Source organism: Phaethon aethereus, assembly GCF_964289735.1.
Source record: "Phaethon aethereus genome assembly, chromosome: 3".
Classification (NCBI taxonomy): domain Eukaryota; kingdom Metazoa; phylum Chordata; class Aves; order Phaethontiformes; family Phaethontidae; genus Phaethon; species Phaethon aethereus.
In genome coordinates, this window is record NC_138576.1 from 103097848 (window position 1) to 103169936 (window position 72089).

Genomic DNA, 72089 nt, shown 5'->3' on the forward strand with positions numbered 1-72089 from the left:
GGGAAGAAGGTTCCTTTCTTCCCAAGGTTTTAATGGCAAAATCTCAAACAACAGAGTAAAACATTGTGTGTCAGAGCCCAAACTGGAGGGAAAAAAAAAACAAAACCAAAAACAAAAACCAGCTTTTCCACCCACCCATCTTTGCTGTCAGCCCAAACTCTCTCTGACTTATGGCAAGCACCCTGGAAAATATAAGATTTTTCCAAATTAAAAGACCATATGTCCCAACCACAGCTCCTTTCCAGAGAAAAATCATAGAAAATCCTCCTGCGTTCATAGTCTACTCCAGTGGGAACAAGAAATTCTTGCTTACCCTTTCTCCTAGGATCCTATGAGAAGAACAAACAGGGAGTGGTTTCAGGGAGGACTATGCAGTACTGAGCCCCAGACATCACCGGCACCACTAATTTATGAGCAGATACCTTGGGATCAGTTATATCCTGCTGGTACCTCTTTTGTCTGCAAAGAGAAAACAAACCCCAAGTTTTTCTTGGTTTCAGAGGCTCCCCTCTCAGCTCAGGGCACACGCCACTGCATTTTTGGTGGCCTGCCCATCAGACTGCTCCTGTCCCAGCTGCTGGCCCCTCTGTTACAGTCATCCTGGGACCCCAAGAACCAGAGGGCCACGGGCTCCCATCTCCTCCACACGCCACTGTGGGCATGGGACCAGTTGAACATCAGCTGAGCCGTCACATCAACATTCCCCCATTCCCTTTTATATCCGTCAGCTCCTGCTGACGGTACTCGTCCCACACAAAAAGAAAAACACCACTGCAGTCACAAAGCAGCCTCCGCTGCCTTTCTTAGTCATACCCAATAGCTGCTGCATTGTGTCTGTGAAGTGATAAAACAGACCCCAGGTTCCTGAATGATAATGATTTCTTTGCAGAGATTTGAGGATGTCTCAGCAAAGCATTTTTTCAGGGAGACTGAGGAACATATCAATCTGCGGACTCCTATTCCCTTCAGACTAAAGAACACTTTCAAGAGTTTTTTCAAATTACTTTCAACTTCTTTGGCTAGATCTTGCAGGAGAGAATCCACGGAAGATCTTATCTGAGCCCTGGCATGCAATGACCTTGTTGCCCCATTTCATCACTGGTTCTAGGGTCACGTTATTAGGGATAATACTGGGAATTACAGGATTATCTTAGGCTTCCAGATACATTTTACATTGACTAATTTATTCTGTGTTCCCTTTCATGAATGCCTGATGTAATATATGAGACAGACGGTTTATAAGACTCTAAAGGTATTAAGCTTTCACCTAATCACTATTGTTTGAGGTCTTACGGAAACTCAGCCTGATCTGCAGCTGGGTATTACCAGTATCTGATCCCAGACATGCGATGGTACGTTAAAAGTGCTAGTAAAGTATCTGGTTATCAGATTCATGAAGGGAAAGCTAATGAACTAGTACTATATGTACACCGCTGTGCATGTAAGTTATATCTGGCTGCCATGTGTGCCCAGAAGCCGTTCCTTCTCAGAGTATGCTGAAAATCTCTGTCACCACAAGTCAGGCGCACCCTTGATACTTTTCATAAGGCTCCAGAGGAAATTAATGTTGGTTCTTCCAGGTTATAGCTTTTATATGATAAAAAACCCTACACCAGCTGTATCATATGGAAAACAGAAACAGATCGGAACAGAGACAGGTAACATAATCCACATGCAACTGATAATTCAAGTACAGGTCTGATGTTCAGCATTTGACAGAATGATAGATGAGGCCAGGGTTTACCTCCTTAAAGCATCCAATATCAGTGGGAGAAATGAAAGCAACAGAAAAATGTGCATCCTAATCATGACAGAAGGTGAGCTGTAAAGAGGGAATAATTGTTATTGAAGGTGACCTTTCAGTTTGTAGTAAAGTCCCTAGTTATTTCCGTGTGGTTTATGCTAGGACATATGTGACCAATCTGCAGGTATCAAGAGATTTTCTTTATACCACCAAGCTCTGAATTATTTGGTCCCAAAGATGTAGTGGGCGTACAACAGCAGCTCACGCTCTGCCCTTGTCAGAGTTGCCAGCATTATGCACAGGACTGAAAGGCACTCAGTTAATAAGATGACTGGATGCTTAATGAATGCTTTCATAAATAAAAAGTTTGGAGGTCACTGCCATGGTGTTACATCAATATAAAACGGGAATAATGCGGCGGTGAGTCAAACCGAGGACACACCAATCAACTAACACGAGGGCTCATTTCTTGACACGCTGCACATGAGACTGGTGAGAGCATCAAAGTGAACCCTTCAGACAGCATTTTGGGTGAATCATCCCTTCTACCTTTTTTCCCACTCATTTGCTGACCGTTTTTTTTGCGGAATAAGGCAAGACAAACTATACATACAGAGACAGGCTGTGTTTTATGGGAACAGAGGAAGTGTGCTTATAGTGAAGTCCATCTTGTGCCCAAAATTCAGCACCAAATTCTTCAGTAATTATCTGTACCAGTAGCTTGTAAATGCACCCCTTAGATCTTAACCCAAATGTTAAAAATATTCAAGTATAGCTGTGCAGAATTTGTCATTGTCCACACAAAAATGCCTCTTCTGGATCCATCATTTCCCCTGTATCCCAATTTGCTATTTTCACTATCTCTGGGTTTGTGTCACCAGGAGAATTCTTCTTTTAACCTGGTTTGATATCAAAGCAAGTTCTATCTTCATTAACACACAATTTATCACAGAGAATGAAGATTTATGACGTCTCGTCTGCCCAAAACAGGAAATATTCTACCAACACAGCTCAGCGTGTCTGCAACTGCAAAGTCACTGAAGCTCGTTGTCCTGTGACATGAAAAAGATCTCAGTTACAGAGAAAGTCCCACAGTTTGCCAAACTTATAAATCTCAGGAGTCTAATTTTTGCACAGCTGAATGACTTTGCCAATACAAAAGAAAGGCTTTGAACCAGGGGCTCTGCTATTTCAAACAAGAAATGAATTGTAGTTCTCAGATACTACAGCAACAAGCGTGGTGGACACACCTGGCTTGGTATGTAGATGTCAGATAACAGCATTTAAATCCCCATTTTTTTGATTTTTTGGCTCTTTGCTGTCACCCAGTGCATTACAGCTGGAACCTTCTCCCACACGCATGGCGCAAGTAACCCAGCCTGGCGATGAGGAGACCCAGGCAAACAGCATTTGCCCTTCACAAGCTGCTGAACTGCCGTGCAGGCAGGTCCTTGGTGCCAGAGCAGAAAGCGGCTCCTTTTTCTTTCCCATTCCCTTCTCTGCTGAGCAAAGGGAAGGGTAGAAACACTCACAAGGAAGATTAACACGTCATCGCTTCCATCTTCCCTTTCTTCCCCTGACTGGCCTTGCGCTTCTCTCACAGCCCGTCGGGTGGGCGAGAGACCGTGTCTGCGGCAGGAGCTCCAGCATCGTACGGTGGGAAGTCCCAGGAACCTGCTTGCCACCGGTTTCACCAGAGCCGGCAGCGTCTGTGGAAACGAGGCCACTGAGCTAAAAGGTGAAATAAAGTAATTTGAAGCGATCAATGCCTGCTATATCCATTTTTTTTTTAAATGGGGTATTTAGACTTTTCATTCCTGATTTTTTATTTTCTTTTGAAAAAGATCTTGTACAAAGTGAAAAGATAAAAAGGTTCTCCCCCCCCCGCCCAAATCCTAAAGGAGGACCTTTTGAACCTGCTGACAGCCTCAGAAGCAGACTCTTGATTCAGAGTAGTGACAAAGCAATTCAAACTCCAGAACTCAAACTAAAAACAATTCATCAGGTTTATGCCTGGCCTGATGCACTCCTCGTAAATGCATTACATGTGGCATCTAGGAATACAGCACTCAGCCTCAAAAAGGGAGAGGAAATCACAGAATCACTAGGTTGGAAAGGACCTTTAAGATCATCAAGTCCAACCATTAATCCAGAACCACCATGTCCCCTAAACCATGTCCTGAAGCGCCACATCCACACGTTTTTTGAACACTTCCAGGGAAATACACACTTCCAGGGAAATACACACGAACGAAACCTTGTGTGGGAAGAGTCGGTGCCGCTCTTCCCTGCTTAGCAGTCCGAAAACGCTGCTGCGGCTTTGGCTAGGTTTTCTCAACTTTGGCTGCACTATGACCTCAGATGACCCAGACTGCTATGAATCTGGCCACTGGACATTTGATCCAGAATACTAAACAACCAGTGTCGTTTTCAGTCAGCGCTAAATCCAATCTGACCTAGATAGAAAAGCCCTTACATCCCATCGCTAATCCCTTCGGTTCCATCCAAGCAGTGAAGCCTGTAAGCAAACACCGCGCGCCAACTTTTAAGCAAAGCAGGCAAACAAATCGAGTTTCACAGAAATCTAAAAACTCACACTTCAGGAGATCGGCCCAAGTAATACCAGTCTCCATATTCTCTAGATGCCCATTCCTCTGTATTGCCCAAAAGCTTTCAGATCATTCTGTGACAGCAAATAGATTTTATCTTTCTTCAGTATCTCTCTTTCTCTAGGACCAGGCTGGAGCAACAATATATTCATTATCTCTTTCTGGTCCTCTAAAAAGGTACATCTTGCATGAATCTTGCAAGAAGTTTAAAAAAAAAAAAAAAAGGTACAATTTTAGAATATTTTGCTTCAACATGCTAGACATTCCATTTCACATTTTTTCCCTTAAAATCATGATTCTCAGCCACAGCCACTTCATCAGTATAGAAATAGCTGATTTTCCCACAGTCTCTCCAACAGGCAGACAACAAACCTGCACCAAGATGGTCCAATTTCATCGGAGTCAGCACCTACTGAGCAATGTGGTTTAGGTTTCTTTTAAGCATTCAGGAACGTTTTTCATAATAATGCCAGATGGCCTTGCAATCAAAACCTTCACATTCAGACCTTTTACCTCCAAATTCGCTGCTGATAGTGTATGGATTTGAATTTGAATATACAATACAGAAGCTGTTTCAGATTTTGTAGAAAAAAATAAAACAAATTACCTCTGTAGAGACAAATTTTCCAACTGTATTAACTATTATCTGGCTTCCACGTGCCTTTCCAGATATTATGTGAAGAAAAGAGAAAGAGAAAAGAAAGAAAAATTTCTTGACTACCATCACAAAAGAAATTGTTCCTTAATTACAAACAGGACACCCTTAAGCCAAGAACTGAAGGGAAGGGCAATCTGTACGACCTTGCCCCATCATTTTGCTTTGAAATATGGGGTAGGCAGAACCAATTGATGTGAACAGACTTAGTAAGATAAACACCGGCGGCAACTTTTTCTAGTTAACAACACTAGGCCTTCTCCGGGACAAAGAATAGGAATGAGAATACTTGTTATGTACTCTTGCAAAATGTACTGTGTATTTAAAAAGAAAATATTTGCTTATCAGTTATGGCTGTATAATGCCAAACATACGGTAGCTACATGATATTTTAACCTTACCCCCAAGCTACAAGGAAATTGAGTAGATAGTTGGTTTTCTAGCGTCTTTAAAGTAACTAAACATGAAAGGTCAGACTTAGGGAGAACAGCAGATAAGCTGCCCAACAAGGCTGGCAGAGCTGAGGGAACACGCTCATGTGCAATGGATATCCCAGTGTTTGCTTAGAAATGTGTCATGAATGTAACATTTAGCGATGGTTTAAAGTACCCCATGTCAATAAGGAGGGGAATTTAGACAGGGAAGGAAAGGATATGAGCGCCTGATTCAGCGAGTAGAGAGATGGCTGCATTACCACTCTTAGACCAATTTTAATTAACTTTATGATATACTACCATAGTCACGGGTCTTGTGACCATGCATCACAGATTATGTAATCATATTTCCTATAGATGGTGTGCACAGAGACACTCAGCCTCAGAACAATATCTTGTACGTATTTTAACCACAGTGTATTAGCCCTTTGTGTTGACAAAGTGATGAAATGGGGAAAATGTGCCTGGGCTGGACCCAGCGTCCTCTCGAATCAACTGAAGTAAGTTTTCCACAGACTTTGACATAAAACTCAAGAAGCAGCATAAGCACAATTTGAGGTGCTTGCTATTAGAATTCATTAAAACTTGTGGTAACGTTAGAGGGGAATTGTAAGTGTCTCAAGTTTATTTCATGTCAATACAGAATAGCCCAATGTTTTGGAGAAAGAGCCATAGGGCCCGTTCCTACACACAGGCTTTACAACTCCACTATTCAGTGATGGTGCCCAACAGGCCTGGAAGGCGGGATATCTCAGAGAGAGTCATGAGTCCTACCACAGTCACCCAGCACCACAGTACAGGTAGGATGTTGCAGTGAAAGGGCACCGTTCTTCAAGCAGGTGGGTATCTCACAACAGCAGAAATCTCAACAAAGATGGTGTCGTCTAGTCCTGAACTCTAGAAAATTTTTGTCTGTTCCAGTGGAGGTTGGGTAGGGTAGAATTCAAAGAGGATGTCTTCCTCTTATTAGATTGTTTTTAGAGCGCTGGATCCCACGCTGGGGGATCTGAAATATTTCCATTGAAAAAGGTAATTTTTTTTTTTTTTTTCTTTGCAAATATATAGATATGTGGGTATAGGCCTGTCACAAAGTTTCCTTGCGACTAATTGCGTAACTTTTTTTTTAATCCTGTAATCTCACTGATAGCTACGCATTTGACTGCTTGGTTCCGAGACTAGTTGAAGAGGTAGTCACTAACTGTTGCAGAGTTTAGAAATCTGCAGTGGACAAGACAACTAATATTGCAATCCAAAAATTACAGCTTTCATTCAAACAAATCACTCACAGATATCACTATTTTTTTTTCCTGTGGTCCCTGGAATCAAAAACAACCCACACCCCTCACCCAGCTACAGAAAACACTCCCAAGATAACACTGTTGGTCACATAAGCTCAGTAGGATCGCATCCAGAACTTCCAGGTCCCTCTGCAGGGGCTCTTTAGCAGCAACACACGAAGCCCCACGGGAGTTTGGCAGGACCGCGGCGCGAGCGCTCGCCGGTGAAGCGGTCCCTGTCCCCAGCCATGCTCCGAAGCTCTCCTGAGACCTTTCCCAGGTGTCATCCCAGGGGAGCAATATTCACGGGGGACACAGGAATGGGATTCATGGGACAGAACCGCTACCTACCTCCTTCCACCATGGTCCTGAGCCGAAGCCTGCGCTCTACATCCAACAAACAACGGCGAACGGATGCTGGAAGTTCACTAAGTTAATGGAGGTGCAAGTGCCAATTTGGATAAACTCCATTTAATCTGATATTCCCCCGTTGTAGGCTTGTGGTACTGTACTTTGCCTTAATTTGTATGAAATTTTATTTAACTGAAGTTTTGAGTGTTCCCCCTGACTTCCATAAGTTTGGGGTTTATTGTACACCAGTCAGTTCTCTCACATCCAGCATACAGTGCCCGTAAATTTCAGGTTAATTAACTCACATCTGGTTTTCCACAAGCAGAAATACTAAGTTCTGCAGCCAAGTACTATTACTAGCTAACGTGCTTTGTGCTCTCCCTTGTCTGGGGATGAGACTAGTGCATCTTTGATTTTTAAATCTATACTCTTAAAGTCTGATGCCTTGTTAGAAGGCCAAGGGTTATTAATTTCAAAAACAGAAGGTAGAGTTTAATGAATAATGAATAGCAGCTGTTGGAAACAAATCTTTGTAGCCCTGGGACCATCTTTCCCTATGTTACAATTACACTTTGATTGACCTCAACAATAACTAACAAGCATGCCCAGCTGGATCATAAACCAAGTATATACTATGTCCAGATACGGTGTAAAATTTCACATCAATGAAACACTCACTGTCAGTCTGACTTTGTCCCATCATATGTCAATCAGACTTACAAATAAACTTGTAAAAGCTGGGACGTGCGTTTTCCTAGGGAAAAAAAACATTCTTTACTGGCAATGAACACACAGGTTAGAAAAACGATGAGTACATAGGGATGGCTCTACCTCTGAAGAAAAGCCTTTTGTCATGACAGGCGCATGGGGCTCGTTCACTGCGCGAAGATGTAAGGACCTTAAGAAGGAGAGGCAGTTTTCCAGGTTGCCTAAAACAGCTATATCCCCCCAGCTGGGAGGCTGAAAGCAGAAAAAGATCAAGCTTGGGCCGATCAAGCATCTGACATATTTTCTCTGTGAAGGAATGTGCTGCACTGGGACCTGGTGCTTTCGGGGGTCTGCGGGTGGGAGGCCCGTGGAGTTCACTGGAGGTTCAGTGCCTCGCTTCTGTGGACGACCCCATAGTGTAACACCTAGATTTGGGATCTGACTAAGCAAAGAGGAACGAAAATGCAGGGACAAACTGTTTGTACATGCAAAATCAAAAAAAATCTGGCTTTTGCTGTTTGGTGGATGGATTACTCGCAGCTTTACATCCTGTCTTATCAGAGAGGAACCTTGGCCTATAGCCAAACAATACTAGGGATGAGCCACTGGTGAATAAAATAATCCAGCCTTGGGATTTTTATATATTCTCAGCTTTCTAGCGCCTTATTCTCCCTCTCCTGACAGTTCCAGGTGAAACAAACCGAGAAGCAACAAATCTTTCTCTCATCAAGTCATTGCCCTTCTCCTAGGCTTCCCCTTTAAAACAGCTATGTATTATTATTTGTATTATTATTTGTATCGCTAAACATGACAAATTCATTGGTCACCATTTCTTCCTGTTCATGGACTACACTAGTACAAACCCCAAAATATTTTTACAGCCACTTTCTTAAAGGGCACAGTACAGCCATGCAAAATTACTTAGATGCCCAAATATCCCAGGTTTAGTTTTCCAGCTCTGATTTCCTTGAGGCGCCCTGTGAGACCACATCATGGTACCTCACGCAATCTGCACGGAAGTCAGTTTGCAAGCTGTGTGTTCTGCACTGCAGAACTGAATCGCACGTCCCACCTCTCACCATCAGAAATTAAGGCCAGGCACATCCCCTCTTCTGCACCTCACTTCACGAGCTGAGAATAAAACAGATTGCATGACAAACATCAGCACGGATTTTGGCTCCCCTTATACTATCGCTTGCCTTTGCTTTGTTTTCTCCAACTGACATTTCTGCTCTGTAATGGTGCATCACTGACCTCAGTCTTAAAGACAAGGTCTATTATCGGGGCTCCCTGACCTCACCCGTCTTTACGTAGAACTTCTTTACAGATTCTTATCTGGTCTCAAAGGTTTTGCTCAGGGGAATAAAACCTAGTACCAGGGAAGGAGTTGTATACGCCCACTGATTTCAACGGAATCAGAAATGTAATTAATTAAAATGCAGTTGGCAATGCCTCAGTTCCGGCCACATGATGGCAGGTATAAACTGTAGCTATGGTATCATTTAAAAACCAATATACTCTTCTTTCTAGGATGAAGCAAAAAACAAAAAAAAAAACACCAAAAAAACAAACCCAAAACAAAACAAACCAGTCACCAGTAGGTAAAATTATACACCAGCACCAGCATAAAGCAAGCCCCCAGTACCTCACACTATCCCCTGCCAGGTCATCGGGCAGACGAGCTGAGCTTAGAGCACACACTAATTTTTGACAGACCCCAGCCCAGGTGGGTGGGTTTGGGAAGTGAATTCCAAAGCCGAGGTCAAGTGTCTCTGGCTGATCCCAGTTACAAGTAAGTGCTGTGCTGCAGGAAGGCAAGCAGCCTCCTGGGTAACCATTTGGGGCTTTATAGGTTCAAACTAACACCTTGAATTCTGCCCAGGAACTTATTAACGACCAGCAGAGGTGATCTAAAGTGTTCTTGGCATGAGGCTGCACGTTGTGCACCAGCTCCAGTTTCCAAGGGCCTCAGCACACGGCCCCATACGGAGCGCACGGCGAGGACGTAACACAGCATCGAGGTGCCACAGGCATGGGTAACTCTGACGAGGTTTCTCCGCCGGACAGAAAAGGTCCATTTTTCTTAATAGCAACATAGGTGGGGAAAGAGACGCGGATATTTTGTCAAGGCTTTTCTCAAAGTGTTCTTATGCCCTGGACACCACTAATCTTGGAACGCTTATAAAAGTTCAGCTATGGACCTGCTCTGTGCTTTGAGAATGTCCTGACCTCACCCTCATGAAATTAATAAAGTTACCTAGGTGTGAAAGCAGTGTGGGGGGTCACATCAGCCCCCAAACTCCTCAGGTGTGAAGATTAGCTAGGACACGCTGGAGAAATTTTAGTGGATAAAATGTCTGTCTCTCCTCTCCACGGAGCTTATTTCTGCCACGTCCCACGGAAGGTTTAGCGAGGTCAGTTAATTTCTCCCTATCCTCAGTTCAGGACTGAGCTGTACCGAGTAGTATTTTTTTGGAAAACCTATTTAAAATCATATCTCGTTGAGCTGATTTTCTCCATGTTTCTTCTTTTGGTACTTACTTTCTGACTGCAATTACATCATTCAAATTACTTTAGGGCTGGAGAAGAATCTAAAGTAATACTTCACTTTGCTGTTACAGACCTGCTGGACCAAAAGCGGAAATAAACAAATACCGTAGAGCAGATTCCTACATACGTAAGGGCAATTTGAGTCTCAGATGGTCCAGGTACAAATGTCCAGCACAAAGCTGGGGACACGAGCTCTGGCACACACAGACTCTCTGTGTTACCGATTTATGAGCAATAATATGTGGTAGGGATGCAAATTATTCTAGACTGAACTAGTCAATGAACTTAAGTTACTAGATATGCAAAGCAAAGTATTATTTTAGTTTCTTGTCCCATCTGGAAAACTGTAAGAATTTCCCCTATGATTGAACTGATCTACGTAAATAGGAGGCTACGTGTTGAATTACCAAGAATGCATCAGGGTGTTTGCACTTAAGTACCTTCTTCATAAGTGATGAGTCAACAACGTAAGGCTCCTGGCCAAAGCAACGAAGCTGGATAAAAAACTAGACATCAAAAGACCACTTCAGTTAAAAAGCTTTCTAAGAGAAAGGGGTCACAGAAGCTATCTAGGGAAACAGATTGACAGAAGGAGTGAGCGAAAGGTTACGGAGTGGGAAAGCTTCCTCCTCCATGATACTATGAACAGCATAGTAGGAAAATTGAAGCAGTCTGATACCTTGGCGGGGGGGGAAAAGACTTGTTTCTGAAGCAAAAGAATTTTAAAGTAAACATATCTTCAGAAAATGTACCTTTACTTTAAAATCCATTTACTCTATACCACTTAGCTAGAAGAGAGCTTCAGGTCACTATCCTCCTCTTGGAAGGAAGAAAATTGAAGGATGAGAGTTTAGAACAGTCCCCACAGAAATGGTTGCACTTCAAGCCAGATACACAAGAAGGAGATGATCTGAAAGTCAGAAAATTGTGTGATTAGGGGGTCCTCCCACATTTCTTTTCCCTTACCTGTGAAGGTATATGAGTTGGAGGCCATCTTCAAGCCCTCATTTTCTCTGACTTTTCAGTTCAAAGAGAAATACTAGACTACAGAGAACTGTGAAACAAGCACGTGCAATGCAAATCCTGAAGGATACCAGTTATTGCTATGCAATGGCTCAAGAGAAAGCCCATGTGTTCATTCAGAATTGGTGATTTCAAACAGTATCCATCACATTCACAAACTCCTGGAGTCTCAACTCAGAGTCTTTGGTGGAACGAGAATGGGAACAGAGACCCTCCCAAAAACCAGCATGATTCCAAGATATTTTAGCAATGGTATCATGCTTCATATGGCATAAACATTGCTCCAGGCAGCTAACCTGCAGACAGAAGTTCCTTAAAAAGACGAATGCTCAGGTTTTACTAAAGTGAGCTCCAACCACTGTGAAGATTATGGCTAAACCATTGAAGAGCTTAACAGAGCCCACCACCATCCACTCTCAAAATCTCTGCACAGAGGTGACTATTTCTTTACGGCTTCACTCTAGTACAGACAAATAATAATTTTAGATATTATCTGAAGGCCCTGCGAATATACAAAGGCAAAGTCTTTCTCATGTTGATGTTCATCACCTGAGCAGAACAGCCACAGATATAAGGAAAGAAGAGGTGCCTACATACACCACAACCAAATTTTACAAAACGCCCATGGAATTCACATGAAATACATCTACGAATCTGAACATCCCTACCTTAAGATTTATCCCACTTCTATCGTGACAGGCAAGTACTTGTTCCTAAGTCTATTATTGTTTTTGTTAAATAAGTAAGATCCCCCACCTTCGTCAACAAATGATGATACAATCCAAGCATAAAACTTCTATCCTATACAGCCTAATGTGTCTTGTATGCTGTACGAATTCTACCGGTGCATACTCTACCTCCATTGTAGGAAGAAAACATACAACTATTTGGACTGGATTTGGCAGGACTGAAAATAAACTGTAAAAATATTATGGGGATTAACCAGTCACATAGCACTGGAATCCAGAAACACTGATCCAGACAAACAGAAAAACTTCCATTTGGCGAAGATGAATTCCCTATATCAAAACTGGTTGAGATACACCTCATAGATATAGCCACAGTAAAAATGTACATGATATTCATTTTGTAACCACAGCTCCACTTCAGAAGAACCCCGATTTTAATGGTGACTGACAGAAGCCCAAAACAGTGAGGTGTAAGAAATACTTGCCATAAAGCTGATATCTTTCCTCCATCAACAGCAGTAAACATTTTTAGATTAGGACACCAGTTCAGACTTAGCTGACTGTTTGGGCACCAAACCAAAATAGGTTCTTCTTTTGTTGAGACATCAAATAACCTAACTTGAAAGTATCAAAAGACAACACGCAGAATTTGAGGAGGGGTTTTTCAGTATTCACGGACTTATCTAAATAAGGTCCATTTACTCCGGTCACTAGAAAAAATAAATAAATGCAGGAAATGCTACATCATACTACAGAAATATCTTGAAAGTGTTCTTTAAAGAAAAAAAATACAAAACTCCTACCAACAACCTCCACGTTAAAAGAAAACAGAGGTCAGATGTGAATCTAAAGAATAGCAAGTTAATAAAGTATCCTCCTCCGAGCTTCCAAGAGAAGAAAAACAGAAGGGAGTGTTAAATCTTTCAATAAATCTCCAATAAAGACAGCCAGAAATGATGCTGCCTCTAGCCACATGAAAGAGAATAGAAGGATTTCTCTTTTTAAATTAGTCTTTATTGTCTGCTTCGTAAATCGTGATCGCATGTGGTATTTATTACAATGAAATTTTATTGTCGCTATAGCCCTCTTGCTTGCATTTGGTGCTTTCTGCTTATTTTAAAACGAAAAATGTCCAGAATTCCTTCAGTTCTGTGACAGACATTTTATGGCTGTGCACATGGCAGAGGGTCACGGTGACAACCAAGGAGCCGGCGTAAAACATAATATACACATTTTTAACTTCAGATGCAATGCAGTAGAAAAGACTCTAGATTGTGTTATCCCACGTCTCCATTTCATCCTCGCAACAGATAGCTTTTTATAGGTAGGCTGGGAGTTGAAGTCTATGGAGATTTTTCCGTGCCTGTGTAACTTCAGGACTTGCACTCCTTATTCTAAAGCCCACCAGAACCGTCCCATTAGGCACAATTATTTAAGCCCTTCTACAACTGACCAAACCCTTTACAAACTTGCCAGACAGGCAAAGCCAATTCGCAGATTGACACAAATTCACCTCCCCACCGAGGCCGTGAATCACCACATATATAAAACTAAAGAGAGACACTGATATGACCGCGGATAAACACATTCCTCGCATATTTTTTTTCCAGTTGGCAGTTGACCCACGTTTGGTTTGAATTAAAGATTCATCACACTGCAACAAATAACTGAATGGAAAGATATGAGTCCCTTTGAAGAGCGTGCAAATCAAATTTGGGTGATAATTAGCAGCAGACAATTGAAACCTACTGTTTATTTGCACAGAACCTGATGTTACTGAAAGGCGGCTTGAATTCGGGCACGCTGAGAACCGAGTGACTGAGTTTTCAGGAATTAATTTAACAGTTTAATATCTGAGGTAGAAACAACCACGCTTTTAACAAAATGAGACAGATGTACATGTGCTCAGACCCTTCATTCCAGCTACCGGCCCCCACTGTACAGTTACTGCGCTTTCAAGACTTCCTATGCCACATTTTTTTTTCCCCCCAGAATACTCCTCTCTTGGGAAAGTGATGCATAGGGATGCCATAACTGGAATGAAGAATAAGCTGCTCATAGTCGAGTTATAATGAAGTATTACCTCCTATAACGTCTGCCCAACTTAGTCCCTGTTTGTTTAACTCGGTTTGCCAGGGAGCATAAATACATGTGTCGTCAGCTGCATGTTTGGCAAAGCAAGTAGTTCTTTCTCAGGATGTGTTTGGCCTCAGCATAAGAGGCAGCACAATTCTGCAGCACAAGTGAGGATGAGAAAAATGGCTCTTCAGCACAGAGCAGGCTCGAGTAGCAACTCCCATAAGATAGATTTGGCCAGAGCACTGAAGTGAAGTTTTGGTGTATTTTTCACTTCACCATGTTTTATAGATTTTTTTTTTTTTCCAGTCAAGCTGAGCCACCAGCAAAAAAAAGAAGGCCTGATAAAGATTTAAAAAAGATTAGAAACGATAGCATCTTCGTGATGAAGGGAACTAGCAATCAGGATAATGAATTACACAGGAAAAAAATGCTGTTGCAAGCTTTAAGACACAGATCTTCCTGTATCAGGAGACTGGTCCCAGTCTGAGCTACTCAAGCCATCACTCGAAAAGTAGGAGACATCGTCCATTTCACACTCACTTTTACCTGCCGGGGTTCCGAAAATTTTATTCCTATAGCGTGCTATTGACTCATTTTATATCCATCGTCCATGAGGTCAGGGATGGAGGGACGGTCACCGGTGTGGCAGAGAAGGTAACAGCTCTCCCATCCCAGAGGCTCTTGGGCAGTTTTAAGAAGCACCGAGGGCACCTACTGAGAGGCACTGCTGGTGTTCCCAGCAAGGAGCCATCCCTCGCCGAGGAAAGCAAGGACCAGACCAACAGGCTGGTCCTCGCTCCATCCTGGCCCTGTAGGGAAGCCATCAGAGCTTTCTCTGCAGCTCCCCATCGATTTTTTGCTCTGAACCTGCTGTTGCTGGAGAATTCGAGGCGGTGCCTCCCCTTCTCACCCATACAGACAACAGAGCAAAGCTCTAAGGCAACTGCTGTCCCATCTTGCTAAACGTGACCTCCTTCCCATGTAGGTATTGCCTAATAAAACAGCAAAGCCAACATATTCTTTCCGGTCTCTGGAGAGAAGTTTTGCCTCTTCTGGGACAGGTAACTCACATAATCTAGCACAGCTCCAGAGATCAGGTATCTCTGGCCAAGGTTATGCTCTTCAGGGTAAACGCATTTTTCTTCAAGTAGTTTGGAGGGTGTTCCCATTTATTTACTCCTCCATCCAGAGAAAGCATATTACTATTAAATTTCTGTATTACTGAAGCAGAGTGGTTTCTGTTAAATCTAAGATTCTAGTAATCACAACTACAGCCACCTGAGTTTTAAGCTTCTAGAGAGGAATGGGAGCTTGGTCACCTGACTGATTTACCACACTAACAGACTGCCACTAATCAGCTGAGCCTCCACTAACAAAACACATACTTTTAGCTGTCACAGAAGCTAGCAAAGCTTGACTCCTGTAATCCTCCTTCAGCAAAGTTTATCTTAACATCTTTTAGTTTGTCGCAAGCTAACATACGTAAAGGAGCAGAGACCAAACCTCACCTGAAGTACAGATCACATAGCCAAGCTGCTAGAAATTTCGAAGTCCTGGCTTTGAGCTAGATGAGTTGCTATCATAGGTGTAACAATCAGAAGCGTGGAGAAACTATGGCCTTAACGGGCAAAGCTATGCTGGAAGAAGCCCTCATGTATTTTGGCAAAAATAAATATTGTTTATTTCCTTTTAGGAACTGGCACAAACAATACCAGTAAAACAAACAAACAAAAAAAAGCATCAACTAAACCAACCAACCAACCGTCTGAAAATAAATGTACAAAGGAGTGTATACGAAAGCTTTTAAGAACAGATTCACAGACATTTTCCCCGATAGCAACACTGTTCATTAAGTCTGCACTTTCCTCACCTCCTACTTCTTTCTAACCTCACGATGTAGCTCACGGATGCTTCATTTACAGCAACACGATGCTTGTGGGAACACAGAAACAAGCAGCTCACAGAAAATTTCTGGGCTAAAGGGAAGCAAAGCGACCTTTTGTGTAAGCTCATAACTGCAACCTTAGACAAACTTCGGCCAAGAACGGTATAGGCAGAGAGGATCACATATCAAGGATGAAATGGCTCCTCAACACCCCTTTCCGGGCTTTTTTCCAAGCAATTTACTATTTCAGTCTTCAGTTCAACTCCTGTGTTCATTTACTGTAAGTCACCTTCACAGCATCCCATTCCAACTGCTTTGATTGTATCGAGACAAAAGTTAGCCCTGTACAACTCGGAAACAGCCTCAGCACCACTGCAAACGCACTTTAACGCCTTGAGAAATAACTCACACCATCTGCCGTACGATGACCAGCTAAAACAGAAGCAGTGATGTGTCGTGCGTACACGAGTATTCATGGAGATCTTTTTTTCAACAGAAATTAACTGAACTGACTTTTAAAAGTAACCAATGTTTTCTATTTTGGGCTGACCTGTTTCATCACAAGCAAAAATAAGAATCAATCAGATGATAGGGTTTAACACAAGGAAAGGAAATTGCAAGTTACAGGGGGTTTTATTTTTAGGAGCTGCAAAGACTGAAAACACAGGACTCCGAGACACGCGAGCTCGGGACTAACAGTGCAAGGTACGTCCTTCCAAATCCCACCCGTCAACAGAAAACCTGAAACGCTACTCACAAAATCAGAGCCCTTAGCAGAAACCTAGTAAAAGGTACAATATTTTAGTTACAGACACTAGCTGTTACTGTACTCCTACTTGTACTGTATCCACAAAGAACACCAATTTTACAGCGAAATCCACCTCTAGGAGTGAATGCCCCGCAGCACACCGAATCTCAGAGCACCAGGTCTACCTGCCGGCCTGGCCACTACCTCGGTGTGGGACCGCAGGACACGCGTGGCGCAGCGGCGGGACTACGCTCCTCCGGTGGAAAAGCAGACGCGATCGCGTCGGCGTCCTTCAGGAAGCCCTTAACGACCTCCTGATGAATCGTAACACCGACGTCCCCCTGACCGCTTTTAAAAGCGGCAAACCAGCAAGAAACCTTCAGAGCCTGTTCTTGCGGCCTGGACGGCGTGTTGTGTGGTGGTGCGGGGGCTGGCGGGTGGGGGCCACGGGGAGCAGCAGCCCCACGCAGCCGCCCCACAGCCGCTTCCCCACGCCGGAACCCGCCCCCCGGCACACGCCGAAGCACAAGCTGCTTCCTCCACCTCGTGGAGAATCGTGAAACTGATGTGCGAACTGCCGCCATCAAGAATTGATAAAATACAGACATTTTAAATCCGGAGAAATATCCCTTCCCCCGACCAGAAAGCTCCAGCATTTTTGGAAATAGTTTCCTGTGCCACTATCCTAAGTGGTTAAAAACCCTGGCTTTGTTTTATTAGTATAGAACATCATCAAGTTTACAGGGGATTCAGAGAAGCAGCCCGGAGACCACTGCTGAGAAGCGGTCAGATCTTAAACTACCTTTAAAGTTTTAACTCTTGGGAATTGTTTTCTCACTAAAAGTCTCCTCAGTCAGGGTGTTTGTTTTCATCTCACTGAAGTTTTAGCCTTCAAAACTTTGTACCACTAAATTCCATTGCTATTACACAAGGCAGTAATTACTATTCTGATAGTATTCTGGAAGAGTTATATTCTTATAATAGAAGTTTTCTGATCTCACTTGATCACTTACCTTCGTTTCATTAGCTGTCCTGTTCTCCTGTATTTCAAGTTTACATGGAGGTATCCCATTTACCATCTCTGCATCAGCCACTATTTTGTCAGGATCCCTTTTACTTGATTTCTTATTTTTTGTTTTAGTTTCCTGTCTCTCAACTCCCTCACTTCTTGCCATAGTTTTTTTGGGCATAACAAAAATTTAAAATTTATTCAAACTAATTTTAATAGAATTACACTATCACCAGCTTTTCCCAGCTTATTCCTGCTTCCACGGCCTCAGATTTTGTTTGCTCTTTGACTACTCACTTATTTTAAACAGATATTTTCATTGAAGTGTCCAAATTGACACCTACCCCAACAGAAAGTACGGTACCACACAGCTGAACTAACCATATCTATTAACTGGGTGTTAATTGCATAGGAAGCAGGAGTGAAATTAGGTTTTAAAATCAACACTCCATTAAAACAGCTGGGAGAAATTCACACTTTGCAGTACTATTGTGTGTGCCTGCTTACAGAACCTACACGTGCTATTTCTTTCTGAAAAACAGGCAAAATGCAGGGAAAAAAAAAAAAGGGTTTGTAGAGCAAATTTTAGGTCTTACCCAGATTCTAGTGCTTACTTGGCCCAAATTCCTTCTTCCTTCTCGTGGGAAAGTAAAAATTAATAAAAAACACTCCCAAATACTCGTTATCCAGAGGTACGAGCGATTTAAGCCTAAACCCACTACCTGGCTGAGGGTAAAGGCGGCCAGACCACTGCATCAGGCTCAGTGCAGCCGGGCATCCCAGCAACTAAGGCAGGCTCCAACATCTGCACCGAACCGGCACCACGCGCCCCTGGTTCCCGAGGACCCTGACCCTGGGAGGCCTATACGTTCCTACCCGCGCAAGAGGAAAGGGGAGCGTGCAGTCTTGAACACAATTTTTTGCAAGAATCTCTACCAAAACTACAGGCAACTGCGGAGAGCTGCTGCCGGTGACCGAGGCTCGCTAACCATTTCGTACCACCTTCCCGGGCAGCGGCTCACTGACGGGATCCACCCTTTTCCCGGTGCGGCTGATACGTCCCCAGCCAGCTGGGTGGCAGATGGCTTCTTTGGCAGGACCCGCTACAGCGCAAAGGCACAAAATGCATTTTTATCACAAAGACTGATTTCAAGGTGCGGGAAAAGCAGGGGCTCAAACGTCTGAACAGGGACCTTCCAAGTTCGCCATCTGCGCTCAGCTGCCGGCGCCGCTTTCACCACGAGCTGAAGAAGAGACGAAGACCGCTCTCAAGGGGGAAGCTGGCAGCTACCGCAGTAGCAGATCATCGGCTGGATTAACTGACATGTGGATGAGGACAGATGTTGAGTATTTTTAATGGTGAAAACGGGCAAGGCCTGTCAAAATGAAGAGCATTCGCTCCATCCAGCGAACGCTTTACGTCTGCCTGGAGTCAGGAGCTACAGCACAGAGCGGACTCCCCAGCGGAGGATCAGTGGCTGCCCTCGAGAGCCAGCTCTGCTGAAGAGGACACCTGCTTTACTGCCGGTTGCTATTGTGGCCTCACACAGACCGAGCACAGGGAGTGCCCAGGGATCTGGGAGATGGGTCCTCTCGTCCCAGCGGAGCCCACCGGAAGAGGAAGTTGGACTCTCAGAGGAGGCGAGGAAGTGGGCATCGATGCTAAACCATTTGCTAGGGGACAGAGCGAGGAAATGGAGAGACTGTTCAGATGGGGCTTTGGCCTCGGTAGGCTTGGTGTAACTTGTACGTGGCACACAGACAAGCCTTTAGATAGGCCTGACTGCACTACGAGGTACCCGTGCTCTCCTGCGCACCGAGATGGGCACCCTTGGAAGAAGAGCAGGCAGCCATGTAATTAAAAAGCTGTCCAGCAGCCAAGCACCATGGCAGGTCCAAAAGGTTGGAATGTGGCGACTGTGAGTAAACACGTGAATTCACTGTATGACAACACGTAATCACTGCTCTGTGCACATCAGCACTTGACCTACGAGAGCATAAAAATAAATTACAGGGACCTGTAATTCTGTTTTTTCTAAAATACTAAGCATTTGACTAGTAACAATCTTTCAACACGTTTCTGACGACATATGCTCTTTCTAGGTCATGAAGAGCTGAAAGCAATGTATTTTTCAATACACCCCATCGCCTGTGTGACCCCAGAAAGTTCAATTCAAAACTGCAGACAGTGAAACTAAAGTTACATTTAGTACTGCACACTTAAATATCCTTTCTTCACAATTTTTGTTAAATATTGTTGGCACAGAATCACAGAATGGTTGAGCTTGGAAGGGACCATTGTAGGTCATCTTGTCCAATGTCCCTGCTCAAGCAGGGTCACCTAAGAACTGACTGCCCAGGACAACGTCCAGATGACACAGCACTGCAAGATTTTTAAGGTAGCTCAACATCTACTTAGTCAATCACTGCATCAGATGTCTCTTAAATTGCGTTATTTTCTTATTACAATCCTATATTTTGTAATTGATGCTTTTGATGGAAGAAACACATGCAACCGTTATCTCAATGCCCTCAGAGACTTTAGGCTGCATCACTACAGAGAGAGGAACAAATAAGCTGCCTGTTAAGACTAAAAAGAAAATTACTGGAGTAGAAAAAGCATGCACGCAAAGGACCAACTGACGTGATGTTGCGCAAGGGAAAATAGTATCTAGGGAACAAATGTACTCAGAATGAGATGTTGTTACATCTGTATAACTTTAAAATTTCCCCTCATTATTCAAAGCCCACCAGAACCATTCCATTAGGCACAATTATTTAAGCCCTTCTACAACTGACCAAACCCTTTACAAACTTGCCAAACAGGCAAAACCAATTCACGAATTGACACAAATTCACCTCCCCACCGAGGCCGTGAATCACCACATATATAAAATTAAAGAGAAATACTGATATGACCGCGGATAAACACATTCCTGGTGGCTTGGTTTTTTCCAGTTGGCAGTTGACCCACGTTTGGTTTGAATTAAAGATTCATCACACTGCAACAAATAACTGAATGGAAAGATATGAGTCCCTTTGAAGAGCGTGCAAATCAAATTTGGGTGATAATTAGCAGCAGACAATTGAAACCTACTGTTTATTTGCACAGAACCTGATGTTACTGAACTACCCCTGGAACGGGGACACACACGCACACAGCTGAGTATTCTGCTTTCCACCCTCCCTCTTCTTTTTTTTTTTTAAACCTTTTACAGAAGACTAAGTCAACTCAATGCCAAAGTTCCTGCAGCCTTGTTAAGTCAGGGAGGGGATGCAAGAAGCAAGCAAAAAAACCTTGTTTTTTGGCTGTTCTAAAAAACAATGGTCCTTTAACAATTTATGTCTGCTCTTCCTCTCCATACACACAACAAAACTGGATTTCAAGTCAATTATTGCCTTTGGATTGCAGTACAAAGAGAACTATGTCCACCTTCATCATTTTGAGGCTCCTTTAACCTGGTCTCACCATCCATGGCATGGTTAACTCCAACCTTCACTCTCACATTCTTTCCATGCCTGGACCCTGGTATCCCAGTTGCAGCCATAAAACTGCTATTAGCATCTTCAGGTCTGAAAGAGCATGGCAGATTGGGGAGGGGGATAAAAAATTAAATTTCCATCTTTCACTGTCACCAATAACCTTGCCCAGGTAAGAAAGAAAATACCTTCACCCTGCTTGGGGCAGATGCTAAACACACCTGCATGCAAATAGCAAAGAGGGTCTCTTTAGATAGAGAGTTTACAAATTAGAGACCTAAAACTAAATTCCCCCAAAAGTTCTTATAAAGTTCTTATATCTCACCTAAGGAAAATGGGAGTACAGATCAACAGTTACGATTTTTTATAGGATCCTGCTTGATCACAATGGCTCTGAAATAAACCGGGCAGTCTCTGACAAACACACTGTTGCAGGAACAGGTCAAACTGACTTAAGGCTAGAAGTATCTGAGAATGCTTATTTACTTAGGGGGCTTCAAAATTGATTGGCAAAGGATAAAAGAACACCAAAAAATCAGAGCAGGGTGGCACCTCTCTTTTGGCTTTGACAAATCAATTGTTGTGTAATTCAACTTTAAAAAAGGCACGTCTTGAACTCCTTGGGAAATAAAGTTTTCAGCCTCAGACTGGTTGTCACAGAATTAAAATTCTAGGCAAATTCACAGAATTCTAGGCAAGAGTAACATAATGCATTCTCATAAATTAAATACTATTACAGGTGTCAAAGTTGTATTCATTTTCACTAAAACCTAAAAAAAATCTCCTCTTTTCTATCAATGTGGAAAACTCCATCTCAGAAAAAAACAGCATAGTAGCAAATAGATTCTACACCTTCCTTACCTCTTGGTAAGGAATATGTTGCCAATGGTGCCCATTCAGTATCATGTTTTCACTTCCCCAATTCCACAATATTTTGGAGTTTACTCACAATTTTTAGTAATGTTTTTGCCCAATTTAAAACCAGACCTTGCATATCAGCTATGTTCTTTCACAACCAGCTTTCAAACTGTGTGTTGAGCCCAGGCTTGCAACAGTAAGATATGCAAATCTACACCTAAGTAGAATATTCACTAAGTTGTTAAATTCATTCTTTGCTCAGTATCATCCAGATATTTTCAGAGGTGCAAGGTGAAAAAAAAAAAGTATCTGTAATTAACATTTTAAAAAATTATGTGATCTAATACAGACACGGATACAATCCCGTACAACTTCCTGTGCATGCAATACATCCCATGTTTTTTAAAATCAAGTTTAGTCATTCAAATCTCAAATGTCCCCACAAAATCCATCCCCACCACACACCAACCTACCTTCCTGCTCATCTGTTCCAAACCCTGGAGCCTCGTCTCCTTCAGCTTCACCTGGATTTCCTTCTCTGTACACAAAAGTTTCCGAGTCCCTGCTCCCCAGCACTCGGCATCCAACCCTTCTCAGGCACAGCAGACGGGTCCGTTACCAGCCCCTGTTAACAGGGGCCTTCCAAATCCCCTATTCCCCGACTAATTTTACCTTGAAAGCAAGGTGAAATTGAATTGTTCAACCCCAGTAATATTAACCGGGTGTGTTTTTATTCTGTTTGCCATTAATCAGCCTCGGGCAACACCGAGCAGCATCAGGCTGTGAAACGAACTACAGCAGGTTTCCAACAGTGTCACTCTGCTGCTTGCTCACTTAAAGGATATGCACCACACACACATCAACCACAGTATGGCTTAAAGAGAGACTAAAACATCTCTCAGACCAGTGAAATACAGTTTCAGCATGTTATTGCATGTTGGAATGAGCCTTTGGAAGGAGGAGGTCTAATCTGAAATGAAATCAGCTTCAACTGAATTTTTTAAAAATTCAAATTATTCAAATTCAGTAATAGTGCAGAAATGTTCTTGTTTACATCACTTGAAGTACTCTAGAGAGAATAAAACAGACATTTACACGCTTGAATTTTGTCAGTGCTGGTCCAGCGGCTCAATGTTGCAGTGCAAGAAATGCATCTAAATACCCGTATTTATAGTATTAGCCCTTGACTTCCAACAATTACCACTGAAACCACATTGTACCAAATTTTCTTTAACCGAGTTTTTCTGTATGCAAGCAAACGTGCAGCTCTCGAAGCCTATGAGCTGCCTGACTTGTCAGCAAATGGAATTCACTCACAAAAATGGTAGCATAATTTGTGATTACAGCTTTAGAAGTTACACGAAAAGCTTACGAAACAAGCACCTTTTTCCAGTGTCTTTTAGGTGCCACCTGGTAACTTCAAAAAGCTGTCAGTTTTCAGTATCTCCAACGTAATTCCCAGAGCTTGAAGTCAACGAGAACTCAACTGCTGAGACACAGCTCAGGAATGACATGCATTATTTTGACTTCAACCTCGTACTTCTCCAATTAAACTTCAAAATTTGTAATTTCTGAATTTAATTTCAGCTGCTGAACTGTAGTTTTGATCACAATAATCCAGACAGGATTTTAGCCTCATATAAATGTCTACTATTTCAGCTCACTTTAATAATTGCAGCCACTGTACCACTTACCTGACATAAACTACCTGCAGTAACTTCTCACCATGGCTTGTGCATGGTTTCACATCTCAGTATGAACATTTGCAGTCAAAGTTCACAGGAGAGAGTAAAGCTTTGTATTTTCAGAACTGTGCAGTAATTATTTAAAGGGTATGATATTTAGAGGGAAAAAAACAGCTTCCTGCTTGTATGAAACCATTTTATTCCATCACCACCCCAAAACACACCATTAATTATATAATGCTACCTACCTAAGTGCCGAGACGGTCACCGCTGTAGAATCTGAAAGTCCTTGCATCACCTTCCACCCAAGGATATTCTATCGATTAAATTTCATGGGTTTTTAATTTTTATTTTAAGGAGAAGTATTACCACCATAATCCTTAATTGAAAACCATCTTTCCACCGATTCAACAGACTGTGGATCAGGCCCTGCGAGGCCAGGTGTCTAGAAAGGAACGTCAAGAGTTAGGTCTATGCTATTTCCACCTCAGTGGTGTGCAGAGACAGTGGAGCTCTACCAGGACAAGTCTGTTTTGGTAAACTAATTAGAACGAAACATCACTATCTTCACAAGTTGTAATAAACATGTGACCGTAACAAACTTGTATAGCCAAGAGTTCAGGATAATTCTGAAAATTTGGCCTGTGGTATGATTCCACTATGTAATCAAAAGCAATGTAGACATAAAATTTAACTGAATCATTAAAAGCTGTCTAGATGTAGAAGCATGGACTAACTTTGCTTCCCCTTCCAAGCACTGAATTTTAAAATTGCTATCATTTCATTAATATAGTTGCAACAACTTACCTCGAATGACACCACCTCATTTGACTTGGTAGTGTTAACAGTTGCATTTGATGATCTTGAGGGTCTTTTCCAATCAAAAGGATTCTATGGTTTCCATTTCAGGGGGAAAAAGAAAGGGGGGGGGGGGGGGCCGCAAAATTTCTTCTAAACATCCTGCAGTGCAAAAGCAGCAGTGAAGGCTGAGCACTACATTCCAGAAGGCTAATCATCTGCAGAAAGAATGCCACCCACCCAAACAAAAGCTAGCGTATCGGGCCAAGCAGAGTGTACTACAGAAGCACCTTAAATTCTGATTTAGCTTGTTCCTCCATTTGTAATAGGATATCAAGTCTAGAAAAAAAATAAAGCAAGGTTTTATGCTCAGCACAAAACAGTGCAACTTCAGAGGTTTTTGCTTTTTACACCAAAAATACTGGTTCAACTGGACACTATCTGTCCTTTTATATTTTTCTCCCCTAGCACAACAAGCTTGCTCAAGCTTGCTCAGTGCTTACCTACTGCAACTCGTTATTATGGACACATTTTTTTTTCAATTTCTAGTACGATGACTAGTTGCAAGACTAGTAGCACAGAAAGACAAATGCCGATCCATAAATTATAAACAAGTAATTCGGTATACCCACCACTATTGCAATCTGAAATCTGTGTACAGTGTATTGTATCTGTGCACCAGACCTGCTGCTGTTCAGATCTTCACCAGAACTTGCTTATTTTCTGTAAGGAATTTCTTTAACAGGCGACAGGTGACCCCCAAGTCATGAACACAATTTCTTGCATTTTTTGAAGCTGACAAACACATTGTGTGTACAATTCTAAAGGAAAATTTCAAAGAAAACACTTCCTGAAGAAGAGAGGAATTTCTTTAGTGTTTAAAATCACTTACGTACCTTTCCTTGTGCCAAGCTTATTCTGGCACTTTTTTTTCTTTGTATGGATCCTCAAAATGAAAGGTGTTCTGACTTTCTTAAATAAGCTGTAAATTAACACGCATGCCCAAATCTTCAGAAATTCTGCCCTGAATGCTGGAATAAACATAACAATCCCCACCATAAAAATGCTATTGAAAGGATAGACTGTTCTTGTAAAGAAAAGACAGCTGCACTGTAAACTGTACATCAAATGTTTCCCAACCGAGGAAGTTTGCCTGGTAATTCTACAGGGATATGATAAAGAGGGCATTAAAAAAAAAAAAAAAATCCAAGCTGCTTAGCCATCCTAACCCAAACAGAGATTAAAATAACATATAACTGACTCTATTCATTTTGTTACTGTCTGAATCCATGTGGGAAGCATTTAAAAGGCATGTTTATTTTGTCTCATTGACAAAATAACAAATACTAACCATAAAGATTTCTACCTTTCAACACTGCAGGCCCTACTCCAAGTTGAGAGGCAGTGCACTTCACCAATCCTTCGCTTTCATAGCCTCCAAAAATAAAGTGTTGAAGTTCCAAGCACAAGAGCTTTACTACACCAGAATCTCAGCATACTTTCTGAAAAATGCAATCACAGTAAGAAAAGGTTCATCATCCCTCTAAAAGTAGGAAGAAGCATTTTATCACCAGCAATTGTACTACCTTCTCACAGCCAAAAGGAAGGAATGGGAAATACTGCAAACACACTATCTGTAACCAAATACAACTGGCACAACTCTGAAACCTGTAGCATGGACGAGGTGGCCAGCTGACTAACAAAAACCCTCTCTATTCTTCTATCTCCCTGACGTACCAAGAAGATGATGCCTCCACCTTGTGAAAACATGCTGGAGAATGAGAGCGTGTCTCAGCAACCTCACCATGGCAAGATTTCTAATGACAACCGAGCAGGACCACTGGCAATCTTGCTATTTGGAGATCAACATTACTACATGTAGTTATAATGCCACATGAACCAAATCCTAATAGCGTTATGTTCAGAAACATTCATACAGATTATGGAAAGTTGGCCTATTAAATATTTCATAACAGGGCTGCATTATAAAAAGCACAGGAGTAAGAGTATTTTGCAACCACATTACTTAAAACTGAGAACAAGCCTCTTTTGGAAATGTAAACATTCAACCTGGTTAAATCAAGACAATCACAGATAGACATTTTTTCCCAAATCTTTGGCTGTATTGCAATGGTTGTTTCAATTTGTAATCTCCAACTAAACATTTCCTATCCATGGATTAACAATATATTTACTGACTTGTGTCTTTTAACAGTATTTATCCAACATAACAAAATAAACTGCAATTTGTTATACTTTTTTTTTTTTTACAAAACATTTTATAAATATTTTTACAAAATGTATACAAAGCAATTTCAAGTGAGACATACTTTACAAATGAAGGTATTTAAGCAAATAAAGTCCATACCACACTGACAATAAGTGACACATCCTCTTTTAAGTGAAGTCAGTCTGTAAGGCCTCCCTAATCTAACAGATAAATTATACTAAAATCTTCAAAATGAACATAGTTTTCTTAATTGCCAGTTTAAAATTTGTTTTAATATTAGGCAGTATTAAATAACATTGAAATCACAACGCTGATCCAGCAAAATAATGGAAACATGTTTGAAGTCATGCACATTCACAATACTTTGCTGGACTTGAGCCCATATGATTAATAAATTCATACTTTTTTTTTTTTCCAAGCACAACAAAAATACAATTCTTTCTTTTACTGCTTCACCACGTACCAGAATTCCTTTAGAATTGAATTCAAAGGAGTGAACAACAGAACATTAACAACCTAAAATTAATCTTGCTAGGATCGTTCAATGGGTTCCTCTCCTAAGTAGTTCAGAGAAATGTGTCTGACCAAATCAACCATGATTACTTTTTGTAATTTGTCATTTTTATATGCCATTGTCCCCCATCCCCAAATGAGATCCAACAGAAGACACATAGCCTGATACTTCAATTATGTATTTGCTGTAGAGAGGCTGGAAACCCATACCCATTTTGAGGTGGTACAAAAAGCAAGTGGATCAATGAATGTGCAACTTCACTTTTTTTTTTTTTCCCTATAAAAGAAAAAATTAACTAGTTAACATACAGCTGTGTAACTTACTCTTTTCCTTGCTAGATAGTTTAGAATGGATAAATTTCCAAAATGACAAAATAAAATAGGCATCAGGATACACAGCCATGAGCATATTATTAAATCTAAAAAGGCAATAGGTGAAGACTCTATTGTCAGTTTTGCCAATAAGAAAACAACTAACAGCCTGAGAATCTATTCTATGGACACCTAACTAAAAATTTAAAACTGGCAATACTTATTATTACCTTGAACATTTTACACAACACTTGGGAATGTTGGGTTTATACAAACATGTACTTTAAAATTGGCACAATTTTTTTAAATGGCAATTAGTAACATACAAAACCAGTATTTCCATTCACGTTGAAGGGGAAATGGATTTGAAGTAAGTTCATCTTTCTCACATTGCTTTATAGATTTGGTTTCCTCTAGTGGTCAGACAGTGGACTGTAGCTCAATACTGAATTGCACTGTAATTTTCTACTGTCACAAGGACCTAATTCTTCTTCTTTTTGTGCTATTCAGATGGACTGGATTACATGACAACAAAACCTTTTGTTTTCTTTGCTGGCAATCTGACTGACAACCACAGCTTGTCACAATGAGCCTCTATATCATGAAAATTGTAATCAGCAAGTCTGGAAAATGCCTGGTAATTTTTCTAAGAAATTGTGAGAAGGTCTGGGGGAAACATGAGCACACCTTAGAAACCACAAAAGCTGTATCCTCCTGAGCAGGCATATGTTGTACTACACGCACGTGACGAATGTCAGTGCACTCATGTGCACAAAAGCACTCATGACCAAAGTAAACTAGGAAAAAGCAGCATGGGCAGCAAAAAAAAAAAAAGTCATAGATTAAAAATAAATAAATAAAATAGTAAGATTCTATCTTAACAACATGACAGCAAGCCAAATACAAACCATGCAATGGTTTCACTTGGCTCTACAACATGAATTAATAATTACACACTTTTTGATATGTTTAAACAATGGGATTGCTGATTAACTTTGGTCTGTACATATCTTGATAATTACGATTGCTATGGTGGATGATATAACATTCTTTGACAGCAAAAAGCAAAAAAAAAGAATCAAAAATAAACACTGGCCTTCAAATTTAATTAGAGTAAGGCTAATGTCCTCTTAAAATATAAGCTACAAATATCATAACAGTTTTCAAATAAAAGTGCTTTTGACACCTGGTCTAAAAAAAACAAAACAAAACAAAAAACAAACAACAAATTAAAAAAACCATTTATACCACTTCAGAAAGACTCAAGGCTGACTACATCCAATTATAAAATGCAAAATCTTTTCCTCAAGAGTTAACATATATATGTATTATATATATAAATTCATGGCTCTATCACGGCCTCATCCTGTACACTTCGCCATTTACTGGCTTCCATTCTACCTTCCTTAGTCAAGCATTTATTACTTCATATCATGCCACTGTGACTAAGATCATATAATATCATCCCACAGACTAAAGTTACCCACTACAAATATATCAAGTACTAGTTTCTGCTCAGAAAGCAATAGAAAAGCACTTTACGTTTAAATTATGAAGCCTTGTAAACACACTGATGATATCCTTCCCACTTAAGAACCCTAGAACACAGATTCATTAACAAAGCAAACAATCACTTCTGAATAGAGGTACAGTGGGTTTTCCAGAAAAACTAAAGATTTGATGACTCGTGGAAAAGAAGGGTAGGGGACAATTGTTGCTTCCATCACTTTTTAAAAACATTTTCTTAATAAATATATCCTTTCAAATGACTGTGATTGTCAGTATATTACCGTATTACATAGGGCCTAACGACCTGCAACCTTGTTATGTTGCAGTACTGCACAATTATCAAAAGCACTATCATAATAATACTTGAAATAGTAAGGCCCTAACAGACTGCATTCTAACAAGGATTAACTTTACTTGGGTATCTCACTGTAACCACAATGAGTATTGCTCTCAAACACAGAACAGAATCTAGTTTAGAAAGGTTAACCTTAAATGCATGTCAGGCTGTACTTGTGGTGTCATTCACATTTGCTTCTGCTAAGAGAAACATAACTTGTCCATGGTACTGTAACTATTAACACTCTAAGATACTATTTACAGCTGCTTCTAAAATAGAGTCAGTTTCTACAACACCTTCACTGTGGTCTGGAATAAATTTTTCCAGGCAGTTTTCCTGTGAAGCAATAGGTGAAAAATTAGGAAATTCTAATTCAACTGAGCCGCTACTTGTCGCCTCGTTTTGTGGCTGTCTCCCAGCTTTTTTAAGTTCCAAGATGTTTTTAAATGTAGTTTCTAAACTCTTACTCAGCAGTAAGTCTTGCTGGGGTTCACCAGAACCTTTCCTGTTATCAGGATGTAAAACCTCATTCTTTGGAGAGCTCCTCAGAGTTTTGTCTTGGAGGGAATTATTACACGTTACCTTTGAGAAAGATTGAACTGTGTTCCTTGGTATTTTGTTGTGTGTTCCATGACTGCCTCTTGACACAGTTTTTGACAAGTCTTCAGAACTCGAAGAATTCTCAGTGGACTTGGCAAGATCTTTCCCAGCCATCTTTTCTTCAGAAAGGGGAACATACTGGCTCTCAGAAGAACAATTAGCTTTTTCAAACTTTAAAGCTTTAGTGAGGCTCTCAGATTTTTTAGTAGAAGCTATTCCTTCTTGTGGTGTCAGAGTGTTGTTAGGCACTAGAGGAAGTTTACTGTGATTTGTGGACTCTGCTGAGCTGGATTTTGGTCGGTCTCTGGCCTGGGTTTTGGTAGTTTGACTTCGAGAAGGTAATGTTTTGCTAGACTGATGGTCAGTTTTGCTGGACTGTGCTTCTTCAACTGTTTTATCGAATTGTTTGGCAGAACAACAAAAATCGGCCTGATAACCATCTGCAAATTAAGTAGCAACATTTTACTTAAATTACCTATACATTAAAATAACACACACTCCAAACATATTTTCTGAGTATTAAAATTCAAATAACATCCACAGCCTACAGATTCATGTCTTTAACAGACATACACATGCCTAAGCCTTCAGCTGCATCCAGTTAAGAGATTATCACCAAATTAATGAGCATACTATGTAAAACCAGACTGAGGGCACTTCCCAGCACTCTAAATACTCAAATATCGTATCTGAAAGACTAATACCTCTTCAACACAACCTCTGAATACCTTTTAAAATATGCAGAATATGCACAACATTTAAACAAATAGTAACTGTTATCTTACACAAACTGTGTTTCTAGTCGCTATGTTCAACAACAGTCTGATTAAAAATGCTGCCGTTTAAGTGGCCATGAAATTCCAAAAGCAACACTTCATTTACATGAGTAAGAGTATTCATGCATCATACAGAGGCGTTCTTCCTGAGACCAAACTCACAGATACTTCCTTACTAGAACTGAGACCTTGCAGGAGTCATGACTATTGTCAAAAGAGACGCAGAAACATTTCTCTGCTGAACAGGCCAAATATATTCTTTCCCCAAAAAACTGCCTTCAAACTTAGTGTCTCTAGACTGTTGAATTTGGGAGTTAGTAAAATTTAACCTGCAACTACTTATTCAGTATTTCAATTACTGGAATCCCTAGCAATCAGTGCCTCACTGTGGCCACACCTATTTTTAAACACTCCATACTTAACACTGCTTTTGTAAGAGTCAGAAGTTAACTATTACTTACCAGGATCCACAAGTGCAAGACGCTTATCCCGGGTCAGAGATGCCCTTTCTTCCTGGTTAAACATCCTATCAATCATAACCATTTCCGCAGAGGGATTTATCCGCTGAAGGAAAAAAAACCAACAACCATCTCTGTAGTCACTCGTATGTTGGTACCAAATCAAAACATTTGTGGCTTAGTTACTCTTCAGACAAAAATAATGTCTTTCATTAGGTATTTCCAGAGAACGTTCACAATTTCACTGCATCTTCAATGATCCCGACTGTGACCTCAACCACTACTGAAACTCAACCATAAAATATTATTCAACTTCATGGTACATTTTATTTGTTAAAGATTTTTAAACAGGGAATTACTATTCCTTAAGAACTGTACCTTTTCAGGTATATGTTTACTACTGTACACCCATTTTTTACATCATACAGCTTCTTTCTCTTTTAGAGAGAAAACCAGTAAAAATCTTGCAAGGGGACCACCCTATCATCTTGTTTCTTCCCTGCACTTCTCTCCCATCACTCCAACTAGTTGGTGCTGAATTGCATTTTGCTGGCAATGTCTTCAAGCCAGGTGGATCCATCCATCACAGACGAAAGTTCACTTGGCTACTAAGTCACAACACAGCCAACTAGTTCCAAACCTGAAAACTATCTGAAATAACCCCTTCAAAATGACTGAATAGGATTTACCATACAACACACCAGATGCTAAAAGAAAGATTTTAACCTCCATCCCCTCTTTGCACCTGCAATTACTTGCAAATATTTGATGGTTAGTATCTTTTTTAATGGGACTGCTAGATTCCAAAACCATATTAATTCTAACACTTACATTATGTATTCCTGTCTGTAAAGCAGAGTGATATAAATGTCTATTATACTCAAATTAAAAACTTTTCCAGGCTTGAAAACTAGCATGTCTGAAGCCACAATGACATTTCCTGATCTTTAGAATACATTCTTAAAGTAACTTTGTCATTTTTTTTTTTTTTATCATCTCATGCCTGGGATTGTGAAAGCACTCAAATCAGAAGCACTTCTGATGAAAATGTGAGGCTCCACGTAGCTTCTAAGAAGTACGAATGACTTCCTAAATTGTATATGCACCGGCAGTGGAAGCAGGGACAGGTATCCTGGGAAAAGTATAGGGACACTGCCTGGTTGTGTAGGGATGGCGTCAGGAAGGCCAAGGCACAGCTGGAGCTGAACTTGGCAAGGGATGCAAAGAATAAGAAGGTATGTCAGCAAGAAAAGGAAGGTCAAAGAAAGCATACCCCCCCCTCCCCCACTGAGCAAGACTGACAAACTGGTAACAATGGATGATGAGAAAGCTGAGGTACTCAACAACTTCTTCGCCTCAGTCTTCACTGGCAGTCTCTCTTCCCACACCTCTTGAGTGGATGGACCACAAGACGGGGACTGGAGGAGCAAAGTCCCTCCCACTGTAAGAGAAGATCAGGTTCAAGACCACCTGAGGAACCTGAACATACACAAGTCTATGGGACCTGACAAGATCCATCCCAGAGTCCTGGGGGAACTGGCTGACGTTGCCAAGCCACTCCCCATGGTATTTGAAAAGTCATGGCAGTGAGGTGAAGTCCCTGGAGAATGGAAAAGGGAAACATTGCACCCATTTTTAAAAAAGGTAGCAAGGAGGACCCTGGGAACTACCAACCCGTCAGCCTCACCCCTGTGCCCAGGAAGATCATGGAACAGATGCTCCTAAGGCACATGGGAGGACAGGGAGGTGATTCGAGACAGCCAGCATGGCTTCAGAAAGGGCAAGTCCTGCCTGACCAACCTAGTGGCCTTCTATGATGGAGTGACCACATCAGTGGACAAGGGAAGAGCCAAGAATGTCATCTATCCGGACTTGTATAAGGCCTTTGACACCATCCCCCACAACATCTTTCTCTCTAAATTAGAGAGAGATGGATTTGATAGGTGGACTGTTCGGTGGATGAGGAACTGGTTGGATAGTCGCATCCAGAGGGTAGTGGTCAATGGCTCAATGTCTAGAAGGAGATGGGTGATGAGTGGTGTCCCTCAGGGGTCTGTTTTGGGACCAGGACTGTTTAATACCTTCTTCATCAACGACACAGTGGGATCGAGTGCACCCTCAGCAAGTTTGCAGACAACACCAAGCTGAGTGGTGCGGTTGACACACCTGAGGGACGGGATGCCATCCAGAGGGACCTGGACAAGCTCAAGGAATGGGCCCCTGTGAACCTCATGAGGTTCAACAAGGCCAAGTGCAAGGTCCTGCACCTGGGTCAGGGCAACCCCTGGTATCAGTACAGGCTGGGGGATGAACGGATTGAATGAAAGCAGCCCTGCTGAGAAGGACTTGGTGGTACTGGTGGATGAAAAGCTGGATACAAGCTGGCAATGGGCACTCGCCGTCCAGAAGACCAACTGTATTCTGGGCTGCATCCAAAGAAGTGTGGCCAGCAGGTCAAGGGCGGCGACTCAGTCCCTCTACTCCATGCTCTGGTGAGACCCCACCTGGAGTATTGCACCCAGCTCTGGAGTCCCAGCACAGGAAAGACATGGACCTGTTGGAGCAGGTCCAGGGGAGGGCCACAAAAATGGCCAGAGGGATAGAACACCTCTCCTATGAGGACAGGCTGAGAGAGCTGGGGCCGTTCAGCCTGGACAAGAGAAGGCAGGCTCCAGGGAGACCTTATTGCAGCCTTCCAGTACTTCAAGGGGGCTTAGAAGAAAGATGGGGACAGACTTTTTAGCAGGGCCTGCAGCAACAGGACAAGGGGTAATGGTTTTAAACTAAGAGAGCGTAGATTTAGACTAGATAAGGAAAACATTTTTCACAGTGAGGGTGGTGAAACCCTGGCCCAGGTTGCCCAGAGAGGTGGTAGATGCCCCATCCCTGGAAACACTGAAGGTCAGATTGGACAGGGCTCAGAGCAACCTGATCTAGTTGAAGATGTCCCTGCTCACTGCAGGGGGGTTGGACTAGATGACCTTTAAAGGCCCCTTCCAACCCAAACTATTCTATTAATATGATTTGGCTCCAATTATAATATGGCTGGAGGCCTCTGAATGGAGACTTTCAACATTCTTTCAGGTTCTATCACCCACAGAAATATATAGAAATCACCTGCCCGAGTACCACAGCCTGTTCAGTGCAAGAGCAAAGTATAAGCAGAGAGCAGAGGTCATGTGTCTTCAATGTCTACGGAATTTGTATGTAACAGCATCCTTACTTGGGAGGTGTGTGAAATACAAACTCAACCCATTTTACTGATTTTAAGATGTGTGCATACACTTAAAAATGCAGGTTAGCCACCAAGATCACTGGTGCAGTAACAAGCATATTGGCTATATATATATATATATATATATATATATATATATATATATATATATATATACCTCAAACTTTCATGTATATGTTTATCACCTTTGTAAGGTTATCAACAGTATCAAAAAAATTAATTGTAACACTAGCTCTCACCTTCCTATATTTTTTTAAACAACTGAATCACATCCTATAAATATAAGATGTACCTGGGTTATACACCTTACCATTGCATCTTCTATAAGCAAACATCTGTATTTGTTCAGCATAGCCTGTGTCCTCTTCAGAAGCTGTGTAGCTACAGATTCAAATTCACTGTCCACTAGAAAGACAAGAGTATACTTTCAGATACTGTTCTTCAGTAACCTGCACAAATTTAAAAATGTTCCTTTTCTTACTGCTCTAACATACATGAAGAATTCTCTCAATACATTGATTACAAACTTATTTCCGATTTTTAAAAAGCAAATTACCCTTTCTCAAGTCTTCCTCTGTTGGCAGTGATCCCTGGCACACATGGTATGAAAGGAGTCTCTGGACTGCGTCATTTAATGATCTGAACCGACTTTTATCTGGTGTCACAGCATGAATCTGATCTTTCTGTAACTGTTGTAGAATACTACAAGGAAAAATAATGGTATATAATTAACACATACTCTAATATAAAGTTTATACATTGACAAAAATTAACGTGATTAAGGTTAGAGGAAACATCTGCAACAAAATTGCAAAAGAATGACTTACAAAGCTCCTTTAGTTAATTGTTTAGCAGCAGGCCTTTTCTGTCCAACTAAATGACCATCCACCTAAGTTCAAAATAAAAGACAAATTACAATATATCCCCTCCTTTACAAAACCCAAGTTGCAGCATTTATTTCTGCCAATTAAGTGTATCACCAATGCTAAGTGTAACTACCACGTAAGTATGAACACTTTCAACTATCTCATATTTTCGCAGGGCACTGCATCAATGAAATAGGGAAGTCACTTCTCTTACATAAACCTAAGGTCTGAAATGGTGTTCGTAGGCAAATTCCACTGCAATGCATATACATGCTTCACTAGGAAAAAGGTTGACTATCAAATTTAGCAGGTGCAAAGAAGAAAAGGTACAACTAAAAACTCTTCCAAAGAAATCTGCTCTCAAGAACTGTCTCTGCATTTCTCAGCTGATGTCATCTTGCCCAATTTTGATAGATTACAGTATCTGTCAGGAAAGCAGGCTAAGGTTGCGTACTTAAATTCTCAAAAGCCATGGTGGTTTGGTGGGGGGTGGAAGTGGTTCTAGGAATTCTGTTTCAGTGTCAATGCTAGAGATACACCCATCGGGTAGATCTACACCATCTTCTCCTTTCCTTAGACATTTATGAAGCCAAGGTTTTCCAAGGGAACACTGTCTAAACATGTGAGGCTTTCTGAGGCAGCAAAGGCTGATGAGAGGCATTACTGCAATCCAAGTATTCTCCCAAAGAAGCCCTTTTGGATCAAAGAGTCTTTGTGTAATAGAAAGTTGGGTTTTTTTCATCAATTAGTCTTAGTAATAAAATTGGTCACAGAGCAGAAGTTACTTATGACTTAAAAAAAGATTGCATGAAAGCTCTTTTAAACTACAACATTGTTAGAAGGAACAAAAGAGCAGCCGCCTTAGCCAAGTAGGAGCAACACGAAAGCAGGCAAGTAGGCACACTGTAATGGTACTTGCTGGCTAAAAAGCCTCTAGCTTCAGAGCATAAAAAGTATTCACCACCACAGGAGAGTGAACATCTGACCAAGAACTACAAAACCAGGCTGAACTCATAATTAAGCATTACTGTATCTTCTGCTCTATTTGTACATCAGCAAGACAGGGAAAAACATTCACGTCGTACTACACTGACAAACGTATTTACAGCAAGGAACAAAAATTCTAAATCAAATCCTCCCTTGTTTTCTTCCATGATTTTGTAGTTTAGTTCCATCTGCAACAAAGCCTATACTTTCAAGCCTACGCCAAACCCTCCCTTCTTGCCCTCAGCTACTCAGTCCATAAATGTAATAACAGCCTCCTCCCTCCAGAAGTTCTTGTATTCCCTATCCAAAAAAGCTGGCCTCCCTTTCCAGCCCCAGACCCTGGACATTGTGTTGTGGTTTTTTTGGGGGCGTTTTTTTGGTTTTTTTGGTTTTTCTTAACATAGTTGCCATACATAGAACTTTTGGTGCGGAAAAAAGGAAGAAAAAAGACAATGCAGTGAAGAATAAAACAGACAAAGACCGGATAGAATTTTTCTGCTACTTCTCACAAACCATCCCCTCCCAATCAGCTAGGGAATAGCTGAGTTTGTAAGAAGTAATGATAACAGTAGGTCTACAATTTTAAGGGAAAGGGAAACATATAAATAAAAGTACTCTTTACCTGTATACTCTGTTGAACTGATGATGATCCTATTACTTTTTCTTGTGGCTGTGCGGTTCCTAGAGATTGTTGTATGATTTTTCCTCCAGAGTCCTGTCCTATAAAAAAGTACGTTAAAAAGACTGTCATCCTAAGCAGAACAGAGTAACTTCATATATCTATCCAGATCATTTTACTTGAGTTTTCAGCTCTTAGGAGAAAGATACATGTCTCATATGCTTAAAAGCATTAGTGCAGTTACCCTAGGGAGAAACTGGCTCATAAAAATGAAACAGGACTGGTATTTTGTGCTGCAAACTAGAAAAATCCTCAGATATAAATCATCTCCTATCACAGTACTGCAATGTAAGAAGAAATTCAAGTACCATAAGTATAGTGTCCCAACAATTTTCTCATACAGTACATTTTATCAAGCTTTTCAATACTAACCCTCCCTCAAGCATATGAACTCAATTTTTCTCGAGCCTCTGAAGTATTTAGACAGCAGGCATCTCCCCCCCGTTCCCCCCGCCCCCAATTTTCTAGATGGGCAGACTTCTTCCAATTGCCTTGTTCAGGAATTCAAACAGCATCTTATCAGCCATGCTACATTACAAACAACACAGTAATTTTTTTTCCTCCAAAAAAAACCCCAAACCATACTGTGCTGACTGTAGAGAATTGCCTGGACAGCCTGCATGTAACAGTACACAAGGCGGGGGCAGGGGGAAGCATGTAGATTATAGGACCTTATTCAAAAGGGTTACTTATGTACACAGAGAACATACAGGTTACTGCATTCTTCTGTTTTTTAAGATATCAGTTTTGTTCTTTTAGTAGCATGGCGCTGCTTGAAAAGCCCAGCATTTTCAGTGACATTGTTCAAGGCAAAGCAACACATTAAAAAACAAATCGAGTGATGACAGCCTGCACACAATCTTGTAATCACTATTTTTCTTTCCTCTGTATCTGAAGCAGCCATCACAAGAGAGGGTCTAGAAGTTTCACGAACTTTTAGCACATGTCCATACTTTGGAAATTACTTATTTCTATTTTCCTAAGCTGAAAAAAAAAGTAAGAAAAATGAAAGAAGGTACAATTTGGGACTTTTTAGAGGGGAGAAAGAATTGCCTATTGTGGAGATTCAACTTTTCACTCTACAAAATGAAGTGCCATGGTTGGGAAACAGAGAAGCATACATTCAATACTGAAAAATTTAGTTTACATTCTTCTAAACATAAAATTCTGGTAACCTTTAGGTCCCTATCAGCATGAGCCACCAGTGCAAGTCTGACACATCGAAGAAGAACCAGTTTCTGTTGCTGGAGAAAATTAAGAAAATTATTTTTAAAAGACCTTAGTTGACCTGATAGTGTGTTGCTCAGAAGAGTTGTTAGCTGAGGCTGTCTCAAATTATCCTGTGTCTTCAATGCAGAAACTGGTGATGTCTGGTTCATACCTTTTTTCTGTGCCACACACATTAAAAAAAACAAACAAACAAAAAAAACACAACAGTCAAATATTTAATAAAAGTTTCAACAGAGGGGAAAAAGCAATAAAGGCAACTAAAATTCAGTTCTACACATCCTTTTTCAACCTCAAACTCATAGGTGGTGAAATTTCAGACATCTCCATTCCTCCTAAGTTCAAGAATTTTATGAAGTAAATCAGAAAGGAACAGAAATTACACTAACAGTACAAATATACACCAGTTATATTCTAGAAGAACCACGATCTACCACTACAAGTGGCCCTCAGAAAGCTCAGCCGTTGAGAGCCTCAAAACTGCAAGATTACTGAATAAGCTGTCTCCACAACAAAAAAAATACACAGTGGAACAAACTGTCCAGTGTTTAGTGACTACAAGATACATGGTTTATGATACAGTGCAATACTGAAAATGCAAGTACAAACAAGCTAAAAAGATTGTAGTAAACAGTAGAATTTGTTCTTTCATTATGCTTTTATAACTGCTGAAACTCACTGACCCAGCACATATCCTACAAATAGAAAGAAGTGGACACATGAAGGGTAAGTCAGGCAGGCGTCAAATTACTCATCTGCAAACAAAATCTTGCAACCTGTGCTAGCAGTTTTGGCAAAGACTAAAAACATGGTTCTACAACATGTTCACCCTTATCTTCTAAATACACATTATTTTCTAAGACACATTATTTCATTGCCCATTTTGGTCTTGGTTAAAAAAAAATCCACTGGACCTTTGGGAAAAGAGAAAGATCTAAGATAATTAGTGCAAATGCATTCCAAGACAGTTATTATCAGTATTTTATAATGACCAAGGATAAAAAACAAACACAAATTAAAAAAAAAAACCCCACAAAAGCAAAAAAAGGACAGAAATAGAGTAATAGTTTCTTGCTAATTGTGTGACAAGTTACAGAGTTAAATATTGGCAGAGTTTGGAAGTTCACTTATGGAAACAGACAAAAGTGAGTTGAATATATACTGCAGCTGCATCAACTGGACAAAAAGAGACCAATTCTCACCTTAAAAGTAAATTCAGAAATTTTAATTACTACTAAGTAGACCTCTTCTTAAGTGAAAATATTTTTAAAATGTTATGCTTTTACAAACTGCTTTAAAAGGTATTTTCTCTTAAGGATTCCAAGGAATACCTCTTGCCTTGTCTTTGCTTCAAATTTGAAAGCTTCTAACGGCTCCAGACACATAAAACTACAGTGGGCAAAATGCCAAAAGGTTAAGTTCTAACAGATTAGTTTTGTATGGTAAATAACAAAGAGAAACCCAAGAAACCTTTTCACCTCTATTTTGAATAGGTCAAATCTTGAAAACACATGCATAGTTTTTAGCAAGGTCAAAAAAACCTTGTAAATGCCAAGAATGCACCTGAGACTTTACATCTAGCTCTACAGTAAGACTTTCAGGAGAGCTTACAATTGTATACTCTTACAATGTCTATTCCTTTAAATGGGAGCAGAAATATCTCTGTGCTAAACAGTTCTGAAAATATTACTATAAATCAACAACAAAATCTACTCAATTAATGAGACTCATTTACTCAGTGACAGACTTTTTAGAAAACACTGATGGAAATTATTTCTCTGGGTTACAGTGATTTTCAGCAGTTCCACAGTATTTGTAACAATACAAACTAGCAAAACTGATGTTCTCTGTATTAACACCAACTTTAATACTTTGCTAACCAAATTTCAGCATAGCTTGGAAGCATTTCTTTGGCTACATGTTCAAGCAGTTTTCATACCTGACTAAAGGCAAACTGCTGTTGCGTTACTCCAACTGACGTGTGACTAAAGGTGCTGATAGATTTGGAAGAGGATGCTGGAAGACGATGCGATGCACTGACAGGAACTTGAGTTCTGTTCTGCGTGAGCTGATCTCCAGTAAAGTTACCTCCTGATGCGGCAGACTGAACTGATGGTCCCAAGCTAGGATGTACTGAACCAGAAGAACTTGCAACAGCAAATCGATTAGAAGCTGACATATTTGAGACTGTAGACTGCCCCGGTGACATCGTAGTAAAACTCGATCTACCTTGAGAAACATTAGCTTGACTGGGCGACAAATGCAACACTGTTGGTGACGCCTGCTGCAGTGGTACCTGTCCACCAACAATTTGTGAAGTTCCGTGATTTACTATAACTTGGTTTCCAGGAGCTGTGAATGTCTGGCCGGAAACTAGCTGAACAGCTGTGTTCTGATTATTCAGCATCTGTCCTGAATATGACTGGTTGGCTCTTAGCATGTTTGTAGAGTTCCTGTTGAGCATGACATGCTCAGCAGACACTTGGCTAGGAACCAGCTGGGAAGGTTGAGTCTGAAGAAGTTGTCCATTTATGGCCTGGACATGATGAACTGAATTGGAATTAACAGACAAACTTGTAGGTATGAGAAACTGGTTTTGAGGTGCATGAGGCTGTCCCATAGGAGAATGGATAACAATACTACCTCCAGCATTGCTAACTGTCTGAGGTGTAACTGATTTTCTTGCATTTTGTTGATTAACAATATTAACAGACATATGAGGACCAACTACTGAACTCTGAGGTGAGTTTGCAGAAGCAAACGGAATCCCTTGCTGTACATGATGTTGCTGTATTCCCAAGTTATTCACATTATAAGCAGTCTGCTGACCCATCTGGATAGGCTTTGGTTGGATATTAACAGGAACTTTGTTAGAGTTTGGTGCCAAACCCCTTTGAATGATGATATTATGGACAGGCAATGACGTCTGAAAATTTGTGCTGTTAAATGGAACAGTTACAGGTTGTGCTACTGGACTTGAATTTGAGTTACCAAACAGTGAGTTACCATTTGGAGTTTGTCTATGAACCAAGAGGCCACTACTCATGTTTGTAGGTGTTTGCTGACCATTGCCTTTCAGTATAATCTGAGATCCATCAAGGTTATTAATGGTCATCATGGAAGGTTGATTACTAAATGAACCAATTAGCTGTATCTGCCCAGAACCACTAATCTGGCTGCTATTAGACAAGTGCTGGCTGGGAACACTAATTCCGACATGTTGCATAAAGCCATGTTGCACACCGACTGTATTGCTTGCAAAAGATGCTCCAACAGGTTGCTGTACCACTTGAGTAACTCCTATAGGTTGCAACGTCTGACCTGAGTAATTAGAAACATTAGAAGCCTGAGTAAAGGATGCTGATGAAGAAGGATGAAGCTGAGCTTGTGCAAACTGTTGGCTAGAACCTACACTGGCATCCAAATATGCCTCTTCTGCCAAAGTCTGTTCAGTAATATTGGCCTCCTGCAAGGACTTCTGAAGAATATCAAAAGGCTGATCCTCGGTAAGATCAGGTAAAGGAGAAGATACGAGTTCATCTTCAAGAAACTGAAGGCTACTGGACAGCTGCAGTCCATCACTAGGCCCCTCTCCAAGCTGACCGCTTACACCTTTTACAGACGACTTAGGATCAGTGTTCTGAAATGCAAAACGAGAAACAAATCATTTTCAGACATTCCAAGCTCTCCCCTGTTTCCCCATTAAGCTTTTTTTCATGCAAGCAAACTTCCTTTACAAAATTATATTCTTTGCATAATATGTATGTAAGGTGACATCCATCACATGCAGTGGGCCAGCATAAATATGTGCGTCACATCCCACTCATGCCCTCGTAAGAGACTGCTCGAGCCACTATCTCACTTTTCAAATCTCCCAATTCTACAGCACTCAGCTCTGCAGCTGTACTGTTTCAAGAGGATGTGACATGCTCTCTAAGTACCATTTTCCTTTCCTCAAGCTCAGCACTGTATGGACAAAAGAATGAAAGAAAGGAGGAATGAAAAGACCGCCACTGTAACTCAGTTTGGGAGAAGGTTTCAGTAGGAACAGTAGTAGCAGGGAAAAGGCCAGAGAAAGCTGCTCTTTCACTGACTTCCTCTATCATATGAGATCTATCTCCAAAATCCTACCAGTATTTCTATAGTCACACAGTACAAACCAGTGACCATTTCATAAAGTTGAGGAATTAAACTAATTCTTTGTTTAGAAAAATTTTAGAAACAAAGCAGGAAGTTTAACACTACAGACTTTGTGGTTTATGCTAGTAAAAAGATTATGGAGAACTAGAAAGATTGGAACTACAGCAAATATTAAGTGGCACCTTGAATGAAAAAATCCTTCAAACTTATGTCCATAAATATTGTGGTAAGGAAAATCAGAGCCTACTTCACTCTGGCCGACTGTCAATAAAATTTTCTAAACCGAAACTACGTCCAGACACTCTAGACAATGCAAGTATCAGGTCTCTACAGGTGCAATGACGAGTTTAAATGCATAGTAACACTTGCAATGGTTTTAAGTTGGACAGAGTATACCTTTCTAAATTGAAAAACTGTACCTCAACTACTTAGAGACAATATCCAGTCTCTTTTTAGGTCAGGATAAATGCAAAATGTGGGTTTTTTTAAAATGTGAAGTTATCAGTCACCTTCACACTCTGAGCCTTCACTCCTTGAAGGTCATAGACCTTTTACCTCATATAAACAGTGTGAAGATGCTGCAAGCTGTAATTATCACATGCAATAATGTCCCCATCCTCACTCCAGTTCCCCCAGCATATCTATTCAGAATTTTACCCCAATCTGTTTCTGAATCAGCCTGTGTAGTTTTTGAAACTTTGGTCGTGTTTTAGAATATTAAGAGATTGTTCTTAAAATTCAGTGAAGTATTTTCAAAATACAATTATAAAATCACAATAAACCTTTTTACATTTAATGTTAACAGAAGGAATTAAACTAGTACTTAAATGTCTTGATGTCTGCATGTCATGAACACCTAAAATTACAAATCAGGTTCTCAACTGTACCTAGCTACCATCAGGCAGAGCAAAAAGGACTCACTAACTAGGGCCTTTATTAGGACTCGTAACTGTCAGGTTCCCATGGAGAATTCCCTGCTGCATCTGTAACTTGTCTCCAGTGACAATGACCAATCTGAAATCTTTCACAACTGTGGTACTTAGAGGGCTCCAGTTAACGCTATTCCAGTTAGTAGTAACAAAGCAACTATTATTACTACTAATAATAGCAATAGTAATATTACATGTGATCAAGATTAACAGCTTGAAACTCTCCCACTGGAATGAAGAATCCCAAGTGTCATTCCCTGTTCCCAGGACTGTTTAACATCCAAAAACATTTTTATGTGCATAAACTGAAACCAGTGACCCTCCAAGTTAACATCTGAATCGCTGCTGCCCAGATTCAGAGCAGTCATGCAGAAGACCATACTAATTTCAACAAAAAATTAGTGTCTTGGCAACTGCATGGATCTGCTTACCAACAAAGAGTCTTATTCTTGCTGGCTCCATGAGTATTTTGTTCTCTTACACTGTTCTATTACACTCTAATAGGAAGGTGGAAGCAATCACCAAGTACAACCCAGGTAATAGGGCAATGGCTCAGGAACCCTCTCATGAGGGTTATAACAGAGACTGATGACTGCCCAAGGAAACAAACCTGGAATCAGTACAGGTGGCATGCAATCATTCAACTTGGGGGCGGGGGGAGGGGGAGTGAAGAAAAAGAGTGGACACTGCTTTCTTGTCCTTCAGTCAGCAGGAACTTAATCTTGTTTGTGTTAGGCGTTGGCTGAGGATGCTTACCAGCTGAAGCACTGAACTTGTAAACTCTGCCACAGAAAGGCATGAGACAGACATCAAGACAGTCAAACCCTACTTCAATGTAGCAACTCTGAATACATATAAAGACAGTATTTTCAGTATCTGCAAAAACTTTAATGACAAAAAACTCACGAGGCCTTTAACTCTTCAGGCTTCTCATAAGCAGAGACTATGAAACCATCTATTTCTGTTTATATTTTAGATGCCCCTTGTTCCTTCACAATGCACTATAAGAACTGATCTTTGCAATCGAGTTGTTCGTCACTTAGGTCAGCACAGGGCGCTCACACAAGGGAGGGAGGGAAGAGAAGATGGCATTGGTATTCATTATGAAGATACAAAAGGATGAAAACAGAGCACAAGAGGAACAAGTCCTGGAGAATGAAAATACAGTAAGCCATTCTAGGAACACACTAGAAATCCCTGCTCCTCTGATCACCTGCCTGCCCAATCTCATATACCAGAAAGCTCTTTTGGCTTTCACCAAATTTTTTCGTTTCCTCCAACTACTACTCCCTATGCAATAATCCCACCTTGCCCAGAATCTCCTGTTCCCTCTCGAAATTCCTTCAAAAACTCACTTTCTGAAAATACAGCAGAAATACACCCGACTCCTGCCCACCCACTCACGCTTATCAGAAGAATCTCTACAAAGAACAACTAGGAAGTCTAGGCTAGGACAAATGCATGTCATACATCACCTTTTTTTCCCCCCATAACCTCATTTTAGTTAGGATGAGTCTTCAAAACCCACCTCTGCCCTGCTGCATACTGGAAGCTGCTGTCTGGTAACGGCTAGCCTGGTACCAAGTTGAAAACACCATTCCCAATTAGTTGAAAATTGGGCATACTCCATTACTGTTGGTATCCCACTCCCCCACCATTATCTGAACTGGATTATCTGGATAAAGAACTATCACTCAATGTTATGTTTCTTCTACAATATTTAATAATGATATTGAAAGGGGAAGGACAGAGCAAACGCTTCACATCACACTGCTGTAGCTACAGAAAATCAGTAGTTCTCTATGTCAATTATTTAAGGTCCCTAACAAACCTGCAAGTATATCCACGTATCTGTTAGGAAACTGGGACAAAAAGACAGACTCAAGACAACAGTACAACAGAAAGAAGAAATACCAAGGAAACCCTACTCTATGTATTCAAATAACCGAATGGTGGGATGAAGAATCTTTTTTTTTAAAACACACACCAACGGAGTCAAAGCAACATGGGTCAGAAGGGATCTCAAGAAGTCACCTAGTCCAACCTTCTACTCAAAGCAGGACTACTGCCAGCACTAGAGCATATCAGCCTTGGTGTTATCTCCAAGGACGGCAATGCCACAACCTCATTGGGTAAAACTTGGTCCAGGGCTGCAATACCCTCCTGGCAAAAAAAGCATACTGAAGACTACTTGCAACACCTAACGAATTTGAAGTGACTTCTCTAACTCTGAAGTTACAGGAAGGAAACACCTCAAGCTAACTATTCAGTCTAAAGAACAAAAAAACCCCATTCATTAATTTTTAAAAATTGCCAGCTCAGATTCTACTTAGAAATAAGAAACAAAGCTATCCTAATATACACAGCAAATGTATGAATGACTAACTTTTAAGCTCTCCATCTACAATCACTAAAATTACAAGTCCACTTCACTGGAGAGAGTTACACCGGAGAGTATTTTTACTGCTCAGCAAGCTGTTTTACATATTTACAAAACACAGCCCAACAGTGCAGTATCTTTCGATTAATTCCCCACTGAAAACCCAATGAAATACTTAAAATATTAACAGTGTGAAGTGATCTTCTACGAAAAAGGTCAAAACCCACATCTACTTTGTTCAGTTTTATAAAAGCCAAGTAAAGCCGTAACAGAAGCATGCAATCTCAATACAAATATAATTTATCTCCTGGTCACTTACATTGGAGTTGGCGAAAATTGAATTTGAGTTGGCTACAGAATATTCTGCATTAGTCAAGTCTTCATTGCTCTGGTAAAAGACAAAAATCATGTTCAGAAAGAATACACTAAATGAAGCTTATGTATGTTTAATACACAAGAATGCTACTTACAGATTTACTACTAGGTCCATGTAGAAAATAATTCAGCGCCTGTGGGTCCCTTAAGGGGGGGAAAAAAAAAAGTTACCACTTTTAGGAAGCTCCTTCTACTAATGAGGCTAATTTAAATAAGCCCAATACTGTATCTATCAGGTTTATAGTAAAAACTAATTTCTTTCACTGACTCCAATGCAAAGCTGACAGTTTATACCATCTGAGGATCTATATTTCTGTATCAGCGCAATTTTCAGATATTGTGTTTGCTGTCGTTGTACCAAAGCATTTCAAGCAATAACGAAGTTTTAATTGCATTCTACTTTACTTCCCTTAATGAACGTATTACTCATTCTCTTGAAACACACAGTATTTTATGACAGAACATAGTACAAACCTAAGGAAAATACTACCACCAAAGAACATGAGAACTAAAGCAGGTACCATCTCTTCTACAGAGATGAACTACAATGCCTGTTTAGCTAGTGTCTAAGTCAACAGGGTATTTACAAACCTGAACCTTTAACGTGTTTTCTGCCACCCTTAACAAGTTAACAAAAACTTATGCTTGCCAGAGTAACAGTCCATTTGCGTGGAAAAGGTGCTGCTTTTTTCCTCGAAGTGAAATCAATCATAGAAATAACTCATTAAATATTATGAAATACAATTTCAGTGTATTTCATTAACTTAGCACTATCACTGAGTAAGACTCACGATTAAAAATTTGGTCTGATAGAATGAGTATTGGAAATTGGAACAAATCAAAAATACATTAATGTAACTGCACATATAGACCAAATAAAAAAAACATTAAAAGGTTGTGTTACATGGCATTATTTTAATACGATGATTATGCAGCATTTCCCAACATGTCCATTAGCATGAAGAATGACAGAGTTTTTTGATTCTAAAACATCTTTATTAACAAGTAATAATAAAACATTTTTGAGAAGCAGGAGATTCTCATGTAAAAAAATATTAATTCACAACATCTCTCCTTCTCTCTTGATCATCCTAGAAAATAAAGAGGGAACAAGTTAAAGATCTTTCAGGTTTACAACTACTCTTCTAAAAGCATAAATACACCTCTATTCCTCTTTTTTTCATTTAAAAAACAAACTGCATTCATGTGTTTACAAAAGATGCATTAAACAGACAGTATTTGGCAGGGATCTTATGGTACAATTATGCTTACAACACAGAAGTGGCTACATGCATTTTCAAACAAAAATGTGATTTTCATAGTAGATTACACTACATTTCAAGAATTAAGGAGCACAGAACTCACGATCTCATATAGGGCTGTACCATGCTTATGAGTTTTATCAATAAAATAACCAGGCCATTTAATACTAATTACACTCACTGGATTTAAATCATGAAAAATTCAATTAAAAATGAAGAACACTTCATCACCTTAAATATTGTCTTTAGTAAGGAAAAAATTTTAGAAGGCACTTACCAAAAATCAAAGATCAGATGAAAAAAATGCTGTTTTCCATTCTTCTAGATGCTTAAGACAGTAATTGCTGCCAGCAGCAGGAAGAACACTAATTTTTCACAAACACTCATCTCTATAGAGAGCACTTCATTTTCTGGACCACCTGTGAACTTGTACCAGGATCCTCATGATTCATGCTCATGACAGAGCACTTAATTGCCCCATGCAGTCAATTATCATCTTTATGTTCCAAGCAGGATGTGTTTTTATATGGCTTACAGTTGCATTCTGTGAAGTATTACTGGCAATGCTTTTGCTACAGCATCCACAGAGTAACACCCAAATGAAAGCAGCCACTGTGGTGATACTTTGTTTTTTCCGAAGTTAAAGCTCTCACTGGTTTTGCTGGAAGCTTTGAGTGCGTGAGAAAGGTAAAAGGCCTATTTATTTATTACGTTTAAGACAGTGGAAAATTCTTGTGTGAAGCAGAGACAACCTTTTAGTAGCTGCTACGAGACTGATATACTATTTCTGTCAGAGTTTGAACAAAGTAGTGTATGTTCCATCTTCTTCTTATGTTTTAAATGCATTACAGCTTATTATCTGTTCTTGAGTACTGACATGAACATTAGCAAAAGGAAGGTAACTTGTCACATACACCATCCACAAAAATCTTGCGGCTTTCCTAATCTTTTTTTCAGATTGCCACCCATATGGAATTATAAACCTCCAAATAAATCTGTTGTGGAAATAATGCCAAAAAAACCCAAAAAATCCAACAGGACCATTTAAAATCCCCAATTATATTAAACTCAAGTATCTCTGAACAAAATTCTGATAAATTCTTGTCTGTAATGAATACTTGACAGTACTGGGTAACACAATTCTATTTTTCTAGCATTTTTATGCTAATGCATGTTATTAGTAGAAATTAAGTATTTATAATTAAGAAAAAAATAATTTTACTTTTCCCTTTAAAATACAAGCATAGTGTTAACAAAGTATCTAGTTCCACTACTCAAAAAAAAAAAAAAGTTCTCTGCAGGCAAGTTTGCCACAACATCCCTAGGAACATGCTTCAACATGAAGAGGAGAAGGGAGTCCAACCTCCATGTACACTCATTCCTTACCCTTTCTTGAGGAGAATGCTAGCAAGTGGACTGTCAGCTAGTACACACTGGGATTGAAGACTCTGTGATACACACATCTCCACATGGAAGTAAAGCATAGCTATTCACTTCATTTGCAAGTCACCTAGTCTTGAAACAATACTGAGATAGAATCATCGTCTAGATGATTTTGCAAAATTATTTTTCCCAACTTTTCCGAAAGAATTGCTTAAGGAAAACTTACCCAATAAGATCAAGGAGACAGGATTCATCGTCGTCATCATCCATGACAACTAGAACAAAAAGGGAGAAGATGAATATTTGATATGTATCAGACAAATTGCTTTCAACAATAAAACCAATTTAGAATACCTCAGTATTTTCTATTAAATAATTTTTGAAGTTGACAGATGTCAACTACTGGCAAAGTTCTTAAATAAACCTGCAACTTCTACAGAGGTCCACTGATTTATCTCAAAATCCTATTCAGTCACTTGTAGTGATACACAAAATCCCATGCAATGGGATAACCCATTTAGGGTTTTTTTGAGAATACTGAATTGGAGAAAGACAAATGACTAACCAAACTGATTAAACAGAACTTCTATGACTTAAAAGAAGTAGTAAAATACATCAACACTGAATGCAATCTTAAGACTCCAATTAAAATGCTTCTATAGGAATTTACTCACAGCTAATCGCAGTGAGGAGATAACTAAACACCACATAACCTACAAAGGCTGTTACAAATTAGCGGCTGTAACAGCAACCGGCCAAAAGATAAGCAAACGTAGGTCAGTATATGATGGTCCTGTCATAGGCTAGAACCAAAACTATACCCAAGACATCACAAAGCGTTAAAAAGAACACTGTTTTCTAGCAGACCTTTCTTAGCTATTGCTAGTGACAATATAGCCACTTCCAGTCTCTCCTCAACAATACTCAAAAGTGTATTTAACGAACTTGTGATTAATAGCACAGAGTTCTGACAATCCTTTTAACAACAGGTGGGAAATTCATTTGCATTAGCCAAACTGAATGTAAGCATTCATTCATTGGGTGCAGAGCAATTTTAGCCTCACAGCATCGCGGCCACCGACTCTCTTACGCACTGCCTACTCAGTCAGGTGCTGCCTGTACCAAATGCGTTCCACTACTCTTTCCTCCGATCACTGTTCCTTCGAGCTTCTGTTCGCATGTCCTTGTTCTCCTGTTTGCCGTAGCTCTCAATGTCATCTGAGACTGTCCCTTTGCCCTGTCAGTAACTCTCAGGACCACTTTATCCTCCCTTACTCTCTCTGTAAAGATCCCATCTAACCAACCAGTTCAATTGTCAACTGATGCTAGTTTCCTAAACCTCTTGGCACCCTGGCTTCCGCTTAGTCATCCAACCTCATCTTCACAGTATCTTCTAATCACATCAAATTAATCACTGTACATTCTATGCTTTTTTTTCCCTCAACTTCCCTTAAAAAGTCTGCTTTCATACTTATCACACAGATTTATTAATATAGTTTTGGCTTTAATTCATTTTGCTCACTCTCTGACTTCCTGCCAAACAGAAACTTACTCTCCGTGACCAGAGCTACATGAATCATTCTTCAGGCTCTCCCTCATACTGACCTCCATAATGCCTATGACCATGAAGGGACTGGAGCACCTGTTACAAAAGGGGCTGAGAGCACTGGGACTGGGGAACAGAAGCCTATCAGGGAATCTTAGCTGTGTGTATAAATACCTGGTGGGAGGGTGTGAAGAAGACTGAGCCAAGCTCTTCTGAGTGAATGAACAACAGGCAAGGGGCACAGATTCAAACGAACAAATAAATATATTTAAACATGGGAAAAACACTTTTTTTTTTTTAACTCGCAGGGTAATCCAATACTACAGATTTTCCAGCAAGGTTATGGAGTCTCCATCCTTGAAGATACCCTGAACCCAGTGGGACCACAGCCCTGAGCAGCCTGCTCTGGCTGAGCCTGCTGTGAGCAGGACGCTGGATGAGGTGATCTCCAGACTTCCCTTCCTACCTCAGCTGTCTTATGATTCTGTAACCTCTTCCCTGAAATTTTTCTGTAGTCCGCTGATTCTGAAAATGGTTTATACTTTAGACTAGCAGAGAGGGTACCCTGTCCTCTATATTCCATAGCCTCATTCAGATTTTTTCTTCTTCAATCTCCTGTGCTTTCACTTACAGAGAGAGTGAAGCAGAACCAGAGCATACATGACTATAAGGACCCCTTAGTATCACCTCTCTGGGAGAACAGGAAAACAAAGCACAGCTACAGAGAACTACCTCAAATGTTGACAAAAATCAACATTTATCAGGTGATTATGCACCTTAAGAAAAATAATTTCTCCCATGATTCAGGTAGTACATCTGCTCACTGTTGCATACAGCCACCAGCATGAGCACTGATCTTGCAATTTAATGCTAAGCAAATAACATGATGTTTTATGATGTCACAAAATTTAAATGTAAATGTGCATTACTAAGAACAAACAAATAACTTATTAGCATTAAGCGATTAGCATTCTACTTTAGCTGCACTTAGTACTACTTACAGAAAGCTGTTACCTCCTCTAACAGCTAAAGAGCATATCCAACTCTCAAGAGCAATGTTTCAAAGACTCCCAGCCAGCCAAAAGTAAAAAGGAGCTCTATCGAAAGTCAACATGAACTTTGTTTTCACATTGCATGCCTACTTTTGCAAGTCCCATCCCATGTGTCTGTGGCGATACCGACATTATTTAAATAAAATAAAATGTCTTTGCTTTACCAAACCAAATATTCTCTATGAATATACTGCAGTAAGGCTTCAGCATTATCGAAAGTGACCACACAGAACTTTGTTCAATCAGTACTCCCGTGGGTATTAAAAATACTAATTCAAATTAGACAAATTTGCCAAGTTCACTAAATTCTTGAAAACCTGCATGTAGTGATCACAATGAAAATAAATTGCATGAAAAAAACAATGAGAGAAAATCTTAAATGGTAATACATACTCTTCACTATTCAGCCCTTTAGCTGAGCATGCAGTTGGCTTTATTAGAAAAAATAATTGCTGGTTTTCGCATTTCACATACATAACACAGGAAAAATCTACCTAACATCCTGTAAACTCCTACCAGTTTACAACAGACAATAGAAGCCAAAGAAAACTGCTACATTTTTTATAAACACCAAGAATCACAACCAGTACCCTAGAGAAGGCCTCTTCCTAACAAGCTTTAACAACATTTCTTGTCATCACTAGCATAATTCTATACACACATGAGAAAGACATATTATGCCAATTTTTTTTAATGCTGGTTCACCAGAGAGCTAATCTGCACAAACCCAAGTTTTTACACAGCTGATCAATGTACCATCACAGAGCCATGAACACACCTGTCATACACAGCTCTTGCTACATCCAAAAGTTGTTCTGATCAGCACTTGCAGCCTAAGGGGCTACATGCTCACGCTCCTTGAAAACTGCAAATGAAGCACAGTTAGTTTGCTACCATCTCAATATCCCCACAAATGGTGGCTAGGTAACACTACACTAACGTGACGCTGCATGGCAGCACTTTTGTGAAATACCACAGGACCAACACACAATTTAAACAGCATACGTAGGGGTATGTGGTCTGTGAAAGAACAAGAAAGACCACAACCCAACCGCAAACGTACCTATTTAGACCAAATTCTGTTCCTACTTTATCATACATACATACCCACGGTCTACATAACCACGTAACTGCAGGTTTCAATCTTTTTAACTAATGCAGTTCTTCAAAGTTCTTCAGTGAGGATTAGTGGCTTGTCAACTTCCGGACAGCAACATTGGAGGTGCACAATCAAACCGAGTCCTTGCACACCCAAAAGCAACTACTTGTCAGTCTATTTAGAAAAGAGGGCACCCTTAGCAACACATGACCTTAACATGGATGATCACTTAAAAGTGCATTAATAAAAGCATGCCTATCCTGTGAAATTTTCCTAGTGTTTTCTACAGCACAAATGGTAGAAAAGATTGCAGTTTTTCCCACCAACTACCTTTTCAAGTTTTCTATATACAACTTACACGAATTCTGTCCTCCTCACTATTTGTTAACGTATAGCGTGCGCCAAATCAATGACTGATATATGAAATGGGTACAAACTGTATTAAGCCAAGACAGTTTGAAAATAAAACTCGACACAGTAAGTGGAGTTAGAGGATTAGAGTTACGTAGCCTAGACCAGTGGTCTCCAAAGCGGGGTGTGTGCAACACAATCCATTGAGGTACAGTAAGGAAATACTAGAACTTCAGTATTATGTGCATACAATTTGTAAATAAATATACATATACTGTGGGTGCATGCTCAAAAAACTTACACCGATACGGGTGTGCAATCAAAAACATTTGGAGAGCACTGGCCTAGACTCTTGAAGATTGACTCACTTCTGTATTTGGATCAATTGACAGGGAGCTTCAGCCTGTGGGCAAGGGGTGTGGGTGGAGGCTCCAGGTCAGGCTTGTGTGGGCCATCAGGGCCCACCAGTGCACCCAGGGCGCTGACAAGAGCCCACACTAGAGACAGCTGGGGGAAAACACACATTGGGAAGATTCACATAACCTGCTGGAGAGCTGTTACAATGTAGCCTAATAAATATCTAGTTATCATCAATACTGTTCTACAGCATCTTTTTTAACAAAAATAAAAAAAGAAAAAAAAAAATCTGTTTATCATAAGTAGGACAAACTCAGCCCTGCTGGTACATCCAACTAATTTACAAAGGGCAATCCTTACTAATTAGTCACAACCCAGCCCAGATATTCCATGTAACTTACTATTAGCAAAGCATCTACGGTTTTATTTCATACCCCTGCTACTGCACTGGTGAACCCAGTACGTACTTCAACTTGGGTCACATACACTTCTGGAAGCAGGACTGCCTATCCCTTTCGGGAAGTAACCAGAGGCCCTTTACTTCACACTCCCAAACAGAATATAAGAACAGGTGAGAGTAATAAAACTGCCAAGGAAATCCCAGCTATTCAGGCCAATCCTCTGGGGGACTGTTACCATGTGGCCTTGAAGTTTCTGCCTCCCTTTCAATGCTCTCACCTACTACAAAGCACAAGCAAACAAAAGAGGAAGAGAGCAGTTCTGAGCCCCTCTCATCCACTTTCCCCGAGTCAGCTCAAGGCTTTGAACAGTCACCTGGAACAGAAAATTGATCTGACAAAATACATTGATCTGTTTCAACTTTGATTAGCTTCTTGATTTGGTTCTGGCTTGCCACGGGGCTACAAGAGCACTAGAGCCAGCACAAGAGAGGGAGCAGGAATGAGGGAGCTGGGTAAATACGGGGGAAGGCAGCAGTGTTTCAGCCAGCTTAAAGCAATCGTCAGACTGTAGCCGCACATGTACAAGTAATACAGCCACTCTCACATTAGCTGCAGTGCAGACAGCAAGTAAATAGAAGCCATTATTCCCCTCTATTCAGCACTTGTGAGCTCCCATCTGAAATACTGTGTCCAGTTTTGCCACACACACCCTGCCTTTAGAAGAAATAGAAAAACTTGAAGAGCCCAGCGGAGTTCCAATAAAATCCTACAGGCACATGACAGTAAGAAAGTCTGAGGGAACTACCTTTCTTCAGCCTGGACAACAGAAGGGTAACCGAGCCTCTACCTCCAGTCTGCCACTAGCCGAAAGCGGTACTAAGCCGAGCAGAGTTAAGCCTCTTCTCATCAATGCAGAGCAAGACACAAGGCAACAGCCAAGACATGCAACACAGAAAATCCCAACCAGATGTAAGGAAAAAAGAAGTTCACAAACAAGAATGCTCAAGCAAGAGGGTGGAATCACCCTCTTTGGAAACCTTAAAAACTCAACTGGCCCTGACCAACCTGTCCCAACTTTGAAGCTAGTTCTGCTTACAGCAGGGGGCAGGGCCAGATAACCTCCAGTTGTCCTTACCAGCCTAAATTTTTCATCACCATGCTACACGATCCACAGTATCATGCAATAGATGCAGGATCGACAGCCTGCAGAGTCACTAAAATGAGATTTGTCCAGAAACAGTCCAACTATTCATACATGCTTCATATACGGCACATGATTTTTAGAACTTAAAAAATTTGAGTATTCAAAACCACTGTAAATACCGCATTTTAAACTCAAATTATATTCAAGGTTGTCACAAAAGAATTCCTTTCCTTTCTCAAAGTCATTTATAATTTTATACAACCTGAACACATAACTTCAGATACAAAGCAGTAAAATATTATTTTCCAATTTCGTAAAAAACCTATGGTGCTGCCCAGTTTCGACAAGCAACATTTAGGGCAGTAATTCCCAAAAGTGCGATACGATTAAGATCAAAACTTGGTAAGCCACAAGTAAATAAATTTATCTGGAAAACTGTTACAGACTCCTAACTTCTGTGCAACTACACAGGATCAATTCCTGACCGACAACATGCCATGACTTCCGAGAGTGAACACTGACCTTTGGAAATCAATGCCTTAAAGCAAGGAAACAACTCCTATAGTTACAGCTTTATAGTGGGAGATGATCAAACTTGCATACAGTAACGTACTGTTACTTGCATACATACGTAGCACCTGAAGCAACTACTCTTTTGAGTCACAAAATGTGCCCACTAATCCTCAGGAGTTCAATAAGCCTTTGTACACACCCAGTCAGCAGGAACTCTGACAACACCTCCATCATGCTTTGTAAGGGATCTGAGCCATCAAATCTTCTGGGCTGTTCCATTGCTCTATACCATTCTCCAAAATTTTAATCTACAATCCCAGCATTAATAGTAACTTCACTATGGAATATCTGAAGAAATACAGTGTCACTATAATAGTACTCATCAGAACAAGAAAAATAGAAGAAATCAAAGTTATTGTAATAGTCACTGTAGAGAATGGTATTGTAGTGAACTGAGTGTGCTACATCAAATTTATGACATTTTTATCCCTCGTATTCCTTTTGAATACAGATGTAAGATAATTCTATTAACCCAATACAAGCATCCACCCCTTGTTAAATTACATCAAAGGATCACCGCAGCGTTAAATGATTCTGCACTGACTGCAGAGGCAAAATGCCCAGAGCTGAAGTCCTTCCTTCACACAAAGTTCCACCACGACTCACATTAATTTCCACAGTGCTAATACTTTGTTCAGTGTGCTTCTGAACTGGGGCGGGGGGAGGGAAGATGCCATTTTACCACATATTAGGTAACACGTACCACTTAAGCAGTATGCCCTGCAGGTTGCCAAGATGCTGTAACTACTGCCTTACACTGCCAGTTATCTCTCAGGTTCCTAACAAGCCTTGGATTCCTTGAAGGAAACTTACCCACACAGGAACAACCAGACCTCATTTGCATTCTCTGCAACACAGGAGTGTAAGAAAGAAGTAAACTCAAACCCTTACCACCATCTATTTTATTCTTAAATTTCAAGTTCATGCTACTTCTGAACAATCTAGTATCTTGCGAACCAGACAATTTCAGATTCTTGTAACTAACCAAGTATGTGTTTTATGATCAATTTAAGAGATGCCTACCACATCAAGCCCTTTATTTTCAAGAAACTGATTTTTACACAGACAGAATACCAAAAATGAATATTAAAAGGTATCTCCACTTCCTCTGTCTCATTACTGTAAAAAATTACATGCAGCAGAAAGACACAGTATTCAATGGAAAAAAGGTAAATATTGAAAAACCTGATTGCAAATTAAAAATCTCAATTTTATTCATGCAAAAATATGTAATCATTTCAGGGCAAGAGGAGTAAGGAAACAAAATTAATTTTAAGAATGTACTTTGTACAACACAAGGATTTAACTACTCACTTGTAAACCATGCTGTGCTTATATTCTACAATATACAATTATTCCTTACAAATATTTTCTCTCCCAGAGTGATCAACAAAAAGCAACTGTTGTACTGCTGCAAAATCTACCAGGAATTGTGCTCTAAAAAAACAGACTAAGAAATTTGGGATTCTAACCTAGTAACACAGCACAACATGCAAGTGCAAATTTTCTATACATACATGAAAATGTGCTTTTATTCCAAGATTCTAAATCTGAGTAGTACTTCTAAGATGAACTTACAATACCTGTGGAACTGAATTTAATCATCAGTATTTCAAAGACATCTGTACACATCAGAGATGAGAAGAAATTTGTAATTTTAAGTATTCAGAAGAATGATTCAAAACCTCTCTATGATAAAATACTCAAAAAAATGGGAGCTATTCAGGAGTCAGATAAATAGCAACAAGAAAAGAATCTCAAAAGTGCTACCTCTCATGAATTGCTAGGCGCGACATTACGCATCTTCATGGTTTCCAAGATCTGGCAGGAGATGAACACCTAAGAGGTCAGGTCATACTTTACTCAATTGTGAAGTACCAACTCCACATACAGAAGGGCAAACAAAAACCACACGCTCAAGCACAGACCTCCTACAATAGGTTGTTTATCCAACTCTTAAATTTTATCTCCCGTTACTATACCATCAAAAAAAAACTTGACTTGAGTTTGGCAAATGTGGTAAGTTATCAAGTTTCCAAAAACTACAGCGTTATTTTAATACATTAAGAAAAAAATGGAAATGTACAGTTCAATTGTTAACAGTATGTATGATATAAAGGTTAATCCAGCTACAGTCAAGCACGCTGAGTACATGTGTGAACCTTCAGTGCAGCTCCCTAAAATCTGGTTTCCCTCAAGACACACATGTTCAGCATCAAATTTCTAATTTATTCAATACAATCTTTTCCTACTGCATCCAGAGCTGCTCTCGGCAACACCAAAATCTTGACAAGACTTTCATCTGGAAATATTTTTTTTTTAAACCGCATGGAGAAAATACAGAGTAACTCACAGCCTGGAGGTCACAATGCCTACCTACCCCATGGGATTCACCAGGTCAAACGCTGGGCTCAGCCCATGTCCCCAGCAGTGACTACCTCATCACTGTGCTACAGCCTGTTTTGGACTCTCTTCTAAGCTGCTCCACTGCATACACAACTCTTCAGGAAACTCAATATTCATAAAACATTTTGAAAAGTCCTAGTTTCATCCCAAAAGAGGAAAAGAAGGTGGTGTAATCTCAGCAGTTCCTTAGGAAAGAAATGTTCGCCTGCCCAAAGGAAGTTAGATGCTCTTAAGTATTTCTAGAAATTACTGTATGCAGTAACACAGGCTATTGGCCTATGTTATTTGTGCAACACAATACTTCAAGAACTGTCAAGTCAGTTCTTCAGGTGTTTTTACTTTTGCCTCTACTAGAGAATACCTGTGTATCATACTTCTCATTCTGTGCATATAATTCTCAAAGATTCTGAAAACACACTTATGCAGTCCCAGAACATAACTTCACTATGAGATGATCATTTCTCAATTAATTTATAAACCAATGCCCTATTAACACCTTTTCATTGCCACTCTAGTCCATACTAGTTTAAAAAAAAAACAAAACTCGCTACCTAGCCACAGGCTAGTATCAGCTAACAACTGCCAATAATTAAAGCTGAACGGAGATTTATACTCCTTTCAGTTATTATGTTTGGGACATCAACTGACATTTGAATATGACGAACTGACAGGTGTGTAACTAATTCAGCAGTGCAGAATTATATCGACACCCCCACAGCCAGACTGGAAATCCTTCACACTGCCAGTCTTGTCCTTGTTGAAGCCAATACCTTGCTGAAGCCAGTGGAGATTTTGCCACCTATTTCAGAGGGGACAAAATATCTTCTGCAGTTGACATTGCAGCATACATCAATAAATTCAAGCTTCAACACCACATCTTGAAATTCCACACTCAGATCAAGTTCACAGTAAAACTACTCAAGTTCCACCTGAGCCAAGGCACAAGATCAGCCCCTACAAAAATGATCGGTCTCTTGCAATGAAGTTAAAACTTTCTCCCTGGACTCCCCTCTCTTCACTTCACCACCCTTTCTTAATACCTTCAATGAAAGAAAGGCTATCGTATTACATTTTGACAGCGATTTACCCACTTTCTTTTCCTTTTGGAAAGCATTCCCTTACTCAAAGTAACACTGGAAGTAGCTCTGGAACATTTTAAAAGCAATAAAACAACCTGACAGTCTATTTGTGCTGGTTAATCATGTTAATTTTTATTTTGTCTAAAACCTCAGCGATTCTCAAATAAAGCAGAAATAATACAGACACAGTACTTGTTTTTTTCCACAGTGAAAGCAGGGGCAGATGAACATTTGAAAATAAAGATACACATATTCATTTAACTACGTGGTGATCTTGAAAAAACATCAGTTCAGGTGGGTGTTTATGCGCATCTATTGGTGCAACAAGGGCTTTACTGATACTGCTTATTCCAGCATTCAAACTATAACAGTTGCAGGTCACAATGAATGTTAGAACAGTTTATTAATCTTGGTGCTTTTCCTCTACTGTAAGAAAGAAAAACATGCTTGTTTTTGCAGACAATCCCCAGATCTATGCTGGACCAGGTATGTCACTATAAAAAAACCCTTCAAGCACAGATGCCGCTTATTCCAGCAGAATTGCTACAAAAAATTACTCCAACTCTTTGAACACAATGAACTACATTATCAAACAGCTCTTATGCCTGGACTGTATCTATTAGTTAGACAGGGATGACACACTTTCAGGCTCTCACTGCTCCATCTACGCTAAAAAGCACCAGCCATTAGACTTATCACAAGCCTAATGCAGTGTGAAAAGGCATGATCATTGACCATTACAGCCACATTATACAACATAACTGCAGTTATGCAGATACAACTTTTCTGGAAGCGATGTGGAAGTATACCAGCAGAAGGCTGAAAATACAGCTAGAGTACAATGAATGACCAAGTACTGTACTAATGTGTCCATGCCTGCAAAGCTCTTCAACCCTAGCCTATGGACTCAAAGTTTTATGGATACAGAAAGGGTCCTTGGAGGAGACTGGCAATGCAGCTTATATTAGCAGGACTTTGCTTTTTTTCCTCTCAGTACAATTAAACTAAATATATAAACTCTACCGGAAAAGGACACATGAGAAGGCAGGAAAATGGCACATCTATAAAGTGATGTAAATATTTAGCTACAGTAGAACCAACTCTGTCATGGGCACAACTATATAGCACTGACCTCACCTAAGGCCACACACAGAGTATTGTCAACTTGGGAATACAGGTGTAATATACAAGGCAAGGGCTCAAAGTTCAAAGAAAGAACACAGTTAAAATACATGAGTATTCTACTAGTGAGCAAGCCACGGTGCACCAACAAAAGCACTATCAGGCTAGTGTATGAATATCGTGAGCTTCAGCACTCCTCCATCAACTTAAAGAAGCTACGCGAAATACAAAGTACTACTTGCAACAACAACAACGAGAAAAAACTTTTAAGCTCAGATATGGCCAAAGAAATACATCTAAACAGAGTAGTTCTAGTATACTTAAATACTATCTGCCAAAGATCTCAACGCAAGATGAGAATACATTTGGCTTTAATGCAAGCAGGTCAGAATAAAGAGTGTATGTAGTCATTTGACAAGTATTAAGCCCTGAGAGAATATGAACTGGTTATTTTTATCCCATTTTTGTAAGTTGTTATTTTCACAAATTAACGAAAAAAAACACACACAATCTGCCAGACATTAGTGCATAACAGAGAAATTTTGTTGTATAAAAATACACTACCACTAAGAAAAATTCACTACCTCAATACCAAGATTACTGTTAACAAAAATGCAAAATAATCATTTCAAGAAATAATTTCATGTGATTAAAAGATTCCTGAAATATGTCAACAAATATTGTACTCCACATTCAATAGATTTGTAAACAATTAAAAGTTTTAGCAGGTGTACTGTACAAAGCTGAAATATTCAAAAGGTTGTCCCCATGAAAGTCTTTAGAAAAGAGAGTTTATATGCAGATAAATTTTTTTTGTTTAGTATATTTCAAGCAGTAACAATGTGTATGTCACAACAAGTGTTGTTTAAAACCCTTCAACACCAACAGGCAAGGAATTTAAACAGCCTTAAAATTAATCCCAAATTTTAAAAAATCTTCCACTTCCTTCAGGAACAAGCAAGAGGCATGGGGAAGCCCTCCTCTGATCTGTCAAAAAGCATAAAACTGAGAACTAAACAAGCATTCCACACTCCTTAGTGGGCACAGCATGAGTTGGTCTGGCAGCATACTTGTTGTTCCTGAATACAGATGTTGGTGGTATTAAACCCAAGCCTCACAACACTGATCAGATTACACAGAAATGTAAAAAAAAGTTTTGATCAAAAAATAGGAGACCATTTTCAACACTCTCCCTAAAACACAGCACTAAAATAACTGAAAAAGCATATTAAAGTGCAGCTGCCAAATTGAAGTAATTTGGAAAAAGCGCTGCTTCCTGTGAGACATAGAGGAGAGATAAAAATTTGGAAAGATGGTAATCCCCCCCCCAAAAAAAAATTACCAAGAGAGTAACAGCAACAAAGTGAGTTACATACCCACCCACCATAAAGTTACTTGCCCTTGTATTTTTGCAAGCACTTTTGAAGGTATTGAAGGCTCTCGAACAAAGATTACGTTGCCTGATGTGCCACACTAGAGCATTTCTTAAAGGTGGATTTCTTTTTTAATGACATATTGTGGTTTTTGGGTTGTCATTCAACAGATGATGTTCTTTCAACTCCTTTTTCCTCCTGCACTCCGAACATACCTCATGTCAAGGAAAAGTTATTTTCACAACATGAAAATAAGCCCTGACATGACGCTTACAGGCTTTAAACTGGGAGCACAGACCCCTCTGAACCAAGCCAGTTTAATACCTCACAGGACCGTGACTCAGACCGCTCGGGAGATGGGGAGGCCCGACAAGGCCGCGACGGGGCCCTTCCCAAAAACGCCCACGCCCAAAGCAATCCACGCTTTTTGTTCCCCTGCACACACACTGCCAAGAACCCTTCACCCCTCTTCCCAAAAGCATACACAGAAGAAACTCCTTGCAGCAATTTCAACAAGAAGGGGCGGGGGGGGCGGGGGGGGGGGGAGCGGCAAGCAGCTTCTGGGATTCGGGGAAGAGGCTCTCGAGGCCCGAGAGAGCAACGTTTCCGAAACAGAAAAAGAAACGGCCCGAGCGGGGCCCGGACGGCAACGCCCCACACCGCGCGGCGACAGCAGAAAGGACCTTAAAATGGCGCCCGTGGGGGGAGGAGAGTCAGAGTGAAACTGCGCAACAAACGCTGGCAGGAAGCCAGACAGCGCCATCTTCCCCACTCTCTCCCACTCCCACTCGCACCCAGAGCCACACCGCAAACGCTGGCCGCAGAGCCCGGCCGCGATCGGGGCCGCCTCCGGAGGACTTCTCCCCTCTCCTTCACATCCCCTTTCGCTCCGTACTGCCGAGCCCCGAGGAGAGGAGCGGGAAGCAGAGAACCGGGGAAAAGCAAAGGCCTCCATATCTCTTTCCTCCCCCCAGTGATTATTTAGGAGCAGTTTTAAATAAATAAAAACGTGCCCTCCGTACGTCGTTTAATTTTGCCCTGTTTTTAACGTGACTTGCTCTGCCTTCTGCCATAATCTGTAAGTGAATTTTGCAAATAGCAAAAATTACAATTTAAAACTGAAGGCCCCCCCCCCCATGTGAACTGCGAGGATTTCAGAATACCCCGCACAACCCAACTACTATTTCAAGCCATAAGTAAAAATTACTTATAAAACATTTGTTTCTTTTACGGAAAATACTGCCAGCAGCACAAAAGATCGGATTCACGTCCACTCGACAGCAAAGCCAGACGGGTTACTCCAGACAGAGACGGTTTATTGTTATTTTTTAAAAAAGAGGCGTTACAGTTAAATATTCTCTCTCCAAAAGGAGGGGAAGAAAAAAAAAAAACACCACACCACACACAGCGGAAAACTTGGTCCCGAAAAGGAGAAAAAGGCGCATTAGCCCAAACCTACCGCCCGAGCATTTCGCGCACCCACAAAAAGCAGCACCGTTTCCATTCCTTGGTTAAAAGCAGGAGGCACGGAGCAATTCAGAGGAAATTGCAAATAGAGAACCAAACATATAAAATCAAATCTAGTGGCGACACCGAAAACGAGGAAACGAGTGAAAAATAAATCCCCAGAAGGCACAAATCTGAGACACAAGCTCAAAGAAACAACAAGATTAGGGTGGTGGCGAGTGGACGGGGGAAAAGAAAAAATCAAACCAGGAGTGAAAAAGGGAAAAAGAAAAGAAAAATCCTTCCCAGCCCCACAGCCAGGAGAGAGACGAAGTGTCTCCATTTTCCCGACGAGGAGGAAGAAAGAGTGTTTCACAGACCACAGAGCTTTAGAGAAAAGCAAAGAAACGAGGGGGGAAAAAAAAGAGGGAGGAGATTTGAAAAGATTATTTTTCTTTCTCCCTCACACACTCTCTCTATCCCCCTCTCTCCCTCTCACTCTCTCTCACACACTCACACATACACACACACACTCTCTCTCTCTCCCTCCTCTCCTCTTTCCATCCCTCTCTTGATGGCCATCAAGGGGGCGGAAAATAAAAAAAAAAAAGGACAACAACAACAACTAATTTTAAACCGGCTCAATCAATGAGTCATTAAAAGAGATTTTTCTTCCCTCCTCTCCTGAATTTGCATGGCATCAGCAAGAAAAAAAAAAAAACCCACCCCAAACCTCTCCCCTCTCTGCAGCTATCAGCCTGGACCTGAAACCTTATCTCTCCCTTCTACCCCCCCCCCCCCCCGCGCCTTTATTTTAAGAAACAACTTTTTTTTTAAGTGCCCTCAGCAGCCACCACCACCAGCCTCGCGGAAAAAAAAAAAATATATATATATATAGTTCATTTCCATGTGAATCCACATCTGCCCAAACAACAACCACCCACAAAATATCCCTCTTCTTCCTCCTCGTCTCCCCTCTCGCTCGCTCTCTCTCTCTAGATATATATTTATATACATAGCCCCAGAGCCAATAGCTCTCTGGGCTGAAACCTAATATCCTGGTTTTGGCAACTCCTGGTTGTTAATTTGCTCCTCTTTCTTTTCTGTCTGTCTGGAGATAGATTTCCCCCCTCTCTTTTCCCTCCCCGAAGGAAGGGAGGAAGGAGGTTGTGTGTTTTTTTTTTCCTTGAAATTTTTATCACAAAATTATAATACACTCAAAGGGAAACTCACCGTCATGAAAAAGCAGTGCCTTGTCAACGGGGTTTCTTCGCCATCACATCAGGGGCTGGCAGTGTAAGAGAGAGAGAGGGAGAGCGAGAGAGCGAGGGAGGGAGGGGGGAGAGCGCGAGCGAGCGAGCGCGGGGGAAAGAGAAAGAGAGCGAGCGAGCGAGCAGCGCTCCGCGCCGCGCGGCTCCGCGCCCCTCCGCACCGCGCAGCGCCGCGCCGGCGGGGCCCCGGCCGTGCCGCTCCGCCGGGAGACAGTGCCGCAGACCGGCGCCCGGGCACGGGCACCGCCGCCCTGACATGATGAGTCCCCGGCTCCAAGGCGAGCCTCGCTCCGCGTCTTTTTAACAGGCAGTCCCTTTAAAAAGTTTAGCTGCCTTTTTTTTTTTTTTTTTTTTTTTTGAGAAAGCTGTAGGTCTGGTAATCTATACGTGCCCGAGCTGTTTACTTTCGGTTAAAAGTCGGGATGTGTTTTGGGTTACAGAAAAGTAAGAAAATAAAGTTTTCCCCACTAAAAATTACATTAGTTTTTACAGTTTGATTGATTTCCTTCATATTCAACTTGTAAACCACTAGACACCTCGGGTGGGTGGGGGGTCCCCAACAAAATAAATGCAAGGCCACCTTGGAACAGATAAGATTTGATCCTCTTGTAATATTTTGAATATTTTTAAATACGTTCCTTTTCTTAGAACCCTTGGTAGAAACAAATGTCATGAATTTCAGCTGCTTAAAAAAAGTTTGGGGTAACCTAAAAACGCTAATTTGGAGTCAAAGCTTATAACACTGAGAGTTCATTGATACAACTCTACAATTTATTTCAGCTAAAAGCATTAATACAACTTTGTTCAAAGCCTTCTGGTTATACAAAACTAATTCAACTTAAAATATTCACTTTATTCATTAAAAATATAATGAAAAATTCTTTATTCAGGTGAGTCAGAGAAGCCTAGCTGATTTAAAACAAGAACATTTTGATTTAAAATGGAGTTGGATTCCCAGCATGTAGAGATTCGTATGGTTATGCTTTTAAAATGAGAAATCTCTTTAAGACCCTTTTTCTGCTAGTAATTCCCAAGGACTTTCACACAGCAACCTTTTCTATTTTTTTCCTCAGAAAAATAACTTTGTTAAAATTCCTAAGAGAGAAGGATTGGAAAACTTTATTTGGTAGCGTGTTCCTCGTTATTAGCTTTACAGCTCAAAACACTTCAAGTTTTTACGTTTTAAATACAGTGACATCGAAACAGTCATAGGCAGTGCACTAAGTGGACCTCCTTGAAGAAACTGGCCAGATTTTTTTATCTTTTAAAAAAAAAAAAAAAAAGTCAGCACCTCAGCATTGTTTTCAATGAGAATCTGGTTACATTATTTTTAAGTAATCAACCAATTTATATTATAAAATGGGATACAACGGCTTCCCATTCCAAAGCCCGCTTCCAAACCTTTGCCAAAGCCAAGACTCACCTGCAATTCTTGTTTACATCCACGCCCACTGTAGAAAATTTAGGTGAGGTTTCAAATCACCCCCTAGATGGGAAGGTCAGGCCCTAGCAAAGAGGCCTCGGCATGAGTCCAGCAGGTCCTTTATGCAGCCCAGACATACTGAACACAAGCATGGCACTGCCTAGTCCATCAGCCAATATCTTAACTTCACTTTCCATAAATACAGTATGGCCCTGAATAGCCAACAATATGGACGTAAACACCACGTGTCAAAGAGCTCAGCGTCCTAGTTTCTCTTACAGCCTCCACTCCTGACACACGAGCATTAGAAAACTGAAAAGGCCAAACTTCAAGGTCCCTAACTTCAGCAAATGCTTCAAGGGGCCAAACTCTGCCCTGAACTAAAGCCTACTCCCCATCACTGGCTTTAGAGAACATTGCTCAAGGAAGAACTTGAGAGCTGGAGGGACGCCACAAGCGTTCTTCTGATTTGGTTTACAGGAAGGAACTTTGCTTCAGAGGTTACGAGGCAGAACATCTGATCCATATGTTATTATTCTCCCAGTCCTACAGAAACCACAATTAGGAAGTAGGCAACAGAAAGAAGGATTAGGAGGAAGGAGGACAAATGATTTTTAATAGATTGCCTTATCATAAGAAACACACGGAAGCCTACGTAAGTTGTCCACAACCGTACCATACTTTACACTTACTTTCCCTGAAGGGTGTTTCAAAGCAGCGTTGAGAACAATCTTGCTAAGCAGGGACAGTAGAAAAAGGGAAGGAGAGCTAACAGTGAAGCACCCTGAAGCAATTTGATTTCTCCAGATCTATACAAGTCAGTGAGTTTAAGAATGAAAACCGTTTACATTGCTGCTGAGTGGGGAAAACCAAACCAGAACACACTGTACCCTCTGCAGAAGTAAATTTGCATTATTTTTATATTTGCTATATCTGTTCAGAAACAAAATTGTCTCAGGTAGAAATGGTTACTAAAAAAATCAAGGGTTGGATGTGGCTTGATAGGTCATATTGAAGTACGCACTTAATGTTAGCTTCAACACTTAAGAAGTTCGAATGCAGTCTTCATCTGTAGTGTTATCACTTTCTGGTGTACTACAGAATTTTCAAGATCACATTTGTAAAGAAATACTGCCTTTTGCCATGAGGTACTCATGCTTTTTTTAAGAGGATCACACAGTGTTTCTGAACTGAATGTCATTGCCCCAGGTTGCCCATCTTCTCGCTGCCTTACTGCTTTAACACAAAAGACCTTAATATGTCAAAATTCTTCTACCCCACGGTCACCTGCACAGAGCTGTCATCTTCAAACAAAGTCCTATTCTCCAAATTACATACAATGCACATTCAGTTGCTGTCTCTTCTTCGCTTCCTCAATCCCATTCATTCATTTTCCTGCAGCAGCTTTGAAAGGACTAAAGGGAAATAAGCATGAGAAGGCAGGCAAGAGCAGTGTCAAAAAGGAACAGGAGAAATCTTTAGAAGATAGACGTTGGCGTAATAATTCTTAAGTACAGCTACCAGGAACATCATGCGCACCCATCACACAACACCACAACACACAACATCAACACAACAACTACTTGGCTATATTTTGACATCAGCTGTCAAACCGTGACCATGCTATTTAACAACTACCACACTGATAAGTGTGCAAAGACACCAAATGACATTTGGAGTGAGCTGAGATACATAGCCCTGAAATGACAGATTGTGAAGAAGTAAAAACTAGGCTTAGATATTGAGAAGGAGAAAATAAAGGGGTACAAAACACTGTCCCCATTCATTGTCTTCAGGTTTCTCCTAGATCAAGTCACCTTACTATTACTTAGCCCATTTTTCCATGTCTGTGTCACAAGCATTCCAATTCTTGTGCAATCATAAATTAGTACCCCAAAAGAAGATCAAGCAGCAGGAGATTCATAAGAAAGAATTTAAGGACTAAGCTACTTGCATTAAAGGAATGAATTCCACAGTCATCCCGAGATTCTTGCATGAATAGTTGTTTTTGTAACCTCTCAACTCACTGCATCCTCTCAGCAGTATATTGGATGGAAAAGAATGCCATTTACTCCACTGCAGCCTTGCTTCCTCAGACTGAGTGCCTCAGCTCTACTGATGGCACTTCTTCATCCCATGCTTCTTTATCTCTCCATTCCTTAACATGGTTCATGTCTCAGCTCATCACCAGACACGCCATTTATCCAACTACATACTGCTTTATTAATTACTAATTTAGATAAGAATAAATAACTCTAAGCTTGAAGGCACAGAAATAAATAGGCCACCGTTAAAAGGTACAAGCAACAGGAAGGTAGAGGTCACACCACTTGAAAAGTAGGGCATGCAAACACAGTGCAATGAAGGGAGACAAGGACCTTAACTTGGAATATAAATGCAACATACCACATGAAAAATTCAGTTCGTTATCTGTATCAACCGCCAAAATCTGAACAGTTGCCACAAATACTTCGGTGACCCACCAGTAAACACTTCCTAAACATTAAAATTTCAGGTTGATACCATGCTTTCCTTACACAACATAGTACTTACAAAACCAGGGTCATAATTGCATGATGTAACTTATAAAGCTGTATGACTCCAGTATCAATCATCATACCAAACACAGGACTATCTAACCAATATGTATCTTAAGGGGTGATTGGTTAGGACATAGGTAGTAGCAGGAGGTAACGAAGAGTGAACCTCAGAACAAGAGATTTACACCAATGCCACAAGACAGACAGGTTTCTATACTGGAGGTTGTGTGAAGGCCAACAGGGCAGTTCTGTAAGAACAGATTTGAGAGAACTGCGCCTCTCTGAGATGTGGATCTGATGCATGGAAGACAATCAGGTAAAACCAGAGGAAATGTGGTGACTGGACCTCCAATTGAATCAATGCAACGTTTTTACTGGAACAGATCAAGAATAACTATGTCACTATATAACACTCTAGGTTATTGTCATGGATTAGCCCCAGCCAGCAACTAAGCACCACACAGCTGCTCGCTCGCCAGTGGGATAGCAGAGAGAATCAGAAAAAAAACTCGTGGGTTGAGATAAAAACAGTTTAATAGGACAGCAAAGGAAAAGGAAATAATAATAATAATAATAATAATAATAATACACAAATACACAAAACCAAGTGATGCACAATGCTGCAATTGCTCACGACCCGGTGACTGATAGCCCACCCCCAAGCAGCGATTCCTGCCCCCCAGCCAACTCCAGTTTATGTACTGGGCATGATGTTACATGGTGTCCCCACCATATCCCTTCGGCCAGTCTGTGCTGTGCCCCCTCCCAGCTTCTTGTGCACCTCCCCGCTGGCAGACTATGGGGAGCAGAAAAGTCCTTGACTGAGTATAAGCACTACAACTACTTATCAACAACCAAAAACATCAGTGTGTCATCAATACTATTCTCATACTAAATCCAAAATGCAGCACTATACCAGCCATCAGGAAGAAAATTAACTCTATCCCAGCCAAAACCAGGACAGTTATTTACAGAGAGTCTCATATTCTTCGGCTTAGAGTACCTTAAAAAGGAGAATTAAGTTTGAAAGATTAATAGCTCTCACTTCCAATTTAGAAAAATCTTAAGATATTCAGCCACTGAAACGTATTGGGAAAAAACACCTCTGGAGACAGAACTTTACTATGGTATCTGGAGAAATAATCTTCAACAACTAACATGGCCAAAATTTATAGAAGAAATTCAAACTAAAATGATGGCAGAAAGTGGGAGAAGCTTCTTTAATATTCATAGTTAATTTGGTTAGCATAGGTGAATGGGTAAAAAAATTCAGGTAAATAAGGATGCAGAAATACATAAGAATGTGTTAATGAGCAGATGGACACAAAGTTTTAAAAAAAATAAAAAATACATGAGAGCTAACAGAAAATCAATAAACTTGGATACAATGACTTCAAATTAATTCTATTTAAATTATTCAGAAAAATAAACAAAGTGTGTTTGCAATTAAGATTCACAATTCCAAAACGTAAGTCTGATACACTATTGAACCTAGGTGGTCCATTGAACTGGCTAGTCCAATAACCAAACATAGTTTTCTGAAATGCCTTAAAACTAAAAATAGAAATGTAAAAGCATCTGAAGTCTAAAGTAACGTCCTGAAAAACATCTGTTAGGAACTTCAGAATTAACAGAATAACTACCTCAAAGGGACAGTCTATAAGACAGCATCTGTAGCTTACATATTTTGTCTTTGGAATTTAACTAATGTCAATTAGCAAGTTAAGATTCTAAATACCAGTTAGCAGCTAGGCCTGGACCAAACCTAAGGGCTCTTCTGCTCTTGAGCTTTTTTTTTAAAGCTTATTTGGGCCTTGCTTTGTTAATCTTGAAGTGCCTCTTGTCATAAAGTGTTATGCTTTGAAGTCTGTCCCTGGTTTTGGAGGATAACTCATTTTTGTAGAAATTAATTTGTTTCTCCACTTTTGGCATCTGGAATACCAGGTTCTTGGAAGGGACCAGCTCAGACTCATTTCAAAACAAGTGCACCTTGACTGGTTGGAATATAATTAGTATCTTAAGCATTCCCAAGGATTACATTTCAAAGCTTTTGCATTACTCACAGCAATTAAGATGCACCAAGTAAGTTTTATAGTTTTAGCCCTAACTCTCTAATTAGTGATTTAAAAACACACATATTTTACATTGTCTTGCCTTTCTATATGGCCAAATATATAAAGCACATTATCTTAGTTCCAACAAAAGCATTTTAAAAAACAATCAGTATGCCAAATGTAATGTTAAAGGAATTAATTTTTTTCCAAGAGAAGAACACAGAGATACAGTGACTCGACAGTCACTTTTACTGAAGCCCCATTCCACCGTGAAAAATGTACAGTCTACAGTATCTTAAATTAATCATAATATAGCTTACATCTTTAATGCTTGATCACAGTGCCGGAGGAGTTCAAAGAGCCCTGACTAAAACCAGCAGTGGAATACAACGGCTGCGCAAGCCACTGAAGTACCTGCTTTGTAGCCAGAAGTAATTACGTTCATCTGCAAATCTCTTCTGGAGAAACTCAATCTAACAGGCAGAGATCACATCTATCAGATAAGAGCTCCATGCAAGAGACAGAGGCTGCTGCTTTTCTTGAAAACACAGCTAAAAAGACAAAATAGCATTTTTGTGTGTATGACAGTGCAATGTATGTGCATTACACCCTTTGGAATAAAAAATGTCAGCGTTGGGAATACATACTGATGATAAGGAATAACTGTATTTACTTCTTTCCTTTGCTTAAGCGAGTGCTAATCTACATCTCAAGATCACGCCACAACTATGTGCTTCTTGACTTTCACAAGCTCAGGAACCTCACGTTTAAGAATCCATTATTATGAGGCCAGACACCCAGTTGCTTCTGTGGATCTCACTTTTACTCCCCATTCTTCCTAAAATAACGATGGAATGAGACAGGATCTTGAACCTTCACCTGACCTATGCAATACATCTCACTTCAAAAGGCTATGAGTTAATGCTGTTGAGGTAGTTTAAATCAGTACAAAATATTTCAAGTAGATAGCATTCAAGAGCGATAACCACGGGATACAGATTCAAACCTGGAAGCACGCATAACGGAGCTTATGTTTTGGAGTTTCACAGCACTAGATCCAAGTAAGCAACTGCAACCTGCAATTTCACATAAAACAAATGACACTGTACAGTCTGAGCAACAGCAAAAGGTCTGACTGAAATAACTACTATCCACTTTCAAACCAGAGGAACTAAAGCACATGGCAGGGGGGGCAAGTAGGAAAAAACTATTAACACCGACAGGACTATGTACCTTACTTTTATCTAATATCCTCAAACAGCAAACCTGCTTGTTGCAGCTTACCAAAATGAGTCCAAGCCTGAGCTAGAAGGCTTACATTTTATGCAGGTGGTTACTGTTTGGGAAATCATAAATCTTCTGTTCTCTATGGCTTATAACAGAGCACACTAAGCAGTCTGAAAACATAAAAGTTGCTGCCAGCAAAGTCAGGAAGAAAATTGTCAGTCTTTGTATTACCACAAAAAAAAAAACCCAAAACAACCAACAACAACAACAAAAAAACCCAATATCAATTATACCAAAACCTCAAATGCTAAGTGTGGAAAGTAATTTTGCAACATCAAGATGAGATAGTTAGAAGAATCTTGCTGCTCCCTTTGTAATTTTTCATTATGGTCATACACTTCACCTTCTTGTATCTGGGGTTATTTTGCTTCTAACCCAAAGATCATTTGTATGCATTAGCAAGGTGAAAAGATACCAATCTTTCCCAGAAGCTCCTACTCACAGCATATTTGGTCCCTATTAATTTAAACCTCCAATCACCTCTAGAAAAAACAATTTAGAATACCTAGCTTTCTAAGTGCCCAAGTGTCATTAAAAGTAATCATTATACTGCAGCATAAAATACTTAACATTTATTTTGAGCTGTGTACACTACTGTTTTCTTGTAATCTTTTCATATATAAAGTAGTTTTACCTACTGCGGTTCATCTACCAGGTCACATCTGTGTAGTAACACCAAAGCCATACTCCAGTAACATTTGCGCACACTGAAAAACGGCAAAACTCTTTTTCTGTCAATACTCTCATGTATGGGATAAGCACTTACATCACTGTTACCATCTCTA

At 40.4% G+C, this 72089-nt stretch overlaps 1 protein-coding gene across 1 annotated transcript; it reads right to left on the reverse strand.

Moving 5' to 3' along the window:
- Positions 1–29720: 29720 nt before the first annotated feature.
- On the reverse strand, positions 29721–49055 carry BICRAL (BICRA like chromatin remodeling complex associated protein; the record flags this gene model as incomplete). Its single annotated transcript, XM_081997487.1, has 11 exons — positions 49007–49055; positions 46231–46279; positions 46080–46148; positions 40251–41951; positions 38373–38472; positions 37028–37125; positions 35380–35441; positions 35109–35254; positions 34863–34957; positions 31321–31423; positions 29721–30523 (listed from the first exon to the last, which is right to left on the reverse strand). The coding sequence occupies exons 1-11, from the start codon at positions 49048–49050 to the stop codon at positions 29721–29723; spliced, it is 3270 nt and encodes a 1089-aa protein (XP_081853613.1). The 5' UTR covers positions 49051–49055.
- Positions 49056–72089: the final 23034 nt, after the last annotated feature.